Genomic DNA, 72,089 nt, shown 5'->3' with positions numbered 1-72,089 from the left:
AAAATGCAAGTTTTTCTTTTCAGTCCCTTTAGTGTTTAGATGAACAAAAAGGAACTAGATGCACAAACAATCAATCAATACTTTTCACAAGAAACAAAGACTTTACTACAGTTTCTTTTTCAAAGAAATGAATACTTTAGGACCCTTCTTTTTCAAAAAACACTAATCGATATAAACTAACTTTGACAATGAAATGATAATGATAAAGAAAACTCTTAAGGAACACTAAACAATCAAGGTCAAAGTAGGGCTAGGAGAAGAGTACAAGTTGATTTTAGAGACACAACATTCATTGATCTTTCAACAAACAACTTCAGAAGCAAAATTGGAAAAATCCAAGCCAAAGATGGGTTTTTAAGCTTAAGGAGGATCATCGCAGGTCACAGTGGGAGTAACTGCATTGCAAAGCACTGTCTCTAAGCCAAGGGTGCTCTGCAGAGCACTGTCCCCTAACCAAGCGTACGTTGATGCCTGAAAGGCCAATCAAAATACATCTAACCTCAATTTTTTGACCAAAAACACTTCAAAAAGACTGAAATAAGATCAACGAAAGCAAGTAAAGTTTACTAGAGTGTACTAGGATGAAGATAAACCACCTGGAACAATGATCATTTCCCAGCAGAGTTTCCAATTTGTTATGTGTAATTTTGCATCTACGGATAAACACAATTTCCCTAGGTGGGTAGCTACACCTAGAACAATAGGTTTAAAGAGTTTAACCTTTTCCTATAGAAGATAAATAAGACAAGGGACCTACTTGTTATCTTTTTCTTCCTTTTGTCTCCTTTGAATAGCTCCTGTCGTTCCTTCTCGAACTAAATCCGCTCGATAAGTACCTGCAATCATAAACAGAGGACAAAAACAAATCAAAGAAAGAGATCTATCAACTATAAGAAAATGGAATCAAAAGAATTTACACATATAATCATCATACATAAAGACAATAATATGGGAAAAGGTGTAAACAAATTTATTAAGTAGAAGGAAGAGTTACAACCAAGAATTCCAATCCCATGTCACTCATTCAACTTGAGTTCCATCCTTCATCACACCAAAAGCACAACACTCTAATAGCATAACAATACTTTCTTACAATCTCAAACCTCACACCAACAGTATCTCCTTACAAATTCTCAAAGTCCAGCCCTTGATCACTATGATGAGTGCTCAATTTATAGGGAAATGGAGATGGTTTTGTCATAAATTGGGCATTGAATGGATTTCCAATTTGGGAGTTAGTTTCCATGGAGGGAGGGATGAGAGGATGGGAGGTTATTTAATTCATTCCCTATCCAATTTTGAGCTCATAGGAGAGGATAAGAGGTGGGAATCTTCTAGAATGATATAGAATGAAGGAATATTCCTAGAACCCTATGAAGATTTTTCTCAATCTTGCCCAACACAGGTCAAAGTGGGCCTAGGTTCTCTACAGAGCAGGCTTGAATGGGCCTAAGTGCTCTGCAGAGCACTTACCCCTGACCAAGGCTGCACTGGTCCCTCAAGGAGTCATTTTAGGATGTCTTCAGGCCAGGAAACTCTCAAGAATGATGGCATTCAATGTGATGACTTTTCTAGGGCATGTAGCAATTGAATTAGGGTTTGATGAGCCCTAAAAGTACTAATATAAATGTTCGGAGTGATGTGCCCAAATAGACCTGTAACAGAGGGGCATCTTTCAACCATTGGATTATGAAGGCATACCTTTCATGTGTCGCAAATGTTAGTATGGACAAAACTTGAAGTTCTGGAGGTTGCTTTACAATAAGAAAAAGATGAAGAGAAAACAAGAACCCAAGGTCAAGGAGCCAATGAAGAAATTCTTATCGAGAGAGCATCAAAAGCCTATGAGTGTCTAACTAGTGTGGACCCAGTTAGACACTTCAACAGTTGATGTTGCTCCCACTACACATTGATATTTGGATCTAACTAAGGGAGGTGCTCAGGCAACGCATGGATAGGGCCAAGAAATTCCAGTATCCATCGGAGTTTTGACGGCTTGCTCTCTTGATATCTCAGTTCCCAAGCATCTTGTTGTTTCTCTTATTGAACCTTTTTTATGGTATGGGCAATGATTGGGTTTTATGCTCTAATTCTAGAGTTTCTAAGTCCTCTAGACTACCGGTCACATCCCTTCCTCATTCTCCTATCATACCTAAGAACTATGCAAGACCCTACGACCCCTCATCACCCAAGATGAAAGGCCCTCAAACTGTTTCCGTCCCTGAATATTCTAACAACCTCATTGTCCATAACTTGAGAAGCAAACTTGCTCTCTCCCATTATGGGGAACAGGTGGAGGGTTTAGGGATGGTAGAGTCCTCCACTAGAGGAAAAAAGATAAGGGTTCGAAAATATAACATCTCTAAAGCAAAATAACTAGTGCATTTCGAATTGGCTGCTAGCAAACAACGATCCATATATGGGGCGCTTAGAGCAGCAGTCGCCCAGGGGGTTGAAATTGTGAAGGCACTCTCATTCAATTGCAGAGGACTAGAAAGTTCCTCTAAGAAACTTGTTTTGAAGTGTTTAATTTATGTCCATAATCCTGAGCTCATTCTTTTACAAGAAACCCTAATAGTAAATGAATAGGTTATTAGCCTCCTTCAAACATTATTTGGCGCTTCGCAGTTCATTGCAATTGATGCCCAGGGAAGATCAGGGGGCTTTGATTTGGGATGTCATTATCGACGTATTAAACCTTTAAATTTTTGGACCATCAATTCTAGTTTGGGGCTGGAGTTTTTTGCTATATATTTAAATCTCTCCTTTACTCTGATAAACCTATATGGTCTAAATGGGGATCGTAAATCTTTTTGGTATTTTGTGTTCTCATCCTCTTTGTTTTAAAAGAACAAATTGATCATTGGGGTGGATTTAAATTTCTCTTTGGGCGACTTAGAGTCATGGGGAACTAGATTAGCTCTAGATCAGCTCTAGATCCAATCACATGATATTTTCTCCATCAATTGATTAAAAGGAATCTTATTGACATTAAGCCATTGAAGGTTAAACTTACTTGGAGAAATCGTTGGGCAGGTGATGATAGAGTGGGAAAAAGGCTAGATTGTTTTATCCTATATGAAAATATCTTGAATAGATTGGTATTGTTCAAACATTGGGTGGAGAGTGGGGGTGAATATGACCACTCCTAATCCTCTTGGAGCTCAAACGGGATAAGTAAGAAACCCATAAGTCCTTTCAAGATGAGCTATTCCTGGCTTCAAGAGGAGGATTTTATTAATATTATCAATACCAATTGGACTAATTTTTATGAAGAAAATGGAATATCTATGGAAAAATAGTTTGAACTAAACCTTTGTAATTTGAAGAAGTAGATAAACGATTGGGAAAAATCTAAGTGCGAAATGGAAGAAGCAGATATTAAATTCATGGAGCAGAATTTGTGAGCTCTCTCGGAATCTAATGAAATAGGTTTCTCCTATCCAAAGTCCAAAGAATCCCTCAAAGGCTTGGAAAAAAGGAAAAGATAAATCTTGGCTTTCCAAGAAAAGGCATGGCACCTCTAGAGTAGAGTGGTATGGCTCAAAATTGGTGATGAGAACACAAAATTCCTCCAAGCATTCACAAAAGGCCAAAAAACTTAGAATATAATTTGGAGTATGAGGGAACACGAAGACAGAGAAGTCACTTCTTTTGAGGGTTTAGCCAAGATGGGATCGAACCATTTCAAAAATCTTTTTAAGGAAGACCCTCATTACTCGGTTGTGGACATTTTATAGGTAGCTCGTTTGTTTCCTATTTATGTTGAAGAAGAGGATATTGAGAAACTTTAGGTAGATGTAACCATGGAAGAGTTAAAAGAAGTCGTGGATAGCTTACATAAAGATAAGATCCCAGGCCCAGATGCATGGGTAGTTGAGGCGTTCTCCTCCCTGTTTGACTTATTGGGACCTGATCTGTTAAAGGTGATAAATGAATAAAAAATCTAAGGCAGGGTGCTACTAGCTTTTAATTCCTCTTTTATAGCTATGATACTGAAGAATGACAATCCCCATACCTTTGAGCATTTTCTCCCGATTTCCCTATGCAACAACATTTACAAGGTTATAACAAAGACTATTGCAAGGAAAATCAATCATATTCTATCCAGGTGCATTTCAAAGGAGAATTTCATAATTTTATAAGGAAGTTAAATCCATGAAGCCATAGGGGTAGCACAAGAAGGAATTCACACTATGAAGATTCATCAGCTAAAAGGGGAAGTCCTAAAAATTGACCTTTCAAAAGCCTATAATTGAGCCAGCTAGGTATATCTCAAGCTCATTCTCACACAGATCGATTTCCCACCCCCCTTTGTAAATTGGATCATGGGGTGCATTCAATTTATCTCTTTTGCAGTTCTATCAATAGATCAACTCCTCCTTTTTTCTAGGCATATAGAGGAATAAGGAATAGATTCCCTCTTGCTCCTCTCCTCTTCCTGCTAGCTGTCGAAGGCATCAATCTTCTAATTTCTTAAGCTAGAAGAAGAGGAGAGTTCCAGGGGTTGAACATAGCTTTGGGTATGAAAATTACCCATCTTCCTTTTTTTTGCAACATTCTCATATTTTGTAATGGTTGCATTAGAGAGGCCGACAAGTTGGATGAGATTTTAGATGTGTTTCAGAAAGAAAATGGTATGCAAATAAATGCCAGAAAATAATCTCTCTTCCGTTTCAATATGGGAAATGAAGAAAGAAGACTCTTCTCACGAAAATTCTCTTTCGAGGTAAGAGGTTTTGAGGAAGGCTTGAAATATCTCAGTTTTCGTTTGAAACCAAACAACTATTCCAAAATGGATTGGGTCTGGCTGTTGTCAAAGATGGAAAGATGTCTCAAAGGCTAGAGCTTCAGATCGTTGTCGAGGGTAGAGAGGTTGGTTCTCATCAAATTGGTATTGGAGGCCATTCTATTTTACTGGATGTCATTGGCCTAGATCCCAAAAGGATTTCTTGAAAAATGCAGGAAAATATGCTTCTCTTTCTTGTGGGCAAGTCACAAAGATCACTATGTGGCTCCTTGGTAAAATGGAAGAGGATTGTTAATTCAAAAATTATGGGAGGGTGGGGGCTGAAGAACATATTCTCTTTCTCATTGGCGCTTGTAGCTAAATACAAGTGGAGATTAATCCACTTGAACAACCTCTGGACCCAAGTAGTCACAGGAAAATGCATAACCCCTCAATCTTTGGAGGACTAGATTTGCATGCAAAATAAGTCGAGAGAAAATATCTCATTAGTGTGGAGAGTAGTGTTAAACTCTTTTGATATATTTGGAAGTGGCCTAGTTTGGAAATTTGGTGATGGACGACAACTGCGTTTAGGCATCGATCCCTAGGAAGGCAAAAATGATAGACATAAACCATCACAACATCTAATCCTCTGTCTCAGGGAAAGGGGAATTACAAAAATGTATCAAACAGAAAATCAATAGAGATACTATCTCTCTCAATAACACTCAAAGACAACCAAACAGTTGGAACTCCCAGACCAATTTCGAGCAGAATGGTCCAACTACGTGAACACTCTCTATGACTCAAATGTTAGAATTTTTAAAGCAAAGGACGCGTTAATTTGGTCTTATGCTCCCTTTGCCCAATACACCTCGAAGCTAGGATACTTGTAAAACTATAAAAGGGGTCAGTACTTTGATTGAATCTGGTGGTGGAATACAATTTGGCACTAGAAATTCCCACTCAAGTCAGGAATGTTTATGTGGTGCCTCCTATCATGGAAAGCCACAACCTGGGATGAAATGCAAAAGAGAGAAAAAGTCAGGTCATGTTGGTGATGTTTGTGCAGAAAACCTGGTAAAACAATTAATAATTTATGTATTGAATGCAAATTTACAAGAGAAGTATGGGAAACATGCAATAATTCAATTAGACCAACATGTTCCTAGGAGAGTTTGAGCATTGTAGAGTGTTGAAAATCATGGCTAAAAATCCTCGCTACAATGCAGATCACAACCTTACCTTTAATAATTTCATGGCGCATATGGCTCACCTGAAACAAGTGCATATTCTTGGATATCCACATTCCTCTTGAAAATATCGCTACATAATGCCTTGTAATCTTATCACATTTTCCACAGTCCCCCTCCACTACTTAGTCCCGTCAAGTAAGGGTGGAAATCCCAGACAAATCCTTCCCATGGCACTATTTTGATGGAGCCTCACAGGATACAAATCATAAAAGTGGGGGAGGGTTCATCCTTTTCCTATCAGATGACCACTCTTTTCATGCTAAAATGGGCTTTAGAAATATCACAACTAACCGGGTTGATCTTCTAGCTCTGAAAGTGCTCCTCATCTTTGCCAAACATAAGGGATGTGACTGTTTGCAGGATTTTGGGGACTCTTTACTTATAAAAACTTAGGTCAATGGGCGTCATCAATGCAAACATTTTATTGCTTTAGGAAATTTTGGTTTTGAAAGAATCATTTAGTCTTTGCATTTGTGCTCACATATAAAGGGAGTAGAACCTTTCAATGGAAAATAATTCTAAACAGGGTTTGGACATGGCTAGGGAGGCCTGACACATATATGAACATGTAGGCCCAGATAAATTTGAATATTATTAGCATCCATTTATGGACAAAGCAGAATTGGAATAAGCAGTGGAAGAATAACGATATCCTCAATTTTCATCTCTTTTTGTTTTTTTGTTTTTTTTTTGGATTTGCATATGGAAGTCGATCAGTCTTGATAATAGACCCTCTCAGTTTATGCTATGACAAATAGGGGTTCATGTAAACTCATGATTCACCCTTGAGACTTTATGTCTTAGAAACATTGTATGATCATGATGTAACAACCCTGGAGAAAATTCCATGTAATAAAAGTTAATAAAGGCAAAATAAGACCATGATTAAGGGACACTTATTCCAAAATGAATGTTGGGAAAAGATATCTTAGTGGGCATTACTAGATGTGTTTATGGCTAAAGGAAATTGGAAAAGGAAAATACAAAGGCATTAAAAGGAAAAAAGGAATTTTTGGCACATTTATTTATGAAAATAAATGAAAATGGGAGAAAAGGGAGGTGAAAGGTCACAAGTTGCATGTGAGGAAGAAAATGAAGGAAAATAATGGAAATTGAAGAAAATATAGGCCTAATTGATAAAAAGGCTTCTGATGATCAATTGGAAATATTTTGGTTAATGTAAGCTTGGTCAACTGAGTTTTGGAGCTCTCCCATTATTATCTCTCTCTCTCACTCTTGGACACTTAGAGTTTTCTTGGAGCACTCTAGCTTTGGAGCAAGGAAGGAAAATAAAGCAAAGGGAAAGGAAGGAAGAGTAGGATCAAGCAACTTCAACATAAATACTTGCAGGAAAAGTATTGCATGTGTGATTTCCTAACTGGTTTTGACATGCATGGCTTTGCATGTTGGTGTATGGTTCTCTTGCTATCGGTGGCATGGTTATGTTAGGTTTGACAGTGGTTTTCAACCTAGCCTTTCCTTTTTCTAGATGTCATGGTGTGTTGGGATATTGATATTGGTTTTTAGCTTTGGAATTATTGGATGGATTTCAGAATCCAGGGCAGAGGTGGTCTCCAGTTTCATTTCCAAAGGCCTAGGAATCCCTTGACTGGTTTTGGAAGAATACATGGTAAATCCTAAGGGAGGTGTCTTAGTTTAGCGCCTAGTGATCTGTGATTAGATTGCAATAAAGCCTCAGAGACAGGGAGACAAAAAATTCCTCAAGGATAGTGATGGATTCCAGATGGCATCCCAAGTTCAGTTCAGTTTTGTGATCAGAGCACCAGTTTTTGTATGATCACAATATGTTGAGGGTGGAGGTGGTTTAACCTCTAGGTTCCCTTGGTTTTGTTTGATTGGTTTATACATGAGATCCCACATTCATGCTTGGAGTATGGCAAGGGGGTGACTGGCTAAAAGAAATCTTTGGTTCAACCATGTCTATGGTAGGGTGGTACATGGAAGTCCCGAACCTAGTTGGATTTGCCTATGGTTAATAAAAGCTAAGTTATCTTGCTCTTGAACTTATTTATATGTGGATTTAATTGTTGTTACCTCAATGTTATTTTCATGGTTTTATGATGGCTATAAGCATGGTTAAGTGATAGGTTCATGTCATGGTTATTTCATGTATTTACTTGTAATTGTTAAGATGATGGATGAAAGACCTAATTGATGTCATAATAACTCAAAGGAGAAGGTGGTGATCCTTCTTGTCATGTCTCATAAGAGTTTTCACTCATTCATGCTCTGTCTTGTATCCTACACCTGTAGATTGCATTGATCTTAAGTGTTTGACAGAATGTCAGACCTTGTTAGGGATGGTCTGGCCTAGTCCCAGAGTTAGTTTTTGGTTTATTAGTCTTGTCATCATATGTTTAATGGATTCAGGAAGTTACAACAATTTCTGGGTAGTGGTCAAAATTCTGGGCTTGAAAAATGACTTAAATCCCGCAGACTTTGGCACAGGTTTGCTGGAAATCATCCTTGGACGTAGGCATGTAGGCTTGTGGCTTGCAGGTATGTGTCTATGTATCTATGTCACTATCTGACAAGGTCATCAGGAATCATTTTTGTGGAGGAATATTTGCTTATGCAGAAGAATGGCATGAAGAGGTTCCTGATTCATGAGGAATCAAGTGGGAAGAGTAGCTTGACAAATCTCTGAGGTCAGTATCATGTGGATATGAATTGATATTATGTGATTATACTATGTCTATGTTATGGATAGGCTAATGTTGAGAGATACATAAGAAAAATGAAAACAATGTGATCCGCGACATGCTAGGATAAGCATGGATGATAGAGAGACACTGGAAGCAAGGTTGCTTGGTAGAGACAGTGTGGTTTTCGATGTGGTATTACTGTTGTGTGTATGTTGCACATGTTGCATCTATGATGTTGTGTGCATGTTTTGTTGTGTATATATAGTGTGTGTACATGTTGTTATGCAAAGTTATGTACAAGGTAGTATAGATAGTGTTGTGTGAATACTACATGTGCAGTGTTGGGCATAGATGGTGCTATGTACATGTTGGATATGTAGCATTGTGTGCATATGGTGTTTTTCACATGTTAGATATGAAGTGTTGTGTACATATGATGTTATGTACATGTTGGATATGCAGTCTTATGTACATGTGGTGTTGTGTGCATGGTGTACATGTGGTGATATGTACATATGGCGTTGTGTGCATGATTGTAAAAATGATGTTGAGAGAATTTGGTGTTGTGTACATGTTGTACATATGGTTTTGTGTATAGGTGATGTTTTGTACATGTCGTGCATATGGTACTGTGTACATGTGGTGCATGTGGTGATATGTACATCTAGCATTGTGTACACATTGTACAGGTGGTACAATGTACATGTGGTGTTGTGTACATGTTGTACAGGTGGGGCTGTGTACATGCGATGTTGTGCACACGTTATGCAGGTGGTGTTGTGTATAGGTGGTACTGTGTACATGTGGTATTGTGTGCATGTTGTACATGTTGTGTTGTGTACATGCGATATTATGTATGTGCATGGTGTAGTCATGGTATCATGACATGTGTATTCGTTGTGTTGTAATTTGTGTACATATATGTATTGTGTTGTACATAGAGTGTAGGTGTATGTATGGCATTGTGGTGTACACCAGATGTAGGTGTATGTATTGTGTTGTGTTGTACACTGGGTGTAGGTGTATTCGTTGTATGTCAGGTATAGGTGCATGTATTGCATGGTATAGTATGTCATGTGTAGTTGTATGTGTATGATGCACACTATGTGTATGTGCACATGGTTGAGGAGAAGGCACTAGGAGTTTGTCATGTGTGGAAACCAATCCGAAGTGTGTACAGAATAAAGACAAAGGTAGAATCTAAGGATTGATTAAAGGATAAGTATCAATATTCTATTTCAGGTTTATGATGGTTACATGTGAATTATGATTTTGATCCATGATGGTTGTGTTTTGAGCTAGCCTGATGTGATATACTTATACATGATCATTTGGTCAAAGATGCTAGTTTGACTTGTTGTGATAGGAAGTAAACAAGATTGCAAGAGTACCTTATTGACGAGCTACCAATGAGGTATGTTTTGAAGTTATTTAAATTTATTTTAATCTAATGGAATTGATTTGAAATTGGATTAGGTGAATTCTTCCTCTTATCCAAAATCAAATAAAACAAATATTAGGATCGTGTTTATGCTTTGCAAGGCAAAAATGGGTCTTGAAACAACAGGTTTTCCCAACGTCTCTTCAAGTCATGAATTAGTCTTCATATGTAACTTAACATAATGAACATAACAAGACATGATCCATGCACACATAATGAAGAAAAAAACAAAAGGTTTGTTGATGGAGTTCACCCCTCCTGGGCTACATCTTTGGACCTGTCAACATGAATAGACCACTCATATGTTCAATAGCAAATGAATTACATAAATGTTTGCTGTAGGTAAATATGTGGTTATTACCCCTACAAGCTAATGTTATCCTACAAAGAACTCTCACAAACAACAAAAAATCAAAGCATCTCCTACACAAATGACATACTTCAACTGAAATGAGCTAAAAAGAGGATGTGAACACTTTAATTCCACATTGAAGCACATAGAAAAAACTTCATGTTAAGAGAATTTAAACTTGAGATGAACCTCGCTCGTTACAGTTGCTATAATAGACTTCTGGAAGTGAGAATGCCCCTACAAGGTCTTCTCCATGCCCAAATACCTTCCAAAACTGCTTACAAACCCTAACTGATCCATACACCTTTAGTCTCAAACCTGCAAAAAGACTTTGTAGATGTAAAATCAGAAATTAGAGGTTACCAATGGATTCAGAAAATCCAAAAACCCCTAAGTGGACTCTTTCTGAGCTCAATTTGGCCAAAAACTCCAAAAGCTATGAGCTACCAAGCTCTCTGATGAACTTGATTGTTATCCATCCTATAAATTTGACCTTCTGTCTATCAGTCCTAAAAATACAACCCAAAATTCGCTAATGGAGCGACAATTTTGCTACCCTCTATGCATTCTGTTAGATAGTTAATTTAGCCTTGGACCTCTTAATACGAAAAACAAGGCCACATGGGCCACATAGGCCTGAGGGTTGGGCCTTAATGCTCGCCCCCGTTGGTTAAGCCCCTTAACTCTCGAGACATGGTTATGTGAAAGGCCATATCACTTGGGATGGGGCCTAGCCTTCGCACCCTAACTATTTAAAACTTCCGCTCTTGGCATGTGGTTCCATGGTGGTAGGACGACAGTGGGTTGTTCCCAAACTCCGCCCCCATATGTTCTCCTTCGGGGTATGTATATCAAGGTCCTGTGGTTCGTATCCGCGAGTATCAGAACTATGGGTCGGGGCTAAGCTCGAGCCCTTGGCTCCCCTAGTTATGGTCTCATGGGCGTGGGCTGACTGGGGGCCATGGATTAGCCCTGACCTCATTCCCCAACAACAAACAACATATAATTTAAATATATTTGTGCCAATACATATGTTAAGTAACATCCGGTGGCACATAGGTAAGGTGCCTTGCTACTAGACCATAGTTTCTGCATTTTACTCCCTCCGAGGTAGTTTGGCTGATAACAAAATTTTAGTGAGCCCCAGGGTGCCACGTGGCATCCCACCATTGGTCCAACTCACAAATTCAACCACCAATCAAAATCACCCAAATTTAAGCCAATCAAAATAGGAAACTTATCAACCTGCCATTGGCCCAAAATGTACCATCAACATGCCTAGTTACATTGCCCAATCATTGTACGGACTGCCCAGTCAGTAGTCCTACAACAAACCTGCAAAAATTTTGTTTGTTTGGGAAAATGATCAAAACAAGATATCGTGAGCATACTATATTAGTTTTGAGTGATTCGAATTGTGTTGGATTCAAATCAGTGAGCTCTTCGATTTGGTGATAGTTTCAAGACTTTCTGGGCACTTTCCTTTTTGAGCTTAAAATTGATCACTTGATTACACCTCCCCACTAGGAACTTTTGGACTCCAAAAGTTTATGTCCCTAGTCAATATAAAGAGGTTGGACCTCAAAATACCCAAAACCTCAATCCAAAATGCAAAATTTTCAATTGGTGCTCTTCAAGCCCCAATCAAGGCACTTCACTTATCATCTTCATGAAGACTTATTGTCCTGTTAAGAATTGAGCCATCATTCTTATCATTGTTGTAGGAACAAAATAATGATGAGTGGAATCTAAACATTCTCTTTACTCTCATCTTTGTACGACTTCAAAAACAATTCATCTTGAAGTTTAAACTGTTGAAGACAAACTTGACTCCATCTTGGAAATCAGAAACAACATAAATTTTCTTTAACGTCTTCAAGCTGAATTTGTACATGAAAAGTATGTTGCTGCAAAATTTTTCATGACATGATTGGCCTTGTCTACAAAACGTAGTCATATTATACAATCTTAACAACAATATTCTATCCACACAAGTTTCAAATCGAATACTTGTATCGGTGAACATATTACAAACTTGTAGAAAACTTTGAACGACAATCTTGTACATTCACAAAAGTGCTTGAAAATGTGGACTATAAGAGGCCAATACATACATCAATGAAAAAACATCTACTTGTTGAAAATAGTGACAATGATTGTTCACTTTATAAAATTACCTAATTGGTTGTCTACATAGTGGAGCAAAATATATGGCAGAAGTCAGGGTTGAACCCAAGACCTCCTACACTCAAACCTTACGCCTTAACCGCTTGTTCTAACAGATGGTTCTTAACCATTATGTTTGCAGTTTATATTTGAATTTTAACGGAAATGGGGTTTGCGGTTAGGGGAGACCAACCGTAGGCCAGCCCTCCCCCCATGTGAACGCAATACCACAAACCACCATGGTCATGTTAACTCCGGTGGCTCCAACCATCCAGCACTACAAATAGTTACCATGTGAACGTTATCACCACGACATCAAACGGTTATGAACTGATGGTTCCGACTTACCATAACACCAAACGGTTATATGTGACTAGTTCTGCCAGAGGTTACAATTGTGGTCAATTAACTCCGTAGCTTTTCACGTTAATCACGAGGTTTAACACTAATCCAGGATTAATATCAATTAAGCGCAATTAACAAGAAGTTTAACTCCAATTTTAATCTTGCAATGGATTTAGTGGTGCCCCCAAATTTGGGCTTGCCACCAAAATTAGCACGCTAAACGGAATCATTCCATATTTAGTGGAGCTTTTCTTGGAAAAGACTGAGTGAGCCATAGAGAAGTCAATTTTTGACCAAATTGAGCTTAAAAAGAGGTGTTCTTGGTTAATTTAGACATTTTGAACACACTGGTGTAGGTATCAGGAGCCATAGAGCTTTGTAAAACAATATTTTTCCACTTTTAGCTAATATAGATTCCCAAGCCATGGGAGCTGGACCAAGGAGATGTATCTCAGGAGGGGTGAACTCCTTCATCAAAACACCGTGTTAAAGTGTCCCTTTGATGGTTTGTTGTAATTTGAATGTTTGTTGTTCAGTATTTGTTTTTGAAGCTATTTTTCTCATGAATGTCATTTTAAAACTTAAGGAAATTTACCTGATTGTATGCACAAACAACTAAGGAAACCTCAACACAAGAAGTAATAAGCAAGCACACGTTTATAAATCTATAATTTTTATTAGCACAACAAAACTAATAATACAAACACAAATCAAGTTGGTATCAGAGAAAAGGTTGAATTTCTTGATTTCTTGAGTTTGTGTAATTAGGGTTTTAATGGTTGCAAAATTGTGATGCTTAGAAGGTTAGAGTTGCAGAAAGGAGAAGGGAAGTTATTGGTTGCAACTCCTGAGGTAATACCCAAAAGAAGGAGAGCCACAAGGCCACAATCTCCACCACCCAAAGTTCCAATTCGAGTTGCACTTGGAACTCCTCAATTTTTGCCTTTAACTGAGATTGAAGAGGTACAATCAGTACATATTTCTGAGCCTGAATCAACAACCATTATGTCTGGAGAAAGAAAGCATGAAGGTCCTTATTCAGAAGAGGAAGAATTCAATAAATATTTTATCACTTTAACTGAGATGGTTAAACTCCTCTATGAAGAGGGGAACACTAGAATGGTTGGAGAGATTCCTAAACCTCCACATGGAGAAGGAAGCTCAAAGGACAAAAAAGATGAGAAGAAGGATTCCAAAGGGAATGGTGGAAAGTCACCTCCATCTCCACCATCCTCATCATCTTCATCATCTGACACAACATCATCTTCCACTACCACCACTGAAACTGCCCATACTCATTCAAAAACCCCAAAAGGAAAGTAAAATTCGAACTTCCCATGTACAATGGAGAGGTGAATGCAGAAAAGTTGGACAATTGGATTCGACATTTGGAGGTATACTGCATAATTCAGAACCTTCAAGAAGATGACATAAAGACCCAGTTGGCTTCACTGAGGCTAGAAGGAGTTGCACTAGTTTGGTGGGAAGCAAAGACTCAAGAGGAAATGAGAATCAATGGTAAGATATCCATTACTTGGGTTGAATTTGTTTTTACAATTAAAAGACAGTTTTATCCTTTAGCCTATATGCAAAAAGGAATTATGAGTTGGCAGAATTTTAGGAAGCTTAAAGGCCAAATAATCCAAGATTATACACAGGAGTTTAGGAAAAGGGCTTTTTTCTTAGGAGTGAGTTTGACTTCCCAAGATACATTGTTGAAATGTATTGGGGGTTTACATTCCTATCTGAAACATACTATCCTTATGTTTAATCCAAATAACTTAGATGAGGTATGTGTGCAAGCCACACACCTTGAATCTAGAGGAAAGAATATTCAGGAAGAGGGTAGTAAGAGAAAGACATTCAAGGGCAAGGAGAAAGAGAAGGGTGGAAAATGGAAGGGAAAGAAAAATGCAAGTGTGAAGAAATAAGGGGAGAAAATCACATGCAAACATTGTTCCAAAGAGGGGCATGATGAAGCTCACTATTGGAAATTGCATCCTGAATAAAGGCCTAAGAAACAAAACAATAAGGGAAAACAAAAGACAACAACTACCACACAACATGACCTTGGTTCAAATTTTGGTGATGAGACCAAGATTTCAGCCATGGTTACAAAATGAAAAGAAATTGTTGCAAGCACTAGTTCATCACATAGTCAAAACAACACTCGAAATGAAGAGTCAAGAATATAGTTGTTTCATGTAAGAGTGATTTCAAATCATACAAATATTGATGCATTATTTGATAGTGGGTCACAATCAAACTTGATTTCAAAAGACTTGGTTAAAAAACTAAACCTTGAAACTGTACGTCATCATATGCAATATCCATTGGGTTGGATAGCTAACAATGCAAGTTTACATGTTACAAGGAAGTGTTTATTCAAGTTCGCCATTACTGAAAAGTTCATTGATGAAGTTGAGTTAGATGTAGTTCCACTTGACATCTCAAGAATCATTTTGGGTAGTCCTTATTTGTATGATAGAAAAGCAGTATTTTATCACCATGACAACAAATAAATATTGCTCAAAAATGGCATGGAGTACATAGTGAGAGCCCATTGCAAAAAGTTGAACAATTCTTCGGTTAATGCAAGTCAGATGAAGAGACTAGTAAATGCAAGTAAAAATTTTGTGTTTATCATGATCAAGAAAATGAATGATATTGATTATGAATCTTTTGAAGGTTGTGATGATAAATTGAAATATTATTTGTTTGATGTGGTAAGCAAGCATGGAGAGATGTTTCATGAACCAAAGGGGTTACCTCCCAAAAGAGGAATTCAACATGAGATTCAGTTGCAACAGGATGTTCCACTTCTGAACATTAGCATATATCGCATGTATATTGTGGAGAGCTTGAAAATCAAAAAGCAAATTCAAGAATTGTTGAGCAAAGGTATCATACACCCATCTACTTCGCCATGTGGTTTGCCCATTGTCTTGGTGCCAAAGAAGGATGGAAGTTGGTGCATGTGTGTGGATTTCCATGCACTAAACAAAATCACGGTAAAGAATCGTTATCCGCTCCCAAGAATTGATGATTTTCTTGATCAGTTGAGGTATGCAAAGTATTTCACTAAGTTAGTTTTATGAAGTGGTTATCATCAAGTTAGGATAGCTGAAGAAAACATTTGGAAAATTTCATTTAAAACTAAACAAGGATTGTTTGAGTGGCTTGTTATGCCTTTCGGTATTACAAATGCTCTAGCTACTTTCATGAGGGTAATGAATGATGTGTTGAGACCATTTCTAGATGATTTTTTCATTGTCTACTTAGATGATATTCTCATATTCAACAATTCAAGAGATGAACATGTCATGCATCTAAACAAAGTACTTGATGTCTTGAGAAAAGAACAATTGATTTTAAAGATGTCGAAGTGTGAATTTGGAAAGACTTCTTTGGTGTATTTGGGACACATTGTTGGAGGAGGTGAGCTGAAGATAGACCCCTCTAAGGTTGAGGTCATTCTAAATTGACCCAAGCCCAATACAGTTACAAAGGCAAGAAGCTTTTTAGGGGCAGCACAATATTGGAGAAAGTTTATTGCTAATTTTTCTTCTATTGTAGCTCCATTACATGCATTGACAAGTGTCAAGAAAGTATTCCATTGGGGAGATGTACAACAGAAAGCATTTGATTCTTTGAAGCCAAAGATAAGTTTAGCACCGGTATTGGCATTTCCAGATCTTAGATAGCCATTCGAGATTCAAATGGATGCAAGCGAATATGCCATGGAAGCAGTTTTATTGCAGCATGATAAGCCCATTTCATTTCATTCTGAAATATTTAATGGAGATGTAACTAACTATCCCATATATGACAAAGAAATTTATGCATTGGTACAAAGTGTTAAGAAATGGAAGCACTATTGGATGGGGAAGGAGACCATCAACCATTGCACTATTTACAGTCACAGTCAAAGTTGTAGCAGTCACAACATTTCAGATGGATGGGTCTTCTACAATGATTTCATTTGGTTATCAAGTATAAAAATGGAATCTACAATAAGGTAGTTGATATGCTTTTAAGGCCTATTGTAAATTCATCTATTATACTCAAGCATAATTATGTTTTGCATGAAAGTTACATAGAACAATATGTAAATGATAGCAACTTTCAAGAAGTATATGCAAGATTAAGTCAAGGAAATCAAATTGAAGAGTTGGATTATCATGTACAAAACAATTTGTTGTATCACTTGGGCAAGTTGTGTATTCCACGGGGAGAAAGAAACAATATCATAAGGGAGGCACACACTTCATTGATTGGTGGACACTTTGGTGTAGGCAAGAGATTAGCGAATCTTCAAAGATATTGTTATTGGCCACACATGTTGTATAGTGTTTCTTGTTTCATAAGAGGATGTTCCTTATGTGCTACAAGTAAGCCTAGCAATAGGAAACTTGGTTTATACACTCCACTTTCGGTACCTTCACGTCCATGGGAGAGTATCTCAATGGATTTTGTAGGAGGTCTTTCATTGTCAAGGAAAGGTCATGATTACGTGTATGTAGTTGTAGACAAGTTCAACAAGATGTGCATACTAACACCATGTAAAAAGAAAATTACAGTTGAACAAATAGCTCATATTTTCTTCAAAAACATTTGGGTTCTTTTTGGTCCTCCTACTTCTATTGCAAGTGATCGAGATTCTTGATTTGTTGGGAATTTTTGGTCAAATTTGTGGGACATGATGGACACAAAGTTGAAGAGGAGCACAACCTTTCATCCACAAACAAATGGAAAACCTGAGGTGGTCAATCGAAAATTTATTCATCTTCTTAGAGGATATTGTGGCAAACATCCCAAGTTGTGGGATGAACAATTGCATTACATACAACATGCACACAACAAGGCAAAGCATTCTTCCACAAGCACATCGCCAATTGAGGCATGTTATGGGTACTTGCCAAGATCACCATTGGACTTCATCTTTGAGAAAGATGTCTCCATCGATGGTCACAGTGACATTGGTAAGGCAAGGAAGTTCACAAAGAAAATTCAGTTGATACATCATATAGTGCAGGAACAACTTGAGAAAAGTCAAGTCAGCTACAAGGCAAGGCATGAAAAACACGGGGTTGACCATAAATTTCAAGTTGGCAACGAATTTTGGTTATATATTAGCAAAGAAAGACTTCAAGGGGAAGGTAAAAAGCTTAAACCAATCTGTTATGGTCCTTTTAAAATTCTAGAAAAGATTGGTAACATTGCAATAAAGCTTGATTTGCCTCCTTATATGAAAATATACTATGTTGTTAATATTGAGAATTTGAGATTGTTTGAGCCTCCTTTGATTGATGATCAAGGAGAGCATGTTCAGCTGCCATCAATAGATGATTTTTCACCAGAATATCTTGATGAACTTCAGTAGGATCTCATATTTGACAAAAGAACCAGGACTTCAAAGAGTGGGGATGTCGAATACCTTAGAGTGGGACTCAAGGGACAAAATCCTTCTCAAGACAAATGATTGTAGGCCGAGAAGGTGAGGGAGATGTACCCTCACCTTTTGAATAATTGATAATATCTTTTGGGGTCCAAAATGATTCTAGTGGGGAGGAATGATTAGGTGCTCAGTATTTAGCTCAAAAATAAAAGTTCTCAGAATGGCTCGAAACCTAAATGACCGCATTTGTCTCGAAAAAACGATCCTAATGCAACTCATTTCGTCAGAAATCGAGTTTCTATGAGAAAGTTATTGTGTTTTGATCACTTTGCTAAATAGGGAAAATTTATAAAAAAATGCCCAGTCACTGCACAGTCAGCAGTTCGTACTGCTGTCGTGGCAGGTGACTAGGCATGGTCAACAAGGTCAATGACGAATCAGGGATGGACAAGTGGCATTATTTGGTTGGGTTGTATAATGGTGTGTTGGCGCATTCTAATTGGTTCATTTTTAGACCAATGGAAAAATTCCATGTGGCAAGCCCAAAGGCCACCATGTGGCACCTCCCAAAGGTCGGGTTGGTTGTCTACAAAGTGGAGCAAAATATATGTTGGAATTCGGGGTCGAACCCACGACCTCCTACACGCAAACATTACGCCTTAACTGCTTGCTCTACCGGATGGTTCTTAACCATTATGTTCATGGTTTATATTTGAAGTTTAATAGAAATGGGGTTGGCATTAGGGGAGGGCAAGCCTGCAGGATAGCCTTCCCCCCATGTGAATGCAATACCACAAACCGCCATGGTCACGTTAACTCCAACGACTCCAACCATACAGCACTGCAAATGGTTCCCATGTGAACATTATCACTGTGACATCAAATGCTTATGAACTGATGGTTCTGACTTACCATAACACCAAATGGTTATATGTGACTAGTTCCACCGGAGGTTATGGTTGTGGTCAGTTGACTCCACAGGTTTTCGCATTAATCACAGGGCTTAACACTAATTTGGGATTAATATTAATTAAGTGCAGTAAACAAGTAGTTTAAATTTGAGTTTAATTTGGCGTTGGATTTGGCGGTGCCCCCAAATTCAGGTATGCCACCAAAATTAGCACGCTAACTGGAGTCATTCTAGATTTAGTGGAGCTTTTCTAGGAAAAGATTGACTAAGCCATATAGAAGTCAATTTTCGACCAAATTGAGCTCAGAAAGAGGTGTTCTTGACTAATTTGGACATTTTGAACACACCGATGTAGGTATCAGGAGCCATAGAGCTTTGTAAAACATAATTTTGCCACATTGAGCTAATACAGAGGTCCAATCCATGGAAGCTGGACCAAGGAGATGTAGCCCAGGAGGGGTGAACTCCTTTATCAAAAAACTCTGTTAAAGTGTCTCTTTGAAGGTTTGTTGTACTTTGAATGTCTGTTGTTCAATATTTGTTTTTTAAGCTATTTTTCTCATGAATTCCATTTTAAAACTTAAGGAAATTTACTTGATTGTATGCACAAACAAATAAAGAAACCTCAACACAAGAAGTAATAAGCAAGCACATGTTTATAACTCTGTAATTGTTATTAGCACAACAAAACTAATCATAGAAAAACAAATTGCCTAAACAGGTAATGAAAACAAGTATTTACAAAATTTATAAAACTTTTACAATAAGTCTACCCAAATTTTTCCTCTCCTAGGCTTATGGGTTCTCTTCTTACATCATATTTGTCTTGAAGGTCACTTAGGATTGCTGCGAGTCCTCTCTTAAAACTCTTGTTTCCCTTGCATTATGTAGCATAATCTCTTTACCTTTCTTTGAGTTCTGGATGCAACTTCCAACATCGTTCAGTGTCATGTCCATGCACCTTGTAATGAGTACAAAAGAACTTCCTCTTGTTTGCTGACATAGAAGTTCTCTCATGCGAAGAAAAGTAATTATGATTGATGCCTAAATTTTGGTTCATTATTTTAACCATTATCGTACGTTGCTCACATACATCCATGCAATGGTCAATTGTGTCACAAAATGTACAAGGGTATTGATTCCACAAGTATTCAAAATTTCCATGCATCGGAAAACACTGTTGAGAGTTATACCTATCTCGAGAGTTGCAGTTTCGACGGCTGTCACAAGGTGGTGACATCTCGTTCTCAAATGGTTGATGTACCTCAAGCCATTTGGAGCATTCTCCAAACTTCCTTCGACCATATCCCAATCCCATATACTTCGGTCTCTCCTCAACCATAATTAGATTGGTAATACCTTGGCCATGTCGAGGCCTCCATCTTCATATCCCATCTTGGAAGCAACTTCATACTATGCCTTTGGTATGTTGCTCGAACGCTGGAAAATAATTGTTATGCATATAAATGTAAGGAGTGGTACTTGAGATGCTAATTACCTCCTTAAACCTATCATTCATCTTTTCATTTTTTGATGATGACAATGATGGCCAACTTGTAGATGACTCTAGCCACCCACTCTTATCCACCGGCATATGGTGTGCTTCTTAAATATCTTTACAAAATGTACATGCAACATCTTCCACATATGGTCCAAAACCACTATTTGAACCATGACCACATACTAGCTTCATTATGGAGGTTTCTCTTGCTGGTACAGGAGTAGAACTTTTTGCAACTTGTTCATCAAGCACTTGTTGCAATAAAAAGTGCATGTGTCTCCTCCTCTTTAGCTATCTCTAACATCCTTCTCAATTCTATGTTATTCATTTGAAGAGCCAAATTATGCTCCTATAGCTCTTGGAGACTCTTTTTTCCACCCATCCTTGAAACTTGGTCAACTCGTGCTTTGATACCAAACTGATCTGAAATTGGATTAGGTGAATTCTTCCTCTGCTCCAAAATAAAATAAAACAAAAATTAGGACCGCGTCAACGCTTTGTAAGGTAAAAATGGGTCTTGAAACAACAAGTTTTTCCAATGTCTCTTCAAATCATGAATTAGTCTTCATATGTAACTTAACATAACAAACATAACATCACATAATCCATGCAAACATAATGAAGAGAAAAAAAAAGTTTTGTTGACGGAGCTCACCCCTCCTAGGCTACATCTCTGGGCCGGTCAACATGACTAGACCACTCATATATTCAGTATCAAATGAATTACATAAATGTTTGCTGCATGTAAATATGTAACTATTACCCCTACAAGGTAATGTTCTCCTACAAATAACTCTCACAAATAGCAGCAACTCAAAGCATCTCCTACAAAGATGACATACTTCAACTGAAATGAGCTAAAAAGAGCATGTGAACACTTCAATTCCACATTGAAGCACATAAACAAAACTTCATGTTAAGAGAAGTTGAACATGAGATGAACCTTGCTAGTTAAAGTTGTTGTAGTGGACTTCTGGAAGTGAGAATACCCTTATAAGGTCTTTTCCATGCCCATATACCTTGCAGAACTGCTTACAAACCTTTACTGATCCATACACCTTTAATATCAAACCTGAAAAAATACTTCGTAGATGTACTCAAATAAGAAATTAGATCTTACCAATGGATTCAAAACATCCAAAAACCCCTGAGTGGACTCTTTTTGAGCTCAATTTGGCCAAAAATTCCAAAAGTTATGAGCTCCCATTCTCTCCTGTGAACTTGATTAAAATCCATCCTACAAATCTGCCCCAAAATTCACTAATGGAATGAAATTTTCCTACCCTCTAGTGCATTATGTTGGATAGTTAATTCAGCCTCAGACTCCTTAATCCAAAAAACAAGGCCACATGGGCCATATAGGGTCGAGGTTTGGACCTTAACGCCCACCCCCATCGGTTAAGCTCCTTAACTCTCGAGATGTGGTCATGTGAAAAGCCATATCGTCTAGGTTGGGGCATAGGATTCACACCCTAACTATTTAACACTTCTGCTCTTGGCATGCGGTTCCATGATGGTAGGGCGACCGTGGGCTGGTCCCAAAACTCCTCCCCCATTTGCTCTGCTCCGGGGTATATATACCATGGTCCCATGGTTCGTATCCACGGGTGTCAGAACCATGGGTCAGGGCTAAGCCCGAGCCCTTGGCTCCCTTTCTTATGGTCTCGTGGGTGTGGGGTAACTGGGGGTCAGGGCTTAGCCCTGGCCCCATTCCTCGACAACAAACATCTAATTTAAATATATTTGCGCCAATACATATGTTAAGTAACAACTTGTGGCATGGAGTTAATATGCCTTCCTGCTAGACCATAGGTTCTGTGTTCAACTCCCATGGAGGTAGTTTGGTTGATAACAAAATTTTAGTGAACTCTAGGGTACCACGTGGAATCCCACCGTTGGTCTAACTCACAAATTCAACCACCAATCAAAATCACCCAAATTCAAACCAATCAAAATAGGACACTTTTCAACCTTCCTTTGGCCCAAATTGTATAGCCATCCTACCCAATCACCTTGTCCAGTCATCATTCGGACTGCCTAGTAAGCAGTCCTACAACCAACCTGAAAAAATTTTGTTTTTTTGGGAAAACGATCAGAACGCGATACCAGGAGCATACGGTATCGATTTTGAATGATTCAACTTGTGTTGGATTTAGATCGGCGAGATCTTTGACTTGGCGTTGGTTTTAAGAATTTTTGGGCACTTTCATTCCTGAGCTTAAAATTGATTATCTGATCAGGAAGTTATGTGCTTGGTACAGGAAGCACAAAAATGCTCGATTAGGTGGTTGAAATCGACTAAAATCATTGGTAGTAATGACAAAAGGAATTGGAACATGCATCAGTATGTTGGTAAACCACTTCAGGAGCAGGGCCACTATGGGACACTAGTGCCCAATAGTTTCCATTGATTGCCATGAGCATGTTATAACTGATATGATGGTTTGAGGTAGGTATATGCCTTGGTTGTTTGAATTTCCGATGCGAGGAAGCCTTTCCAAGGGATGGACCACCCATGATAGGGGATGTCGGTGAACTTGGAAGGTGAGTAACTACATGAAAGGTGTGATCGGATTGCCCGAGGGATTGTGTAGCAGAGAAGGGAAGGTCGGGGATATATTTGTTTTGGTCATTAGCATTTCTAGATGGAATCAAATGCACATTGGGAGTGCACCCTGGAACAATGAGTCGATAACTATTCGTTGAGAGGAAAAGTGGCGTAGGATTATAGCGCTAGACATTGGATGTAGTTTGACTATGGCAATGGATTCTCAACTTCCTAGGAAGGAGGTGAATTCTAGTATTACTTTGAGTGTGGAGCTGTGAGCCTCTAGGTTCCCTTGTTGCAAAAGTAGGCAACGTATCCTTTTATTTGCTAGTTTAGAAAATGTGCATATGTGTATATGTCGTTATTGTAAATATCCTAATGAGTTATGTTACAAAGCTCCAATAAGCGGTATGGTTATTATCTAGTATGTTTTCATGATGCTTTTCTTTTGAGAAGGTATTTTATTATAAATATTGCAACGAGCTAAGTTATAAAGCTCCATAGGTAGTATGTTTTCTTTTCAATGGTTTTGTTGAGGCCTTGGTGTGTTTTAACATCGAGGACGGTGTTCCCAAGGGGGAGGGTTCTGTAACAGCCCTTGTGAAAATTCCATGTAATAAAAGTTAATAAAGGAAAAATAAGACCACTGTTAAGGGACACTTATTCCAAGCTAAATGTTGGGCAAAGATATCCTAGTGGGTATCACTGGATGTGTTCATGGCTAAAGGAAATTGGCAAAGGCAAAGGTAAAGGCATTAAAAGGAAAAAAATGCATTTTTGGCACATGTATTTATGAAAATAAAGGAAAATAGGAGAAAAGGGAGGTGAAAGGTCACAAGTTGCATGTGAGGAGGAAAATGAAGGAAAATAATGGAAATTGAAGAAAGTAGGGGCCTCATTGATAAAAAGGCTTCTAAGGATCAGTTGGTAAGATTTTGGTCAGTGTAAGCTTGGCCAGTTCAGTTTGGGAGTTCTCTCATTATTCTCTCTCTTTCTTGGACACTTAGAGTTTTCTTGGAGCACTCTAGCTTTGGAGCAAGGAAGGAAAAACAAGCAAAGGGAAAGGAAGGAAGAGCAAGATCAAGCACCTTCAGCAGGAATACGTCCAGGTAACATATTGCATGCGTGATTTCCTAGCAGGTTTTGACATGCATGGCTTTGTATGTTGGTGTATGGTTCTCTTGCTGTCAGTGGCATGGTTTTGCTGGGTTATGACAGTGGTTTTCAGCCAAGCCTTGCCTTTTTCCAAATGCCATGGTGTGTTGGGATGTTGATCTCAGTTTTGAGCTTTGGAATTTCCGGATGGATTTCAGAATCCGGGGCGGAGGTGGTCTCAAGGTTCTTTCCCAAAGGCATAATAATCCCTTGAACGATTTTGGTAGGATACACAGGAAAGCCTGAGGGAGGTGTCTCGGTTTAGGGCATAGTGATTTAGGATTGGATTTCGGTAAAGCCTGATAGATAGGCAGACAAAAAATTCCTCAAGGATAGTGATGGATTCTGGATGGAATTCCAAGTTCGGTTTGGTTTTGTGATTGGAGCACCGGTTTTGGTGTGATCACGGTATGGTGAAGTTGGAGGTGGTTTAACCTCTAGATTATATTGGTTTTGTTTGGATTGATTTATCCATGAGATCCCACATTCATTCTTGGAATATGGCACGGGGTGATTAGCTGAAAGAAATATTTGGTTCAACCATGTCTACAGTCGAGTGGTACATGGAAGTCCCGAACCTGGTCGGATTTGCCTATGTTTAATACAAGCTAAGTTCTCTTGCTCTTGCAATTATTTATATGTGGATTTAATGGTTGTTACCTCTAATCCAGGTGGATATTGGTGGCCACCTACCAAGTCCACCTGGACCACCACCATTGTCTTTCTCTGCATTTTCAGTTTCCTTAATTGTAGCACAACTTACTATTTTTAGCAGTTTTTCAGGTCCTGAACTTCCGGAGCCGTTTTGAGGCCCTAAACGACGTTTTTTTGGGGAATCCAGGGGCAACATGGGTCCATGGAATGGACCGATGCTGCTCGTTCCAACAATGATAGTGCTCGGATAGATCTTTCTAATGAGCTATTGTACGCGTCAAACGGAGATCATATGCCAAAGTTACGACCCCGGGAAGTTGATGTACCAATTTACCCCAAACGGGGCCCACAGTTTGGCGTTTCATCTCCTAGGGTTAGGTTCTGGAATGTTAATGGTTTTTCCATTGTTTCTCAACAATAAATAGGCCTTCGAGCCTCATTGTAATACAGTTCAGAGGCATGTAGCCATCACATCTCTTCTCAGAGATAAGCTACCATCGCCCTAGCTGGTTTATTTCCATTTCTGTTTGTAAGCATATTTCAGTATTTTCCATTAATGAAATGAAGTATTATTTCCGCTGCATCTTTGTGTATATGGTTATCTCTGTAATTTGTTGCGTTCCTGTTTAAATCTGGATCAGTGGTATCAGAGCGGTCTGCTTTTTCTCTGTTTTTCTTTGCATGTCCCCAACAAGGTCGGGATATAAGGAGTTAGGGCTTGAACTGGTTGAACCTTTGCAAGACCAGCCTCGCAAATCCCGACGGCCTCCCATGGCGGACGAGAAGAAAGACGAGGGGGCAGGAGATCCCATCAAAATCTTGCTCGAAGAAGCCCTCGAGCGACAACGGAACGCGATGATGGACAGTTTTGCCCAGATCCTTCAGCGGCTACCCAGAAGCGGCGCATCGGCTTCCAGCAGCTCCTCTGGAAACGCCACACCCTTTAAGGTACAAGTTAATTTTGAAATCCCCATATTTGAGGGTCAGATAGACGCTAATGCCGTAGATAAATGGTTGAATCTGCTAGAGGGTTATTTTTCTGTTCATGAATTTTCGAGTCGGGAAAAGATTGTTTTTGCTCTTCTCAAAGCAGCCCCCCACGTCAAGGACTGGTGGGAAACCTACTGCGAGCAGAAGGATGAAAGTACTGGCTCACTATTTCAGCCGCACCCACCTGGGATTCGTTCCGGGATGCCATCAAGGAGCAGTACTACCCTGTCGGAAGCTATGAAGATGAATACATAAAGTGGACCACGCTGCGGCAGGGAAGGGACCAAGACGTGCCGGAGTTCACCAATCTTTTCCATACCCTTCGCACAAAGTTGGGTATCAAGGATTCGGAGCAACATTTGATACTCAAATACCGAGGCTGCCTGCACAAGTACATCCAGGAAGAAATACAATTCCTAAACATCCCCTCGCTCGGCGCAGCATACCGATATGCCGTCAAGGTCGAGCAGAAGTTTAAACAAAAGAAGTGAGACTTTGGATCTGCGAATTCAAAGCAGGGGAAAGGTGCCCCTAAACCACAGAACAAAGGACAGAGCCAAGGCGGGACAGCCCAAGACAACCAGCCGAAGCTGCAAGCAAAGAACAACGCCGCGAAGCCGAGAAAGGACACCGGAAAATGGTGCGAGTTCCATAAGAGCTCCACTCACAACACAAGTGAGTGTCGAGCCAAGCAGTCACTGGTGGCTGAGCTAAAGGTTTCAGAATCAGATGCATGTTCCGACTCTGAGTCATAACCCGATAAGGGGTATGAAAAAGGGAAGCAGATCATTGATGCGGATCCCAGCGCCACTGTTGCTACTGCAAAGATCCAGAAAAATGAACCCGAAGATCCAGAGGATGAGGAGCGTCTCTTCCACTCCCACATGTGGGTAAAGGGCTCCCCGATACAGTTCATTGTTGATAGCGGGAGTCAAAAGAACCTCATTTCGGCAGAGGTCGTGAAGCGGTTGGGCTTACCGACCACAGCACATCCACAACCATACACCATTGGGTGGCTTCACCAAGGGCGAGATCTTCGCGTGAGCCAGCAGCGTCGCCTTCCATACAACATCAAGCCCTTCACGGATGAGGTATTGTGTGACATTTCTCCCCTTGAAGTTTGTGATGTATTACTAGGAAAACCATACTTGTGGAAGCGACATGCTGTGTATGAATCAAGGCCCCGTGCTGTTATTATTACATTGGGAAAAAAGTTGTTCAGGATACCAGAGGTAGCACCACCTGCCGCCATCTCTTTGATTACTGCAAAACAGTGCAGTAAGATCATTTCCAAAACCAGGAAATTTGTTTTCCTGATGATACGCCCTCAAGGGAAGAAGAAGACAGTGGCCGCGGCCTCCAAACGGGGTCCCTCTGCACGACAGCTACAGATGGACAAGATTGTGGAGGAGTACGAAGACATCTTCACCTCCCCGGCAGGGGTTCCTCTGCACTGTCAAGTCAAGCACTCCATCGATCTGACCCCAGGTGCGCCGCTACTCAATGGACCAATTTATCGGCGCTCCGTTCTAGAGAACAATGAAATCAAGAGGCAGATTCAGGAGCTCCTGCAGAAAGGTCACATCCGTCCGAGTTCATCGCCCTGTGGGAGCCCGATCGTGCTGGTACAGAAGAAGGACGGGACGTGGAGACTCTGTATTGACTATCGGGCGCTGAACAAGATCACTGTCCGTAATAGGTACCCGATCCCGCGGATTGATGACCTCCTAGACCAACTAAAGGGGGCAAAATATTTCAGCAAGATCGATCTGAAGTCAGGATATCACCAGGTACCAATCGAATCCTCAGATGTGTGGAAGACTGCCTTCAAATCCAAGGAGGGCCTCTTCGAATGGTTGGTCATGCCTTTCGGATTGACGAATGCTCCTGCAACCTTTATGAGGCTAATGGATGACATCTTGCGGCCATTCACCAACTCCTTTGTAGTAGTATACTTGGATGACATTCTGATCTTCAGCTAGAGTTGGGAAGAGCACCTCCACCACATCCGACAGGTTCTCCAAACACTGCGGCAACACAAGCTATGCGCCAATTTGGAGAAATGCACTTTTGGCATGACCGAGGTTCAGTATCTGGGATACATCATTGATGAACAGGGGGTGCATGTCGATCCAGCCAAGGTCCAAGTCATTCGGGATTGGCCCTCTCCAACCACTCTAACAGAGCTCCGCAGCTTTCTAGGTCTTGCCAACTTCTACCGCAGGTTTGTGCTGGGGTTTTCTCTTATTTCTTGGCCCTTGAGTCAAGTCACCAAGGGAGGGGCGAAAGCCAAATTATTTTGGTCTGAATCTCAACAGAAGGCATTCAGGGAGTTGAAGGATCGCCTCTGCACGGCACCAGTGCCCGCGTTACCAGATTTACAACAACCATTTGAGGTCGAGACAGATGCCTCTGACTATGCTATTGGGGCAGTCCTTACTCAACATGGACATCCAGTGGCATATCACAGTGAAACGCTTTCAGACACAGTCCGGAAGTACCCCACTTATGATAAAGAGATGTATTCCATTGTACAGGCCTGCCGACAATGGAAGCATTACATTTTGGGGAAGGAAACAGTCATCCACACAGACCACCGACCCCTGCAGTTCATACAGACCCAAGGGAAATTGTAGAATGATCGCCATCAGAAGTGGTCTACATACCTGCAACAGTTTCACTTGAATATCAAGTATAAAAAGGGCAGCACCAATAATGTTGCAGATTGCCTCAGTCGACCACCGATCATGGCGCTGACCACTGTGCTCAACTCTTGTGGGCACGAGACTTCTGATTGGCCACTTCTCTACAAAAGCGACCCAGAATTCGGCCACACATACCAGACACTCTTGGAGGGTCGGCATGTTGCAGATTTTCACCTCCAGGATGCCCTATTATGCCACCTCGGTCACCTTTGTGTTCCTTCAAGCGAGCGTGCCAAGATGATTTGGGAAGCACACTACAGTCGGGCTGCTGGGCATTTCGGGGTCGAGAAAATAGTGGCAGTACTGCAAAATTATTTCTATTGGCCAAATCTTCGACAGGATGTTGGGAAGTACATCGATCATGTACTCCCTGTGCCATTGCCAAACCGACCATTAAGAAGCAAGGCCTCTATACCCCGTTGCCTACCCCTAGTCGACCTTGGGAATCCATCTCCATGGATTACATGTCAGGCCTTCCTTCCGCTAAGCATGGAAATGACTGTGTTTTTGTGGTCGTCGACAGGTTCTCGAAGATGGCCATTATGGTGGCCTGCAAGAAGAATATCACAGCAGAAGCCACTGCTAAACTCTTCTTTGAACGAGTGTGGGTGCACTTTGGGATCCCACAGTCTATCATCTCAGATCGGGACAGTCGGTTTCTCAGCACATTTGGTCCAGTCTCTGGTCAATGCTGGACACCAAACTCACGAAGTCCACAGCCTTCCATCCTCAAACTGATGGCCAGACAGAGGTTGTCAATAGGATGATTGTGCACATCCTGCGCATGTATAACTCAAAGCATCCACGCACATGGGACGAGAGCCTCCCCTATGTTCAACACAGCTACAACCGAGCTCTTCACAGCTCCACTGGCCATAGCCCTTTTCAGGTGGGTTTGGGATTCCAGCCACTATGCCCCATTGATGTGGCCATGCCACTTGCAGCTACTCACATGAATTCAGCTCATGTCCAGTCCGAAACAGATAAGGCCACCAGCTTCATTGAGCGCATCCAACATATTCGCCAGCAGGTCCATGACATTCTTGAGAAATCAAATGCCAAGTACAAGCAGCGACATGATCAACATCGGGTGCCACACAAGTTTCAGGTGGGCGACAAAGTCTGGTTGCATTTGCAAAAGGAACGCCTTACTGGAGCCTATCGGAAATTGAGACCACTCCGATATGGTCCTTACACCATTACTAAGGCTATGGGAGACAATGCATTTGAGCTCAGCATTCCCCCATTCCTTGGCCTGCACCCAGTGTTCAATGTGGACCGCCTTCGGCCATACTTTCCACCATTGCTAGACACATCCGACATTGCAGAACAGCTCAAACCCACAGAATTAAATCCAGATTGCATGGAACAAGCTGCAACTGATCGAATCATGGACACACAGATCAAGAACACTCGCCAACAGAATATCCAACTGTATCGAGTTGTCAAAGCAGGCCAACTCCTTCAGCAGGGCAAGTGGCTCACTAGGGAACAAGTTCAGCAGAAGTTCCCTCATCTCATGGAGGAGCTCAACGCAATGGGGACCATTGCTTCCTAAGGGGGGAGGAATGATCCAGGTGGATATTGGTGGCCACCTGCCAAGTCCACCTGGACCCCCACCATTGTCTTTCTCTGCATTTTCAGTTTCCTTAATTGTAGCACAACTTACTATTTTTAGCAGTTTTTCAGGTCCTGAACTTCCGGAGCCATTTTGAGGCCCTAAACGACGTTTTTTGGGGAATCCAGGGGCAACATGGGTCCATGGAATGGACCGATGTTGCTTGTTCCAACAATGATAGTGCTCGGATAGATCTTTCTAATGAGCTATTGTACGCGTCAAACGGAGATCATATGCCAAAGTTACGACCCCGGGAAGTTGATGTACCAATTTACCCCAAACGGGGCCCACAGTTTGGCGTTTCATCTCCTAGGGTTAGGTTCTGGAATGTTAAGGGTTTTTCCATTGTTTCTCAACAATAAATAGGCCTTCAAGCCTCATTGTAATACAGTTCAGAGGCATGTAGCCATCACATCTCTTCTCAGAGATAAGCTACCATCGCCCTAGCTGGTTTATTTCCATTTCTGTTTGTAAGCATATTTCAGTATTTTCCATTAATGAAATGAAGTATTATTTCCGCTGCATCTTTGTGTATATGGTTATCTCTGTAATTTGTTGCGTTCCTGTTTAAATCCGGATCAACCTCACTGTTATTTTCATGGTTTTATGTTGGTTATAAGCATGGTTAAGTGACTGGTTCATGTCATGGTTCTTTCATGTATTTACTTGTAATTGTTAAAATGATGGATGCAAGAACTGATTGATGTTATAACAACTCAAAGGAGAAGATGGTGATCCTTCTTGTCATGCCTCATAAGATTTTTCAGTCATTCATGCTCTGTATTGTATCCTAGACCAATAGATTGCATTGATGCCAAGTGTTTGATAGAATGTCAGTCTTGGTTGGGAATGGTCAGGCCTATTCCTGGAGTTATTTTTTGGTTTATTAGTCTTTTCATCATGTGTTTAATGGATTCTGGAAGCTACAAAAATTTTTGGGAAGTGGTCGGAATTTTTGGCTTGAAAAATGCCTTAAATCCCATAGACTCTGGCATATGTTTGTTGGAAATAGTCCCTGGACGCGGGCATGTAGGCTTGTGGGATCATTTAGAGCTCTCTAGACGTTAGCATTCCCATAGCATGGGAGTGTCCAGAGGTTTAATAGATTAAAAACTCATTGGGATCCAGGGGCATGATACCTGTGTGGTCGGGATGGCTCCTGGGAGTGTTGTTGATAATGTGGAAGGTATGTTTGATGGGTTTCCATTGATTACACTTCCTTAAGGATACCTAGATAGTTGAATCATATCATAGTATCCTCTTGTCACATGTTTACCCTGATTGGCTGGTTACTTGGGTAGATGTGGGAGGAGGGTGTTACACATGAGATTTCTCTAGTTTTTTATGGCAGGTAGTCATGTATGTAAATGGCTCATCTTAGAACTATTTTACAACAGACTTATTATGGCAGTATTTTGAGAGGGTTCTCTGCAAATCCTTTGGAATGCGCTCACGTTTTTCGGCACATATATAGAATGTAATTTTCTTTAAAAATAAATAAAATTACATCTTTTTTTTCTTGGAGAAAAAAAATATAAACATATATAGATATATATATATATATATATATATATATATATATATATATATATATATATATATATATATATATATATAGTTTGGTAGGAATACATTTTCATCATGTCCAACTTCTCACCCTGATCGGGGGATAGCATAAGATTTGAACCCAAGAACTTTTGTTTGGTGAAACTTCATTTCCACGGCCATTGCCAATTGAGCTACCTCAAGCAAACAATATTATAAAATCTTATTTACATTAATAGTTATATATATATATATATATATATATATATATATATATATATATATATATATATATATATATATATATATATATATCTCACTCTTGAATTTTATATTTAAATTTATAAATTTTGTGCAGCTTACAGTGTAGAACTGAGTCAATTTTTTTTTTGTCAAGTAAGAGTAGAACCTTCTATTAATCGTAAAAGTGAAATACATATGGTACACGTCTTTACCTGTGTAAAGACAAGCTCGTTGCTGGTTTACGATCACTAGACAGGCCCGTTGTTGGTTTACCATTAATAGGGTTTACAAAACCCAAGATCAAACAATGTCTCACGAGGTTACAATATTTCGCAGGGTTATATCAATTCTCCAGCATAAGACTAAGGAACAGGTTCCTTTCTATTCACCAGTTTCTCATACAAATTGCGAAGACCAAAAAACTTTAAAAAATACCAAAATCACGCGAATCAATCTTCTCCGAACCGCTCCCCATGCCCAAGCCTGAACTCGCAATCCCCACTGTCGAAACAAACTCCCTATCCGCCAGTCCACAAATCCTATGATCAAAAGAGATGCATGGGGAAACGACACCGTCAATCAATGTTTATTTAATCCAACGGTCCACCGTGATTTTGGCCTAAACAACAGCACGATGAATAACACAAATCCGGACCCGAAAATGAGTAGAGCTCCTTAACCTATAGGATTTCGGGTCCGTCCAGGTGGTTAACGTTTGATCTCTTTCCAGCTTGAAATCCGTTGGATGACTGAGGCCAAAAGAACTTGCGGACTTTGACCTTTCAACTGGCGAACAAGTTAAGCAACGTTTTACTCCCGCAGTTCTCCTGAGCATCATCAGTCCATCCTGTCGATCCCTCGTTCCCGATTACTACATATCATTTCCTTTGTTCCTGATCCTCTCGTGTTTAGACTGAGATCCGCTATTCATTTTGAAACCCTCCTAAAGCCGCTCATCCATAACAACCCATGACCTCTGTTCCACCAGGAACTGTATAACTGCTTCACTTCTCCAATCTTCTTTTCCTTGAGTTTTATAGATTGGGAGAGACCGCAACCCAAGGACCTCTTCTCTTCTTGCCTTTTGCTAGTCTTTCTCCTTCTCTCTGCTGGAAATCTGGAAGTGTTCCATATCTTTGGCATCCTGACAGAGGTAATCATCACATAGTTTTCCTGGGGGTATCGACTCCCAAACGTGTCGAGTACCACTGCCCTTATTGATCACCCCTTCATTCTCCAGACGATCAACCAACATATTTGCTTTTCTTTTCACATGGAAAAAGTTGACGGTTCTTAAGGTTTGCAGGTGGGTGTGAATACAGTGAAAGACCTGCGATAACCTCCAATGTTTCGACACTTTTTCTGGTGCCATTCCATTGCACATTTTCTTGGCCACTTTGATAATCAATTTTGAATCTACTTCAATGATGACAATGTGTGAATTTAAATTCACCAGGGTTTCCAGGCATTGCTCTAAGGCCATAAGTTCTGCCATGTTGTTAATGGCTTTCCCGAAGTGACTATGAAAGATATCCTTTATGCATCCCTACTCATCTCTTGTAACACCCCCAAAACTAGCTTACCCTGGGTTGCCCTTGGACGCTTCGTCTATATTGAATTTTAAGAAGCCTTATGGAGGAGGCTTCCAAATATCCATACTTGCATTTGTTTGTCTCACACCCTTATTTATGCCCTATGGGACTATTGACTGGAGACCCAACTGCAGTAGAATACAAGCTTCCTGCGGTAGAGGAGGATTCTCCGGAAGTTTCCACAACAAACCTCTGATTGTTTCTTTGAGCTGTCGTAGAATTTGTGCAATTATGTGCTGGGGCGTGCCTGTCTTTCTTTTGAAAATCCTACCATTTCGTTCTTTCCAAACATCCCAGATGACAAAGCCTAGAATCAGAGTCCAAGTTGTATTGATGATTTCATTGCCTGAGAAGTTTTTCCTCCAATTCTTCAAAGTGTTGGTGATGCTAAGTTTGTCCTGATCAGTATGCCTGAAGACTGAAGCCACCCAATCCCACACGGTGGAGGTCAAAGGGCAGAGGTTGAGTAGGCGATTCATCGTCTCCTCTTGTGAGCCACATAGAGGGCATTTGGATGGGCCAACAAAACCCCTTCTCAGCAGATTCTCCCAAGTTAAAATTTTCTTTTGTTGAACAAGCCCAATGAACAACTTTATTTTCATCCAGTGAGGGTTCTGCCAAAGGTTCTTCCATACCTAATTAGGGTTTTGGTTGATAAACCATTTGACTATTATTTTATCTTCTTTGAGTGTAAAGTTTCCTTCAATGTTCCTTCCCCATCTTAGTTGGTCATACAAGGAGGACACCAAAATCTTCCTTTGCTTCAAATCCCGAGCAAGAGAATCTGCCTGGGCCTTCAAAGGGCTATCTTCACTGTGGCCTAAATCCTTCAAAATTCTCCATTTACCATTGTTCCTTACCTGATCCCAGAAGTCTCTTACCATAAGTAAACCTTTGTTGTCAATATCATTTTTGAGAGCGGCTAATTCGTCCTTAAACAAATTGGGTTCCTGTTGCCAGTTATCCTCCAAAAATCGTGCCAGGTTCCTAACTCGGATCTCCTAGAAACTATGCTGCTAGAGAATACCTCTATTCTCCCAAGCCAGATTCCAAATGTGGGAGCCTTTAATGCACCTTGACATTCGGATGTAGTCCCTCTCCTGCCAATTTTTTGCATATTTTTGTTTCCAGAGCTTGGCCCAAGGGGTTGCCGATTCCTTGAGCCACCTCCACCAAAGTTTAGCTCCTGAAACTTTGCTGAGGGTTTTAGGGTCATGAAGCCCCAAACACCATAGGACTTGGGTTTGCAAATCTTGTGCCATGCTACTAAAGCCCATTTATTTTTCTCTTCCCCTCTGCCCCATAGAAAACCCCTTTGTATGCTCTTGATCTGTTGCATAACTCCTTTAGGAGCCGAAAGAGCTGAGAGCATGAAAAAGGGAATAGCCTACAAGATAGCCTGTGTGAGCATAGGACGTCCTACAAAATTTAAAGACCTGTGTGTCCATTTCCCGATCTTGTCCTGAAGCTTATTCATTATCGGCTCCCACACTCCCTTGCTTAGAGGTTTTTTTGTAAGAGGCATTTCGAGGTACTTGGAAGGTAACTGTTCCTTTTGAAACCCAAGAATTCTGGTGATGTTCCTCTAGATAGCAATGTCAGTGTTAAAGAATACAACTTTTGATTTGTTGAGGCTTACCTTTGTGCCAGCCACCATAGCAAAGTCGTTTAAGATTTGTTTGATCACTCTAGCTTCCCTGACTATGGGTATACCCTGCACAATCGTGTCATCCACAAATTGTTGGTGAGTACTTGCTGCTCCATCCAAGGTAAGTTTGAGACCCTAGATTCTTCCTTCAACATTTACTGCTTTGATCTCTCTGCGTAGCCCTTCCATCATAAGAACAAAGAGGAAGGGAGAGAGTGGATCCCCTTGTCTGAGACCTATATACGACACGAAGGTTATTGAAGGAGCACCATTAAGCAAGATGGAAAAACTAGCAGTGGATATTAGTGCCATAACCCATCTTATCCAGTTATGGTCAAAGCCATAAGCTCTTAGTACTGCATTTATGTAAGACCAACTTAGCTTATCATAAGCTTTTGCTAGGTCCAGCTGAATGATCATACCAGCATGTTTATTGCTTTTGAGAGAGTGTACCACCTCGTGAGCTTGGATGATGTTATTGAGAATCTGTCTTCCCTCCACATAGCCAGTTTGCTCCTTTGAGACGAAAGCTGGAAGAAGGGGCTTGATTCTATTGGCTATAACTTTGGAAATAATTTTGTACACCACATTACATAAAGCTATGGGTCTGAAACCATCCGGAGTCATGGATTTTTCATGTTTTTGGATTAAATCTATGAAGGAGGCATTAAGAGCCTTCAGCACTGATTTGGATCTTCTTGAGTCTTCCACCACCTCAAGGATATCCTATTTGATTGTTCTCTATCAGGGTTTGAAGAAGTCCACATTGAAACCATCCGGGCTTGGAGCTTTTCCATTTTGCATTTCATTGATCACATCATTGACCTCCTCTTCCGACACTAGCCTGTTAAGATTGTGGTTGTCTTCTCTGGTGACCAGCTGAGGGATGTACTTTGTGAAATTACTGATGAACCTAGATCTATCGACCAGAGGCTCCTCTGCTATGTTGAGAAAGTGTTGAACAAGGACATATTCCATGTCTTTGTGAGAGACGAGCTCTATCCCTTGAGAATCCTTGAGTTTTGTGATTCTGTTGTGTGCCCTGTGATCTATGGTCAATTTATGAAAGAACTTTGTGTTTCTTTCTCCCTCTCTAATCCACTACACCCTCAATTTTTGTCTCCAGAAAATATCCTCTTGCATGCATCTATCTTCCCATTCTTTTTACAGAGAATCAGCTAGATTTTTCCGCTCCTCAGTGAAACCATCTGTGATAATGATCTGATTGACCTTTTGGAGTTTTTGCTCAACTTCTTTTTTGGCTTTGAAAATATTACCAAACTCATTTTTTTTCCAATATTTAAGCTTGGATTTGACGTGTTTGAGTTTCTGCTGGAGCAAGAACATTTTAGTGCCATGAATGTTCAGATCCTCCCTCCACCATGTGTCGATATTACTGGTGAATTCAGGGTGAGAGAGCCATGCATTTTCAAACCTGAAGGGTCTATTTCTAGGTGTTGCCATAAAAGTGGCCTCAAGCTGTACAGGCCAATGGTCCGAGCCTCCAAATGGAAGGATAGAAGCTGACATAGCAGGGCTTGACAGAAAGAGGTTCTCTAAGATGAGAAATCTATCCAGCTTGGAGGCGACTTGAGAAGCCCCTCCTCTCTTACTGTTCTAGGTAAAGGTTCCATTTAAGGCTTCAGTGTCCACTACCCCATGTTCATTATGAAGTTTTGGAAGGCGATGGAGTCTCTGCCTAGTTGTCTGATACCCACTTTTTTCTCTGTAAGAGATCTGATCATATTGAAATCTCTTGCAACAATCCAGGTCACATCAGGGTTTCTCGCTCTTAGCTCCTCAAGCGCTGTGAGAACCTTGAGCTTGTCTTCTTGCTTTTGAGGCTCATAGACATTTGTGATCATGTAACTCTCCTGATCCCCTAAAGGTTGACAAACCAAAGAAAGATAGCTCCTGGACGCTTCAGCATCCAGGATTCCAAATTTCTAGGGATCCCAGAGCATAAGAATCCCCCCCGCCAAGTTTCTTGTTTTAACCTATAGATACTCATACTTGATTAACCATTTGTTATGTATTTCTCTACTCTTGTCCATTGAGCATTTTGTTTCCTGAATAAAAACCATATCTGGTTTTTCTTATTTTATTCTACTGCTAAGATTTCTTTGTTTCCTTCTACTTCCTATACCTCTAATGTTCTAGGTTGTAAGCTTCATTAAGAAATATTTGTAAAGGAATAACTAGTAAGATCTCTCATCTTACCTGAGTTAATCATGAGTTTACCACATTCGTTCAGTAGCTCATTCTGTCTTTTTCTTCCTCTCTTCCTACCCGGGTTCTTGGTAAATTGTATCTGCGAGTCCTCCATCATTTTGACCCCCTTATGCTCCTAGCTTTCATGATTTTTTTTGACTCCAGAGCCCTTCAATTGTGATCTCCAGTGGAAGAGTTGTTGAACCCTGTTAAAATCCTCTTTTGGTAGGGAATCCACTCCTTTGGTGATACCTTGTTCCAGAAACTTCGCTAGATCTAAATTCTCCCTTTCTAGAATCTCCTGCACTTCATGGTCCTCTGTTCTAGCTTCACTTGGTGTCATCTCATGGTCCCTACATATCTCCATACTGCTTGATAGATCCTCCTTTTTCTGGCTATTCTCTGTCATTTTTTCCATGCTTGCATCCCTTTCCTTCTTAGTAGGAGTGATCTTCGATTCTTGGTTTGTTCCTTTGTTTCCAACTTCTTCTTCTGGGATCTTGAAACCATTTTGGCTCGGTTGTCTGACCTCATCGATCTTCTTTTGTTGCCACTTCCTGCCTTTCCCTTTGTCCCCGACTTTGGTGAAACCCTCAGGATTTTTATCTGTTGTGATTTTGACGTTTCTTTCCATTTTGTTTGTTGGGCAGTCTCTATATAGATGTCCATGTTCATGGCATTTACGGCACCTAAAAGGGACATGTTCATAGTCCACCGCCTGCACCCATTCTTCGTCATACACTTCTAAAATGATCGCGTCTGGAAGTGCCCCAGATAAGTCCATTTCCACACATATCCAAGCGAAAGAGGTATATGTTCCTTTCAGAGTCACATTTGTGATCTTTATAAAATGCCCCAATTTGTTGCCTATTTTCTTCAGAGACTCTGACAACCAATAATCCAGAGGAAGGGAGTAGAGTCTAATCCATACCAGTTGATAAGCCCCAATTTTTGGTAACAATTTGGGCTCATTTGGCCTACTGACCTTGCTCAACCCTTCATCTTTTATCACTTATGCATTCATTTCTTGGTATATTCGTGTTATTTGTAGGAAGAAGGGCAGGAATTATATCTATGTGGCTAATACATGATGATTTCAGGTTTTTTGGCATTAAAGGGAGCAAAGACCACGCAGAAGGAGACAAGGAGACAGCAAAGGTGGCATTGCAGGTTTATAGGGAGGTTGTCTACAGCCTTAAATGACCTCCCTCGTGATCTCCACCCTAACTCCGAGCTCCAACAGCTCTCCCCACCGAGCTTAAAGGCAGCCAACGGGTTCTACAGGAATAGCAGTTTAACTTTCAGTTGGATAGCCAAGCTCCACGTATTGAGGAAGCCAGCTGGATCCTCATCATGTATAAATATTAAGGCCGTAGCCTTTGATAGGAGCTTTTTGAACTTTGGAACTACTGTTGCAATTTCTAAGCACGAGCTACAGCTCGGTTTTTGTTTTTTGTAAGCCAGTTTTGGCATGATATTAGACTCATGATTATTCAATAAAGGCAGGCAACTTTGGATTCAATTCTGAGTTTTTAAGGGAGCTATAGCTCTCAGGTTAGGGCCCAACCTGAGAGCAATAGACCTCCTCTTCCTTGTATTGTTACTTGTCTTTCCTTTCAGCACTTTATTCCTCTGTTTTGACATGCATTTAGAAATTACAGTCTGCTGATTTGATTTCTTTTATGTGATTGAGTAGGACTAGTTTACAGTTCAAGTGCTTTTAATTGCTTAGATTAGAGTAGGAGGATCAACATTCATTAGAGCTCCAAGAAAAGGTTGACTGTGCACTCACTGCCATCTCTGTTTAGAGATTGGGGGTGAAGACCGTACCAACCACCAAAAAAAACGCAGTCTTATACTTTCATTCAAGCTGCAACACAGTCATTTCAATTGTAGATCCATCCATGCATTCTGATCTTGAGCAGTACTTCTTCATTCCAACTCCATGCACGATTTTTCTCTGAAGTTTACATTGCTGTTCGTGGATTTAATAACACAGTTAGGATAGGTTGATGAATTCTCGGTTTTGTGCATATTTGTTTCCTTTACACTGCGTTGCATCACTCTGTTATCTTCTTCTTCTTCTCAACCGCGCCTAAAGCCACCTACCCAACCTCTGTTCAGATCATTTGCCTTCCAACACTTCTACTGTTCACGTAGCTCCATCTTTTTGGACTTTTCATTGCTTCCACCCTTCCATTCACCAACCAGCTGCAAGCACTCTTTCCTCATCTCATATCTCTGTCCCTGAGCCATCATAAGCTCCCTTTCCATCCTACCTATCCACCCATACAACTCCTCCACTCCTCCAACACCCAAAACTCCAACCACAGAACATCCTGTAGAAGTTAGCAGACTTCCTGTAGAAATCCCGAGCTTCCTGTAGGATCCCCTGCAGACATCCTGTAGAAGCCTGCAAACTCGGTTGCTGAGCACCTGAACGTTGTGGACTTCTGTAGAATGATGTTTTGGATCCCCTGGAACCTCTCCTAGCCCTCCTAACCTTTCCCAAGCTTTCTTTCCCTTCGAATTACCCCTGCACAGTCAAACCCTAATAAGAAACAAAACCATAATAACTCCAACCACTTAAGCAAAAATACAAAAACAATGTTCTTTTCAATAGAAGTAGCTTGAATTCATGCATCTCATATCACTAGAAGTAATGGCATCATTTCTAGAAGTTTGCACTCCCACCATTGCATCATAGAGATTAGACTAGTCAGATTAGGGTTTACTAGGGTTTCCCTGTTTTGTTGGTTTTCAGTTCATTATTGCAAAGTAGGTTAATTTCCCTTGAGATAGCCTTCGTCCATCATTTAGAAAGCTTCTTCTGAGAACATATAGAAGTTGGCTTGAGCCCTAGCAGACTTGTGCCAGCTGACCAAGTGACAGCTGCGACAAGAGCTAGTACTTGTGCATACAACACCGTCGCTTCCAAGTTTGTTACGAACTACCGGGTTGATAAAATTAGAGATAGGAAGCTCCAGAGTTGTAGCATTATTGCTACAATACTGGAGCCCACCATCTTTTTGGCGCCGTTGCCGGGGAAGCGTCAGAGTATTGGTAATTGTTGCTTTTCTTCTATTTTCTTACTCTTGCCTTCTGCTAAGTAGTTTATTTCATTTCCATTCTGCAAAAGTAGCATAGACATTTTCCATTCTGCAAAAGTAGCATAGACATTTCCTGCTTTCATAGATTAGCATTTCAATTCTGCCATTTCATTTCTGCAAGCGTAGATTAGTGTTTCAATTCTGCAAGCGTAGACTAGCATTTCCATTTCAGCAATTTCATTTGAGCAAGTAGATTAGTTCTTTCCTGCTTTCAATTTAATTCTGCATCTTTATAGTTAGTTGTAGATCAATCTGTTTCAGTTTTGCAGGTACCACAGAAAAAAAACAAAAGCAATCAAAAAAGTCTTTCCATTTCATGCCTCGTAGGAATCGAGATAAAACAGGCAAATTCTTACCCAACACCCCCACCACATCACTGAGTCACCCTTCTCTCTTCTTCGGTGACAGTGATCCAGAAGAACCTATAGGTGAACCTCCTGAGATATACGAAGATCCTATAGTAGAAAAAGAATTAGAGACCATCCCATCTGAAGCTATGGCTGACAATAGAAGAGAAGATGAGAGAATAGAAGGTGCCTTCCCCATCCGAGAGACCAATGGAGAGATGAAAATGAAGAACATTAGCCCCTCCGCTTTACCTCACTTCCATGGACTGACTACTGAAGATCCTGATACCTTCCTGTTTGAGTTTGCTGTCCTTTGTAGAACCTATGACTATACTGAAGATGAGCAGAAGCTGAAACTCTTCCCTTCCACTCTTAAGGATGCAGCATTATGCTGGTTCATGGGCTTACCTGGGAATAGTATCACTACTTGGGCTCAGATGCAGCAAGCTTTCAATACCAAGTATTGGGACTACTATAGGTCCAAGGAAACCAAGGGAGAAATCTTTCGGATGACCATGGGAAATGATGAGTCCTTAGAGGATTATGAGGAGAGGTTCCAACTTAGCTATAAGCGGGCCAGGTGCACACTTGACCCTGAATCCCTCAAGTTGGTCATGCTCTGAGGAGTCCCTGAAGACCTCTTAGATACCCTTCACATGTTAGCTGGGGGGGACATTTACCAACTGCCTTATGAGGACATCAAGACTGTGTTTAGAAACCACTCCAGGGCAGCTCGGAAACGAGGTAGAGGAAACCTCATCTCAACTGGTGCCCCTTTCTCCAAACATGAGTTTGCAAATCAATTGGAAGATCTTAAGAGTGAGGTGAGACAGACCATTGCCATGCAGCTGGACACATTCAGGATCCAGCAGAAGAAGGAAGAAGCTGAGAGAGCCTTGGCTATCTTCTGACCTAGATGTACCAGGAGGCACCCTAAGAACGAATGTCCATTGCATTCGGTTGAAGTGTGTTTCGTTTGTGAGGAGGACCATCCCACAAACCAATGTCCAACCTTACCTGGATTTAAAGCCATGTACCAAGGGACAGAAGCTCCCACTGAACCTCTCTACTACCTCAACCAAAGGAGGCCACAAGGACCTAGACCTTACCAGCAGGGGATGCAAGGGGCACCTCAAGCTTATTACAACCCCAACCAATCGACTCCTATGCCTTCCTGGGGTCCCCCTGCTCATCTTTCCTGGTCTATGCCTCCTCCATGGTCTTATCCACCTCAGTACCCTACTCAACCCACTACTCATTCCTATCACTCACATGCCCAGCCACAGCCTCAGTGGAATGCACCTCAGTCAGGGTGGAGGCCCCAGTACAACACTCCTCCTGCCATTTTGCCTCCACCACTAGTTCAACCTCAACCATTACCTCCTGCTCCTCCAAGGCAACCTCAAATACCTGCTCAACCGAACCCGAACCCCAACAATAGACAGGCCCAGCAGGTATACACTCGGGAAACATCATGCCCTACTTATGCTATGGAGATCCAGGAGATCAATCTTCGATCTGGAAAGACTCTTCCGGATCGCCAACCTCCTCCCCCAGAGGATGAGGAAGATAAACAGGAAAGTGAACCAAAGGCTATTCCACCCTTTCCTGAGAGACTAACAGCCACCACACAACCCAACCCAGAGGAGGATGAGCTCCTGGGTGAGCTCAAGCAGTTGTGTGTGAAAATACCACTTCTCCAAGCCATCAAGGATGTGCCAATATACAACAAACTGGTTAAGGAAAAGTGTTTTAAACACCCAGGCAGGCGAAAGAGAGATGCTTCAACCATCAATGTCCTAGGACAACTGTCTGACCTTATGTTAGGACAAGTCATCTGCCCAAAGTATCTAGATCCTGGGAGTCCTGTAGTAGATGTCCACATCAATGGCATCATCATACCTCACACTTTGATTGATTTGGGGGCCGCCATTAATGTGATGACCAGGGATACCATGCTCAAACTCAATCTTCAAGGTTCCTTGAGGAAGACCTCGACAGTTCTGCAACTAGCAGATCGCTCCACTGTGACTCCCGAAGGGATTGTGGAGGATGTCTTGGTCTCTGTCGACTCTTGGGAATACCCTGCAGATTTCTTGGTTCTACAACCCAAGGAAAAGCTTACTGGATATCCTCTTATTTTTGGAAGGCCTTGGTTAGCCACTGCAGATGCTTACATAAGTTGTCGTGCAGGAAATATGACCATAAAAAATGGTCATATGTCCAAGCAGCTAGTCCTATACCCTCCTGCCCAACCTTCCTTAGAGCATGACTTACCACTTTGGTTGGAGGAAGGAGAAGAGGATGAAGTGTACTCAGCACCTTTGTGCACCCTAGATACCACTAGAAGAGACCCCCCAACCGAGGATGACTTGATTGAGACCTTGCTCCAGAATCCACCTTCCAGTGCACTATCCTTAGAAAAATTGGTGGAGGATGCCCAAGCCAGCACCTTAGTGGATCTTTGTACGACCAACCCGGTCACTCCCAGAGTCAAGAATGTGGAGTTCGGCCCTGAGAGAACGTTAAAGATCAGCTCCTCCCTATCTCCTTCCCAGGAAAAGGAGCTGTGTAGCCTGTTGGCCAGTCACCTAGATGCTTTTTCTTGGAGCTATAAGGAGATGAAAGGAGTCCATCCCTCGGTCTGTACCCATCACATATACATCAAAGAGGGTTGTAAACCGGTTAGGCAACCTCAGAGGAGAATGAATCCAGCCCTTAAGGACATTGTCAAGGAAGAATTGCAAAAACTGTTGGATGCCGGATTCATTTACCCCATCTCAGTAGTGAATGGGTGTCCCCTCTGGTGTTGGTTCCCAAGAAGAATGGGAAATGGAGAATCTGTGTGGACTACCGAGAACTGAACAAAGCTACCAAGAAAGACCATTTCCCTCTCCCTTTCATAGATCAAGTGTTGGATGGACTGGCAGGAAATAAGTTCTTCTCTTTCCTGGATGGGTTTAGCGGGTACAACCAGATTCAAATCAGCCCGGAAGACCAAGATAAGACCACCTTCACTTGCCCTTGGGGTACCTTTGCCTACCGAGTTCTTCCCTTTGGGCTATGCAATGCTCCTGCTACCTTCCAGAGAGCTGTCTTGAGCATCTTCTTGGAGCTGGTCCATGATGCAGTGGAAATCTATATGGATGACTTCACTCCTTATGGGGCCAATTTCCAGGAAGCATTGTCCAATCTGGGAAAAGTCCTAACCAAATGTATTGAGATTAACCTGTCCCTTAGTCCTGAAAAATGTGAATTCCTGATGACTGAAGGGACCGTGCTAGGCCATACCATTTCTTGCCAAGGGTTACAGGTGGATCCTAACAAAATTGCTCTCATCAAGAAGGTTCCACCTCCTCAAAAGGTAAGGGATGTTCGGAGTTTCTTAGGATTAGCAGGGTATTACAGGAGATTCATTAAGGACTTCAGCAAGCTAGCCTCGCCATTGTTTGGCCTGTTGGCAAAAGATGTGGAGTTTAAGTGGACTGATGATTGTCAGAGGGCTTTGAATGAATTAAAGAACAAGTTGGTGTCAGCCCCAATCTTGAGAGGTCCAAACTGGGCCCTACCTTTCCACATCCACATTGATGCCTCGAACAAAGCCATAGGTGCAGCTTTAGGACAAGTTGAACAAAAGCTTCCATATGCCATTTACTTTGTTAGTAAAAACTTGTCCAAAGCTGAACTGAATTACACTGTAACCGAGAAAGAGTTTTTGGCTGTGGTCCATGCACTGAACAAGTTCCGACATTATATCACTGGCTATCAAACATTTGTACATACTGACCATGCTGCAATTAGATATTTAATGAATAAACCAGATGTGAATGCTCGTATTATTAGATGGTTACTTTTGTTGCAGCAGTTTGATTTGACCATTATTGACAAACCAGGTAAAGAAAATGTTGTTGCTGACTTTTTATCTAGATTGGATTTGTCTGCAGATGAGGATGGAACAGTGGATGACCAGATGCCCGATGAACATCTGTTTGCTATCTCAGCACTCTCTCCATGGTTTGCTGATATAGCAAACTACCTTGTTTCAGCACAGTTCCCTCCGCACCTATCTTCAAGAGAGAAGAGCAGAATCATCAGAAAAAGTGCCTCATTTACTTGGATCGGGGGCAATCTGTTCAAGCTTGGCCCCGATCAGATCTTAAGGCGTTGTGTAAGGGAGGAGGAAGTCTTTGATATCCTCCTCACCTGTCATGATGGGCCTTGTGGAGGACATTTTGCAGCAAAGAGGACTGCCTTCAAGATCCTGCAGGCAGGCTATTATTGGCCCACACTTCATCAAGATGTCAGAAGATATATCAACCAATGTGACCAATGCCAAAGAATGGGGAAACCGACTCAAAGGGATGAGATGCCTCTCCAACCTCAAGTGACTCTTGAGCCATTTGAGAAGTGGGGTATGGACTTTGTGGGTCCAATCAACCCTCCTTCGAGGCAAAGGTCCTACATCATTGTGTGTACTGACTACCTGACAAAGTGGGCAGAGACTAAAGCAATCAAAGCAGCAACAGAAGAAAAGGTGGCCGAGTTCTTAAGAGAAAACATCTTCTACAAGTTTGGCTACCCAAGAGAGCTGGTCACCAATCAAGGGAGCCAGTTCACATCCAATCTGGTTGAAGACTTACTAGCTCGTCACAAAATCAAGCATAGGACTTCCACCCCCTATCACCCTCAAGCAAATGGGCAGGTGGAAGTCACCAATAGAGCATTAGAAGGGATCTTGACTAAGGTGGTGAGCAGCAGCAGAAAAGACTGGGCAGATCGCCTGGTTGAGGCCACATGGGCTTACAACACCACCTGGAAGACCACCATCGGCTTCACACCTTATGAGCTGGTCTATGGGAAGAAAGATTTGTTGTCCATTGAGTTCGAGTACAACACTTTGAGGATGGCAGCTCAGCTAGATCTAGATCTCAGCCATGCACAACAAGAAAGGTTATTGCAGCTGAATGGACTGGAAGAGCACCGGATGCAGGCCCTCCTTCACTTGGAAGTGGTTCAACTTCAGAGAAAGGTGTGGCATGACCAACATCTCCATGACAAGCAATTTCAGCCAGGAGATTGGGCCTTGTTGTATGACTCCAGATACAAAGATTTCAAGGGGAAGCTGAGAACCAGATGGCTAGGACCATATGCAGTGGAGAAATGTCATGACAATGGATCTGTTCTTATTCGGACCATTGATGAGGAATCCATCCCCATGCTTGTCAATGGGCATCGATTGAAGATCTACAGGAAGCCTCTCTCAAGACAAGAGTTCATCAAAACTATGGAGAAATCAGTGTTGGTCATAGAGAAGGGTTCTGCCTCTCCTTTGGGCATACCCTGAAAGATCTAAAAAAGAAAAAAAAAAAGAAAAAAAAAGAAAAAATAATAAAGATCCTTGGGTGAAAACCTTTCTGAGGCGCCCAAGGCAAGTGGTAGGGGTGAAAACCTCATTGAGGCGCCCCTATTGTCTTTCAAAAAAAAAGAAAAAAGAAAAGAGATGTGAAAAAAGATCCTTGAGTGAAAACCTCTCTGAGGCGCTTAAGGCAGATGGCAAGGGTGAAAACCTCATTGAGGTGCCCCTGTTATCTTTCAAAAAAAAAAGAAAAAAAAAAAAAAAAAGAAAAAAAAGAAAAAAGAAAAAAAAAAAAAAAAAAAAACAAGGTCAGCATATTCATAATGTAAAGTTGCATGCAGGTTGTAGGTGTACTATGGAGGAGAGGAAGCCTCTCAATTCAAAGCCAAGGATCCTTATCATGCTGTCAGGAGACCTCACCAGCACCTCCTCCAAGAATACTCATTTTCTCCAAGGTATGTGCAATTTTATCACGGCTTGAGTCATCTACAGGAAGACGCAGATTTTCTACAGGAAGATGCAGATTTTCTACACGAAGGTGCAGACTCTCTACAGGAAACACAATCTTTCTACAGGAAGCTCTGTATTTCTACAGGAAACTTCCTGTAGAAGTTCAGGACGGCCCAGAATCCATTTTATGAGGAGATCTAACGACTAAGGATCGGTTTGGACGCATGCAAGCTATTGTTATCTCCCTTGCACATTGTTGTCACCTCGTCCTGCCATCCTTGTCGACATGCAACGAAGTTACCTGCACCAGCAAAGCAGATCGATGAGTTATCAAGAAAAAGCAATTTTTAAATGAAAAAACGCTGAGATCTCATACCATATCCATCCCAGTCATCCAGAAGCCCTGGGAGCGTGATCGGGAGGCCAGATCCTTCGTCGTGCAGCATGCACCCAAGGAGGAAGAACTGTTACAAGACATCCCGCGGGAGTCCTGTAACAGTTAAGCCCGCTAGAGTGTATACTATTCACAGCGCTGGCCATATGTAATGAAAACGCGGACGCATGTAGCCAAGCATCAACTCCATCGTCGACAGCCTGTAACGTGAACCTCCGGGCCTGTGCAAATTCACCAGTAGCACATAGATCCATTCATCATTGTCCAAAACCCGAAAAATCGTGTTGCAGCCGCGCAGGTAAGTGTCTCGACCCTTTCTTCCGTCAGATTGCATGAATTTTACTTTGAATTGTTTGCAAAGTGTGAAGTGAATGGGTTGAGCGGCTGTATGGCCAGTTGACTGGCCACGTCGACCGGTTAATGGTCCAGTCAGATGTTTGGGTGGCGGCCGTGACAAAAGGAATGGGCAGCACACACGTGAGAACAATCCCCGTCGGGAAAAACGGATTTAGCAGAAGAAACGGCGGCGGATCTGCTGGAGGGATGATGTGGTAGTAAGTGAACTCGCAGACAAATGATGGAACGACGTCATCCAACGGTCCGGCGGGGACAGCTCACCCCCGCGCCACGGATTCCGCCGATTCAAATCTAATCGGCTAGATTGCCCGCATGCATTTATCATTCACCGTTTGAACCTCGAGTGAACATTCAGATCCCTCTGCAGTTCGAAACTCCGAGCCTTTGGCTATCAAAACGGCTGTGAAGCAACACCGAGAGCGCAGACCAACTGCAGTCTTCCCCAGGAATCACGCGCTGCTCCTACAGGAAAGCTGCTCCTACAGGAAAGCTGTTTCTACAGGAAGGCGGGTTCCTCACGTAAAAAGGTGGCAGATAAAAAGGTAACCCTGAACTCTCCATGCAATTGGTTTTTAAAGGTGGCAGGATCTTCGTCTACAGTCTGGTCGTAGAAAGTTGTTGCAAGTGTTGTCTGCTGTGCATAGACTGTCGTTCTACAGGATGTCAGTGTAATTAAACTGTGTCAAGGTCCTCAGGGATAAGTTTTGTGGATTATTTGCACGACGGAAGCGTAATTCTACGCTCTGTCCCAATAAGCTAAACTTCTTCCGCATTCACCACCTCTAGCAACAACTTTTATCATGCCAGGTGGGTTTATTAGACGGGAACACACTGATTCATCAAAGTTAAGAGAAAACCAGGAGGTGGTGGAGCTCTTCACACGGGCGCAATGGATATCCTTTTGTGACAAGTTGCAGGGTTATGACGACGAAGTGGCAGAAGAATTTTTACAAGCTTTGAGGCCGAAATCCAAAACACTAGCCACCGTGAACTTCAGGGGCCTAAGCCTCAAGCTCACCTCGCAATATATCAGTCGAATTACTGAACTTCCAATGGGTTTGCCATGGGATAAGGAAGAAAGGAAGTTGAGCCAGCAGGCAAAGAAAGAATTCTTTCCACCTGAGGAGGAATTCTCGGAGGACAAAAATGGGGTGCGTAGAACCAGCTTGCTGCCACCATGGAATGAAGTTAGCCTGCAAATCATGAAGTATATAACCTGTGAAGGCTGTTTTAGCATTGTGTACGGGTATCACTTCAGGTTGCTCACTGAATTGAGACACCAGATTGATCTTCCTGTAGAAAATAAACTGAGCATTCCTTATTTCTTGCTACAGTCTCTAATTCAGTGTGCCACAAAGTTAAAAGAAGGCATACCAGATCAGGTAGCTCACCATGGATTGATCAAACTTCTTGTGGAGGATGCGCTTCATTCATATAAGGTTCCCCTCTCATGGGAAGTATTCAGAAATTTGACAAGAGATGGAGACATAAGGATGTTGACTGAAGAAAATGGTTCCTCCAGCAGTGAGGAAAAAGAAGCAGTGGCCGCGGGAAAGAAAGAAACAGGCCAGAAGACCCGACCACAGTGCAGAAGAAAGAACAAAGGAGGAAGCACAAGAAAAAGGATGACAAAGAAAAAGGTGACACACCCATCTTGTCAGCAAGAGAGAAAAGGTTGCAGAGCAGAACGGACAAAGCTGAGAAGGTCCATATCAGCACAAGTACCTCATCAGCACCCGCAACCAAACCAAAAAGCAAAACCCATGCAGCAAAGCAAGCCAAGGTGGTGACACCTGTGTCTACAGGAAAGCAGAAACAGGCTTCTACAGGAAGCCCGAAAACAGAAAAAGGGTCTTCTACAGGAAGCCCGAAAATTACCAAAACAGGGTCTTCTACAGGAAGCCTGAAATTGGCTAAAACAGGGTGTTCTACAGGAAGCCCTGAAAAGGTGAAACCCAAGGAGAAGAAAGCTGATATTCGTGAAAGGGAGGCAGCAGCTGTGTTGGCCGCCCTCAGCACGCCACCTAAGCCAAAAGAAAAGAGAAAGAGGGAGACCCCTCTATACTTTAAAGCTCGAAGAAGTGTTAGGATAAAGACGGGCAAGCCACAGCCTTCGTCCAGCAGCCCGATTGTCATTGAAGATACCCCTACTTCTCCCAAGGAAAAGTCCCCCTCAAGGATAACAGTCACCTACGAGAAGGGGAGCCCAAAGAAAACTAAGTGGCAAGAAAGGTTAGACCTGTTGACTGAAAAAGCTCGGCTACAGGAGGCTGAAAATGTTCTACAGGACACTCTGGCCCGGCTACAGGAAACAGAGAAGAGGGAAGGAGAAGGACCCTCATCACCACCAAGGGAGGGTGAGGTAGAGCCACCTAAAGAGGCAGAAAAAGAACATATACCAGAGCCCAGCCCTCAGCCTAGTCTGAGTTCATACTACACCTTTTTAGAGGCGGGCAAAATCATACCGCAGAAATTTACTGTACCCCTGTTTTTTGCATTAGAGGAAGAAAGAGTCCGTACACACACGTGGATGAAGATCGCCAAGTCAAAGGGTGTGGCGGACATAGGTCCCTTACAAGAGCAACTCAAGGAGGTCAGGAGTGAATTAGCCTTGGCTAAACATGTGGCTAATTGCCAAAGAGTGTACCTACAGGAAGAAAACCAGAAGCTAAGATTGCAGCTACAGGAGCTGAGGGCAGGGGCAGGTACATCCTCCAAAGACACCACAGAAGAACAACAAGGCAAAAAGGAGCTGACCACCGGTCTTGAGGAGCCAATGACACTTCTACAGGAAGCAGAACAACAAGCACAAATTGAAGTGCAAGCTCTAAAAGAACAACTGCAGCAAAAGGAAGCACAATTGGCCTGCATGGCCAGTTGGGCCATGGAGGCAATACAGTGCAGACAACCTGCAAAATCCTATGGTTTGTACTTGAAAGACCAATGGCTGCAGTTCCAAATAAATACCTTGGCACAAAGAGGTATTTCTCAGATCCAAGACCCACAACAATTTTCTGAGTTGTGCAGTACTAGTTCGTCAGAAGATAAAGTCAAATTAGCAGAGTTCTACCTCCACAATTTGGCCTTACCTAATGAAGTTTCCCGGGATCCCAATACTGCCTTGGGTGATATGCAATTGATGGCGTTCGCTTCATGGTTGAACCATGAGGATCAAAGATCAGCTGAAGCAAAATCGGTCATGAACCGAGAATTGAACGAGCCATTGTTCATTCGAGCAGAACCAGAGGATCCAGTTGCACTCATCTCAGCACACCAACACTTGTCTACTGATCCCACAGCTTCCTTGAGATATATGGACCAACAGGCCCAAGCCATAGCTCATTTTGAAGACATGGAAAGACTGTTAGGAGAAAATGCTGCCCAAGCATGCACACGCAGATGGAATACATTGGCACACAGTTTGAAAATCCGAGAGTACCATACCCCAACTCGGATGAGGGAAGCTTTGGTAAGGGTAGACCTTTACAAGAAATCCATGCAAAGCCTCCAGGCCAGCTGGATTGGCCTTAAACTCAGCCCACCACTGCTGCTAGGATTGACTGAAGGCAGCACAGAGGAGGATGACAGTGAACAATGGGAAGAGGTGAACAGGAAAGCTGGGTTTCATATCAGCAAGGAGGACACTACCACAGAGGCTTGGGATGTAAGGGAAGTAGTAAAAGCAATGAAGGATGAAGATTTGGACTAAGTTGCTCAAGGATGAACAAATATTTTAGCTGGGGGGTGATGATGAGCCCCAATTTTTGGTAACAATTTGGGCTCATTTGGCCTACTGACCTTGCTCAACCCTTCATCTTTTATCACTTATGCATTCATTTCTTGGTATATTCGTGTTATTTGTAGGAAGAAGGGCAGGCATTATATCTATGTGGCTAATACATGATGATTTCAGGTCTTTTGGCATTAAAGGGAGCAAAGACCACGCAGAAGGAGACAAGGAGACATCAAAGGTGGCATTGCAGGTTTATAGGGAGGTTGTCTACAGCCTTAAATGACCTCCCTCATGATCTCCACCCTAACTCCGAGCTCCAACAGCTCTCCCCACCGAGCTTAAAGGCAGCCAACGGGTTCTACAGGAACAACGGTTTACAGCAGTTTAACTTTCAGTTGGACAGCCAAGCTCCACGTATTGAGGAAGCCAGCTGGATCCTCATCATGTATAAATATTAAGGCCGTAGTCTTTGATAGGAGCTTTTTGAACTTTGGAACTACTGTTGCAATTTCTAAGCACGAGCTACAGCTCGGTTTTTGTTTTTTGTAAGCCAGTTTTTGCATGATATTAGACTCATGATTATTCAATAAAGGCAGGCAGCTTTGGATTCAATTCTGAGTTTTTAAGGGAGCTATAGCTCTCAGGTTAAGGCCCAACCTGAGAGCAATAGACCTCCTCTTCCTTGTATTGTTACTTGTCTTTCCTTTCAGCACTTTATTCCTCTGTTTTGACATGCATTTAGAAATTACAGTCTGCTGATTTGATTTATTTTATGTGATTGAGTAGGATTAGTTTACAGTTTAAGTGCTTTTAATTGCTTATATTAGAGTAGGAGGATCAGCATTCATTAGAGCTCCAAGAAAAGGTTGACTGTGCACTCACTGCCATCTCTGTTTAGAGATTGGGGGTGAAGACCATACCAACCACCAAAAAAAACGCAGTCTTATACTTTCATTCAAGCTGCAACACAGTCATTTCAATTGTAGATCCATCCATGCATTCTGATCTTGAGCAGTACTTCTTCATTCCAACTCCATGCACGATTTTTCTCTGAAGTTTACATTGCTGTTCGTGGATTTAATAACACAGTTAGGATAGGTTGATGAATTCTCGATTTTGTGCAGATTTGTTTCCTTTACACTGCATTGCATCACTCTGTTATCTTCTTCTTCTTCTCAACCGCGCCTAAAGCCACCTACCCAACCTCTATTCAGATCGTTTGCCTTCCAACACTTCTACTGTTCACGTAGCTCCATCTTTTTGGACTTTTCATTGCTTCCACCCTTCCATTCACCAACCAGCTGCAAGCACTCTTTCCTCATCTCATATCTCTGTCCCTGAGCCATCATAAGCTCCCTTTCCATCCTACCTATCCACCCATACAACTCCTCCACTCCTCCAACACCCAAAACTCCAACCACAGAACATCCTGTAGAAGTTAGCAGACTTCCTGTAGAAATCCTGAGCTTCCTGTAGGATCCCCTGCAGACATCCTGTAGAAGCCTGCAAACTTGGTTGTTGAGCACCTGAACGTTGTGGACTTCTGTAGAATGATGTTTTGGATCCCCTGGAACCTCTCCTAGCCCTCCTGACCTTTCCCAAGCTTTCTTTCCCTTCGAACTACCCCTGCACAGTCAAACCCTAATAAGAAACAAAACCATAATAACTCCAACCACTTAAGAAAAAATACAAAAACAATGTTCTTTTCAGTAGAAGTAGCTTGAATTCATGCATCTCATATCACTAGAAGTAATAGCATCATTTCTAGAAGTTTGCACTCCCACCATTGCATCATAGAGATTAGACTAGTCAGATTAGGGTTTACTAGGGTTTCCCTGTTTTGTTGGCTTTCAGTTCATTATTGCAAAGTAGGTTAATTTCCCTTGAGATAGCCTTCGTCCATCATTTAGAAAGCTTCTTCTGAGAACATATAGAAGTTGGCTTGAGCCCTAGCGGACTTGTGCCAGCTGACCAAGTGACAGCTGCGGCAAGAGCTAGTACTTGTGCATACAACACCGTCGCTTCCAAGTTTGTTACGAACTACCGGGTTGATAAAATTAGAGATAGGAAGCTCCAGGAGTTGTAGCATTATTGCTACAATATTGGAGCCCACCACCGGTACCGATGGAATATTTCGCGTTCTGGGAAAAAATTCATCATCCATGGCCGCATGTAGAGGCCTGCAGTAGTGTTGAAATAAGGTCCTCCTTTGAACACTCTATCTTTGTCCTCTAGGTTTTTGAAAACCACCGTGAAGAAGCCCTTGGATCCCAGGTGAAGGTTTATTTACCCCTTACGTTTAAAGTGGCTTCTTATCCATATGTGCAGCGCCTTCTCTGTCGACCATAACCCCCATGAATTTGCATATAACCGCATATTCCATCATGTGATCTCTGTGCGCTTGTAGTGCTAGTTCGCTTAAAATGACCCAAGGAATTATGGTCGAATTGGGTTTGAAAACCCCAGTTGTGCTCATGAAAGCAATTTTCTGCTTGCTGCCCCTGTCCTCTTCTCTCTACTGGCTTCCTGCTGATCCCCTTCTTGTTCTTGTGGTCTATTTTTTTCTAGTTTTTCTGTGTTAATAGCCTCTATTTCCATCTCCATAGGTTTCTTGAAACGATGCATTCCTGCCTCCTTGCTTCTATCTGCCACTATTTGACTATAAGAGGGAGCGGCACTCCCCCCTGCACGTCCCGCCATCGTACCCAACAATACAACCCTAACTTCAACCCTAGCTCAGTTTGTAGATCTTGTTGATAGAGAAAAAAAAATATTGTAGAACTGAGTCAATTATAAAAGCATATAAAAAGATAAAAATGTTTAGCCTTAAATTTTCTTCACGTATTGGTTACATTCTTCATATATTGGTAACGCTAAAAAATTAATCGTTATCAGTTTCAAAGCAAACATAGTCAATAATGATTCAAAACTTGATTATAGATGTGTGGTCCAAAAAAATTAAATAGCCATTACTTGTGATGCATGACTGAAGTTAGGGTAAAGTGAAACAATACACGCACAAACTAAACGCAAAAATCCATTCCACATATATGCCCAAAGCTGAACCCTAAATCCTATTCCAACTATGCCCAAAGATCTGGAAGAAGTCTAAAATGAGAGTAAAAACATGGCGAATAAAAAAATGGTTGATTGCTACTAAAAATTTTTCTATGCAATTATTTCCTCTCGACAACCTACAAACTATGTCTATTATGTGTATCCTTTCGAGCTTGTATGTGCGTAACTACTGCCTCTAGTCCGTGTTGATGCTTTAAGTGTAATTTCTAATGCTTTAACCCTAATTTATAGGTAGAAAATATATATTATAATAAATGTTTTGTATATTAAATGAGATTAACCCTAAGATAGTTGTCTAGTCAATTTAACGTCTTAAATTGCTCTACATAAATTATCAATCTGGGTATCGTAAACTGATGAAGTGTGGTGCACCATATGTGCTTAGTTAACCTTTCTCTTACTTCGTTGTTTTATAGTTTATGTTGTTTTTGGGGTTTTGTTCTTGTTGGTTTCCTAAAGTGTCTAATGCAAATGGAAATCCTATTCTAAGGTCTTAAGAATACTTTTAAAGGACAAGTATGGATAAAGATTTCAAGACAAGGCCTATGTCCCTAATGGTAATTTCCAAAACTTAGCACTTCAAAAGAACTTAAAACATGTTATTGATGGAGTTAGTATTTAAACAAAAGTGTAAATATACAACTAGTTCAATCAAAATAAAATGCAATAACCAAATAATGAGCTAATGACTATGAGACCCAATATCCTTGCTACTTCAGCAAAAGGACAAGATGATTCTATCACGTCATTAGTTCTTTAAAAGGCTATGTGCATCACTAATCTACAATCAACTTGAAAGCAATTTATGTACAACTAATATACATGAGAAAAATGTAAAACAACAGTAATCAAAACAACTTGTTATGTACAGCTAATATACATGGTGAAATAAAATGCAAAATTAAATGACAACTATACAAGGCAGGGGTCCTCTACCACCTATGAAATCAAAGCAAAATTAAACACACTTGCATGAATTAAAATTGCATGAATGAAAAAACTAATCTATCAAACTTGAAAGCAATCAAATAACATAATGAAATCAAAGCAATATTTACAAAATGAAATCTACTCTACCTTACATTCTACAAAGCAATATTTACAAAATGAAATCTACTCTACCTTACATTCTAATATGCTTCATGACATCTACTTCACATCTCCTTCCATGTTGAGAACATCAAAGCTTTATTCAATTTCTTCAAAAGTACAAAGTACAACAAAGTTCTCCAAAGCTTTCAAAAGCCATCAAGGAAGAACTACAAACTTAAGAACTAGGGACTAAAAGACTAACAAATGAAGGAGAGAGATCTCCTATTTATACAAAAAGATGAGAGCCATCTCATTAATGATAGTCCATGAATCTCTCCCTCTACCTATAGAGTCCTAATCAAAATAGGAACTGATAAGACACATGTCTTTTTAGAGTTACAATACAATTAGGAGATGTGACACATATCCTCATGATCCCATGATTCTTTCCAACCAAATTCGAATTTGGCCTTAGAGTGCCACATAAGGGTCTTCTAGAAGCCTCCTTTCAACCTACACATGTCAACAATCTCAACCCATTTGTTAGGTATAAGCATATGCACATTATTTTCTAATGTTTAACCACAAATTCACTTAAAAGGCTTAGAAATAATAAAGATTGGAAAAACATAAAGGTGGCCCAATGATAATGAAAGTGGGATGAATGTGGTGACATAGTAGTGAAATGGAGATGAAATGGAGGTGATATAATGGACATAATAGTGAAAGTGTAATGGAAATGAATGACATTTTCAAGGCTCAACATACCCCCCAACTGAAGCTATTGCATGTCCTCATGCAATATATATTACATTAACTCTTTTGATCCTTGAGCTTTGGCTTAACTTTGCATGATATCATTTGATAACTTCATATTTCTGTGAAGTGTTTTACTTGAATTGCAACATGGTTGGTTCTTGTGTTACAACCATTTTTTTTTCTTTGTTGTTGCCTTCTACTTTGATCTTTGAACTTTGCATAATGATATTTTGATTATTGTTGCAAAGTATATCTTTATTGGATTGCATGATGGTTGGTTCTTGTGTGACAACCATGATTTTGTTTGTATCCAATTTATCCTTTAAGCACTTTTTCAAAAGCCATTGTATGCTCATAATAGCAATGTAATAGTTAATATATGTTGGAAGTATGTGGGCTCCTGAATATGATATGGACATGGCAATATATGAATATGAATATATTCCCCCCCCCAACTGATGGTATTGGCAATTTTATGAAATGAGGAAGAGAAATGTTTTTCCAACAATTATCATTCTAGCTTTTTATGGAATTCTATGGTCAAAAGTTAGAAAATGCCGTACCTTCACTTACCCTTTGGAATGGATGAGTTGTATGTGTAGTGGCTGAAAATTTCTGATCATATTCTTCTTGAAGTGGCTGAACAAGAGGAGTCATGGATAGAGAGATAAGATGACTTTTTATTGCTTCTACTAAAACTTGCTGAATCTGCTCCAAAATGCTGAAAATAATAGTCTTCATGTATTCAAAACTCATTGGCACAATTCCTACTATGTGAAAAGATGTTCTGATGTCGAACATAGTAGGAAATTGTTGGCTTAGTGGCCATTAATGGATGCCACTAGTCAACACGAGAACTCTCACCATTGATGACAATGAGAGTCAAGATGCCCAAACACATCTTGTTAGGTACGAATGAATTTGCTGAAGTCGAGTCACCTAGAAGATCTGACAAACAAGGGACATTAATGTATTCCCATTGCTTGTCAGCATGAGAACTTGCCATTAAGGCATGCAAACCTCAAGGTGTTTTTACAAAGAACTTAGACTCAAAGGACTATGGACTCAATAATTTGCATTGAAGCAGGGCTTATTTGCGGAATGAAAATGACAAGAAATGGAAGATGAAAATGGAAGATGGCAATGGAGAACAGAAATGGCAATGGCAATAAGCATGTGAATGAGCCTCTTGCTTTTATTTGTGGGTTATGAATGGACAAAAATAGATGGAAAGTGTATGTGAATGTAAATGGAAAATATGGAGTGGAATGAGGTGAATGGTTTATTATGAAGTATGGATGTGATGGATGGATGTGATGGAGACAATAGCATCTGAAAGTTTTTCAAGTGTTTGGATCTGATTTTGCATCAGCATATTTCCTCTTTGTTGTTGATCATCCTCTTATGAAACAAATTGGTCTCTTAGAGAGACACCATTCTCTTGTAGTCATTTGTCCTTTCTCCTGGAACCTGCAAAAAAAACTAATACTTCTTCTGCAATGGAATGTAAGATTATCAAAGGAGAGAGGTGATCAATCTCTCTAGTTATGATATTTACACACAAAACAAAGAATTTGTATTAATGAAACAAGTTCTCAAAGGAAAAATCAAAAGAATTTATACCTGCTTTGGAATTAGTGCCTCAAGTTGATGTTGCTTTTTTTTTCAGCAATTTATTTCATTATTTGCCATTTCAAACTCAGATGATAGATTTCTCTTTCTTTAGATCTTGTTGATATCTTTCCAATGGTACTTAAATCATCAAAATCTGATTTTGTATGAAAAATTTAGGTTGATTTGAACAATGAGGTTTTTTTCTGGCTGCGGAATTGGAGAACAGCTGTGGAATTGGACTTTAGCTGCAGAATGTGCACGGTTCTGTAGCTAAAAATCTTGAATACAAAGTTAGCCATTCATCTTTCATCATCAGTCCAAAATTAATCAATACCTTCAGAAAAGTGACCAAATAACTTGTTCATTTCATTGATTCAAATTTTTTTTTTTTTTTCTTGACATGTAGCGACTTAGTGTGGCGACTTTGTGATAACACTCAACTTGACTTCCCTTTGACCGGGGTATTTTTCATCAAATTTGACCGAATGAATAGGACACCATCCATGTACTGACATTCCCCTAGCTACCCATGTGGCTTGTTTTGCTTGATGACACCTGCAACCTAGAGTTTAACAAAACAACTGCGGAAAGTTGGGCTAGCTGCGGAAAGTGGCTGAAACAGTCAACCATCAGTTTTACGCATATTTTGGATATTTTTTTTTTTCATGCATAGCTTTTCATCTCTTCCGCACTTTCCTGTGGAGTTTCTGTAACCTTAAAAGTGAGTGATTCATCTTTAAAACAGAGGTTTTTAGTCGAAACAAAACTAACCAAAAAGATATTGATCCCTTCTCTAATTGAAAATGCCAGTGTTACTACACAATGGACTTATCTATCGTTTGGTGGAAACTTTGTCAACATCGATATCTCATTCGGTGTTTTGATGGATGAAATCGCTTGGGATGCCGGGTGAAACTAAGTAAACACAGTGTGCTAACTGTTGGTCACATGGGGCTATTGGTAAACGGACTGTTGGTAACATGTTCCTTCGGTTCACTGCTTTTGATGAACTGTGTTTTGGCTCTTCGCTGATCAGAAAGATTCAATTTATAAGTTGCTCCACTTCTGTTCCATTTTCTCCCAACATTTAACCGGAAGTATCGAAATATGTACAGATGGGTGGTAGCGACTTCATGGGATTTAATGACAGAGAGTCGTGTTCAATTGGAATACGTCTCTAAACAGGTTTTGAGTTTAATAAGATGGAAGGCGTGTAATCAGGTTTTAGATGCCAGCATGCAGTTGATTCCCAATTAGAATTCCTTTCCTCAGGCACGCGGAATTGAATCACGCATTCAAACTATCAGTTAATCAATTCAAATCCAATTTTTTTCACATGGCGGCAAAAAAGAGGCTCCAAAGAACCGAAGATTTCTCCCAGACCGCCATAAATTTCTTCAAATGGTTTCTGTGTTATCTAATTAACCCACCTGGAAAAAAAACCCATGTTTTAGTTTTTTAAAATTCGTCTCCATTTGGGCAAATCGAACGTTTAAAATATGACGTTTTTCTGTGTTTACGTTTTTATGAGTTAACAATTCTCTGTTCTGCATTCTTTCTGAGTTGATGTTTTTATTGCTGCATTCGTTTTTCTTGTTTGATCTACTGTTCTGCAGGTGTATTACATAGGTTCAACAATTACAAGAATCATCATCAATTATTGCTTCCTGAATCTTAGGTTCAGCCACAACATATTGTTTCAATAACCGATTGCCAAATGCCCGAGATACAGCAAGAACACCTCCTACTCTCCATGTTCCAGCCCACATAACATTGCCCCTGGCTTGCTCAATATGCTCCTGTTCATCAACCCTGTTAGGCTTGTGATCTTTAGACAGAGGGACAGAGTTTGAAGAATTGGGGTGACTGATAGTCACAGATTATCTGAAACGTTTCCAAACAATTGCTGTAGTGATTGTTTTTAATAATGATACCTTGCATTTTTAAAACAACGACTTAAGAATTTTGTTGAACTTACAGCTCAGGTTGTTTATATCACAGGTTTTGTAGGTGGCAGAAATCTAAGTGGCAGCAATTGAGCTTATTGATTCATTCTAACTCAGATCAATCTCCAAATAATTATGGTGAATGCTGAACTCATCCCATGAAGTAGACCTGTAATCTGATGGATATAATGGCAGAGGAAGTTGGCTCCAACAATAAGAGGATTTGACCCCTGAAATAAGATAAAATTCAACTAACATATTTGTCCTTTTGTCAGCAAATGTAATCAGCTTACATGCTCTCACCCTTAGAGAAAAATGACTACTCTGCCCTTAATAATTTAATGGATCACCAGAAGCTACCTTCAAGAATTCAACCCTCTGTTTCTAATCGATAATGTAGCTATCCAAAGGTGAAATCAACTCAGAAATCTACCACTAAATGATGAATGCCTCCTACAGGAATCAACAGGTCAAAGCTTGAACAAGGAGGCATATTTCTTTTTAAGCCCATAGTGGAAACTAGGAATGGAGATAGCCATAGATTGCTTTTCTCTTTTTTTTTTCTTCTCTGAAATTGTAAAATTTTATAAAAAGGATTAATGATTTTCAATTTCAGGCAGCAAATACTTCAAGAAAAACATGCTAAAAACAAGACTTTGACTGAGGTCTTAGGATTATTTTTCATAGATCTGAGCTAGGTGACTAGGATAGGATCCATGTTGGGACGATTCTGGAGATGCCCATGTGGTCGATTTCTTCATTGGACACCTGTAACCTGCTAAACCTTGAAACAGCTGTGGAATTCTCAGCTAGCTGCGGAATCAGGGCAGTTTCCGCAGCTAAGTTGCAAAACCTTATTAAAACAGGATACAATGTTTTGAAGACCACTGCAAACCATAACCAGACAATTTTGGACAATTTGAACCTATCAAAGCAGTTGAGTTTCATTTTTTCATTTTTTTATTTTTATTTTTTATTGAATCAATTGAAATGTTTAAGTTTATTTTGTCTCCTTTTTTTTTTTTTTTTTTTTTTTTACATAACAATTCTTTTTCTGATCCTCCAGATCACACAAAGTGCAAGAGGAGAGCATACTCAAGAATTATTAATTTTTTTTTTAGATGTAAGAAATAAGGTCTCCTAATTACACTTCCCCAGCAACGGCGCCAAAATGTCTAGTCAATTTAACGTCTTAAATTGCTCTACATAAATTATCAATCCGGTATCGTAAACTGATGAAGTGTGGTGCACCATATGTGCTTAGTTAACCTTTCTCTTACTTCGTTGTTTTATAGTTTATGTTGTTTTTGGGGTTTTGTTCTTGTTGGTTTCCTAAAGTGTCTAATGCAAATGGAAATCCTATTCTAAGGTCTTAAGAATACTTTTAAAGGACAAGTATGGATAAAGATTTCAAGACAAGGCCTATGTCCCTAATGGTAATTTCCAAAACTTAGCACTTCAAAAGAACTTAAAACATGTTATTGATGGAGTTAGTATTTAAACAAAAGTGTAAATATACAACTAGTTCAATCAAAATAAAATGCAATAACCAAATAATGAGCTAATGACTGTGAGACCCAGTATCCTTGCTGCATCAGCAAAAGGACAAGATGATTCTATCACGTCATTAGTTCATTAAAAGGCTATGTGCATCACTAATCTACAATCAACTTGAAAGCAATTTATGTACAACTAATATACATGAGAAAAATGTAAAACAACAGTAATCAAAACAACTTGTTATGTACAGCTAATATACATGGTGAAATAAAATGCAAAATTAAATGACAACTATACAAGGCAGGGGCCCTCTACCACCTATGAAATCAAAGCAAAATTAAACACACTTGCATGAATTAAAATTGCATGAATGAAAAATCTAATCTATCAAACTTGAAAGCAATCAAATAACATAATGAAATCAAAGCAATATTTACAAAATGAAATCTACTCTACCTTACATTCTACAAAGCAATATTTACAAAATGAAATCTACTCTACCTTACATTCTAATATGCTTCATGACATCTACTTCACATCTCCTTCCATGTTGAGAACATCAAAGCTTTATTCAATTTCTTCAAAAGTACAAAGTACAACAAAGTTCTCCAAAGCTTTCAAAAGCCATCAAGGAAGAACTACAAACTTAAGAACTAGAGACTAAAATACTAACAAATGAAGGAGAGAGATCTCCTATTTATACAAAAAGATGAGAGCCATCTCATTAATGATAGTCCATGAATCTCTCCCTCTACCTCTAGAGTCCTAATCAAAATAGGAACTGATAAGACACATGTCTTTTTAGAGTTACAATACAATTAGGAGATGTGACACATATCCTCATGATCCCATGATTCTTTCCAACCAAATTCGAATTTGGCCTTAGAGTGCCACATAAGGGTCTTCTAGAAGCCTCCTTTCAACCTACACATGTCAACAATCTCAACTCATTTGTTAGGTATAAGCATATGCACATTATTTTCTAATGTTTAACCACAAATTCACTTAAAAGGCTTAGAAATAATAAAGATTGGAAAAACATAAAGGTGGCCCAATGATAATGAAAGTGGGATGAATGTGGTGACATAGTAGTGAAATGGAGATGAAATGGAGGTGATATAATGGACATAATAGTGAAAGTGTAATGGAAATGAATGACATTTTCAAGGCTCAACAATAGTTATAAATTATAAAATATTATAATAACAAATATGTTATCTTGTATCTCATGCTTTAACTCTAACCAATAGATATAAATCATATTAAAAAATGATATGTATATTAAATTGTATTAACCATAGGTATAAATTATAAAATAATATATTAAGAATTATATTATTATGGCTAGACCGGTGCTTTAAATCGAACTTACAATGTTTAACCCTAACCTTTGGTTATAAATTATATATTATAATAAACTTTATATATGTTAAATTAGATTAACCGTAAGTCACTTGTAAATTATAAAATATTATATTAAGAATATTATAATTTTAACCCACTTAGAAAAATGATAAAAAATGTTGACATATGTGCTTTCTTACTTTCTTACATTGCACCTACACATATCCCTCGTACTAGGCCATAGAGCGCCTCTCAGTGCAAAGAAATGAAATCCATTATTTTGTCATCATGGAGCTCTAGAAAGAATCCACCTTTGGTGATATGATTCTTTTTCGATGCATCAATATTGTTCAAGGCTTCGATCATCATATCGTGTCATGTCCTCAAACTTATGAAATAAGTGAGGGTTACAAAAAGATTGTTTTTTTTGGGAAGTTGTTTTCCATTCCATGTTTTGAGGACAAAGCATCTTCAAAGAGAGAAATACTTGTAACATATTTAGGATTATAATATAGTCATCATTAAGTATTAAATAATAATATACAATAACATACCTAGGATTATAATGTAGTATTAAATAATAATATGCATGTAATAGTAAAGAAAATTATTATGAAATCATTAATATACCATAATAATGATAAGTCTTAGCCCTTTGCCAAGAAACAATCTACCACCCACTATGTGTATATATACATGTCTATTGTACTCATTCAAAACCAACAATGATGTATTTTTTAATATTGTACTCATTCAAAACAAGCAATGATGTATTTTTTAATATAATAAATGATTCTATTTAAATGGATATTTGGAGTTACCTTGTGTATTCTTGACATTTACCTGAAGTAGACCAAGGCGTTTGCTTCACTTTGAGAAGGGGTAGTAGTTGAGACTAAATACATACTTCCCATTTAATGCCCTCCATAAGCTTAGCCGTTAAAGATCATGGCTATTCCAACCACAACGCTACATGAAGAACATTAGAGAAAAGAGATTCTAGATTCATTAGAGATACTCTCAAGTTGTCATGTGCACTTAGAACTTAAACCATTAATACTAATCTCATGATTATCGTTGAGACTAATATTGTAAAGAGTGTTAAGGAGATAAAGAGTGTAAAGATTAATCTTGTAATATTTTAATTATTTGATGTCTTTTACATTTATTTATTTTGTAATTTTTTAAAATTTAAATTTTAACCTATTTTTTATAATTAATTTATAATTTTTAAAAATTATTTTGATTTTTTTTTAGTTGTGAGAATGGCTAGGGTTGTCGTTAGCAAGGAATTTCTTGCCATTGTCGTCGAGTTTTAGCTTGTCCCTGACTCACATGGCGTTCACAGTGCAAGTGATATGCATTTCCGTCAAGCGAATAGACCAGATCGTGTTTGCTTAGAAGCGATTTTGGATAGGGTATGGGTGTCGCCATACTATCCAGTGGTCTGCCCAGACGTCGTCATTGTAGGAAGAGGGGAGGAGTCTCTCTGGGTCACAAAAACGTGGAGGCCTGATCCCTCCCTGACAGATCTGAAAATGCATAAACTTATTTTCGTCATATTTTCTCACAAGTCTGGTTATGCATCATTGTCCACATGCGGATGCATCATTGAAACCCAAGAATTCTGGTGATGTTCCTCTGGATAGCAATGTCAGTGTTAAAGAATAAAACTTTTGATTTGTTGAGGCTTACCTCTGTGCCAGCCGCCATAGCAAAGTCGTTTAAGATTTGTTTGATCACTCTGGCTTCCCTGACTGTGGGTATACCCTGCAGCATTGTGTCATCCACAAATTGTTGGTGAGTACTTGTTGCTCCATCCAAGGTAAGTTTGAGACCCTAGATTCTTCCTTCAACGTTTACTATTTTGATCGCTTTGCCTAGCCCTTCCATCATAAGAACAAAGAGGAAGGGAGAGAGCTGATCCCCTTGTTTGAGACCTCTATAGGGCACAAAGGCTCCTGAAGGAGCACCATTAAGCAAGATGGAAAAACTGGCAGTGAATATTAGTTCCATAACCCATCTTATCCAGTTATGGTCAAAGCCATAAGCTCTTAGTACTACCTTTATGTAAGACCAACTTAGCTTATCGTAAGCTTTCACTAGGTCCAGCTGAATGATCATACCAACTTGTTTATTGCTTTTGAGAGAGTGTACCACCTCATGAGCTTGGATGATGTTATTGAGAATCTGTCTTCCCTCCACATAGCTAGTTTGCTCCTTTGAGATGAAAGCTGGAAGAAGGAGCTTGAGTCTATTGGCTATAACTTTGGAAATAATTTTGTACACCACATTACATAAAGCTATGGGTCTGAAACCATCCGGAGTCATGGCTTTTTCATGTTTTTGGATTAAAGCTATGAAGGAGGCATTAAGAGCCTTCAGAACCGATTTGGATCTTCTTGAGTCTTCCACCACCTCAAGGATATCCTATTTGATTGTTCTCCAGCAGGCTTTGAAGAAGTCCACATTGAAACCATCCAGGCTTGGAGCTTTGCCATTTTGCATTTCATTGATCACATCATTGACCTCCTCTTCCGACACTGGCTTGTTAAGATTGTGGTTGTCTTCTCTGGTGACTAGTTGAGGGATGTACTTTGTGAAATTACTAATGAACCTAGATCTATCGACCAGAGGCTCCTTTGCATTGAGGAAGTGTTGAACAAGGACATATTCCTTGTCTTTGTGAGAGACAAGCTCTATCCCTTGAGAATCCTTGAGTTTTGTGATTCTGTTGTGTGCCCTGTGATCTATGGTAAATTTATGAAAGAACTTTGTGTTTCTTTCTCCCTCTCTAATCCACTGCACCCTCGATTTCTATCTCTAGAAAATATCCTCTTGCATGCATCTATCTTCCCATTCTTTTTACAGAGAATCAGCTAGATTTTTCTGCTCCTCAGTGAAACCATCTGTGATGATGATTTGATTGATCTTATGGAGTTTTTGCTTAACTTCTTTTTTGACTTTGAAAATATTACCAAACTCCATTTTGTTCCAATCTTTAAGCTTGGATTTGACATGTTTGAGTTTCTGCTCGAGCAAGAACATTTTAGTGCCATGAATGTTCAAATCCTCCCTCCACCATGTGTCGATATTACTGGTTCAGGGTGAGAGAGCCATGCATTTTCAAACCTGAAGGGTCCGTTTCTAGGTGTGCCCATAAAAGTGGCCTCAAGTTGTACAGGCTAATGGTCCGAGCCTCCAAATGGAAGGATAGAAGCTAACATAGCAGGGCTTGACAGAAAGAGGTTCTCTGAGATGAGAAATCTATCCAGCTTGGAGGCGACTTGAGAATCCCTTCCTCTCTTACTGTTCCAGGTAAAGGTTCCATTTAAGGTTTCATTGTCCAATAACCCCATGTTCATTATCAAGTTTTGGAAGGCGATGGAGTCTCTGCCTAATTCTCTGATACCCCCTTTTTTCTCTATAAGAGATCTGATCATATTGAAATCTCCTGCAACAATCCAGGTCACATCAAGGTTTCTTGCTCTTAGATCCTCAAGCGTTGTGAGAATCTTGAGCTTGTCTTCTTTCTTTTGAGGCCCGTAGACATTTGTGATCATGTCACTCTCCTGATCCCCTAGAGGTTGACACACCAAAGAAAGATAGCTCCTGGATGCTTCAGCATCCAGGATTCCAAATTTCTAGGGATCCCAGAGCATAAGAATCCCCCCCGCCAAGTTTCTTGCTTTAACTTATAGATACTCATACTTGATTAACCATTTTTATGTATTTCTCTAATCTTGTCCATTGAGAATTTTGTTTCATGAATAAAAACCATATCTGGTGTTTCTTCTTTTATTCTACTGCTAAGATTTCTTTGTTTCCTTCTACTTCCTATACCTCTAATGTTCTAGGTTGTAAGCTTCATTAAGAAAGATTTATAAAGGAACAACTAGTAAGATCTCTCATCTTACCTGAGTTAATCATGAGTTTCCCACATTCATTCAGTAGCTCATTCTGTCTTTTTCTTCCTCTCTTCCTACCTGGGTTCTTGGGAGATTGTATCTGCGAGTCCTCCATCATTTTGACCCCCTTATGCTCCTGGATCTCATGATTTATTTTGACTCCAGAGCCCTTCAATTGTGATCTCCAGAGGAAGAGTTGTTGAACCCTTTCAAAATCCTCTTTTGGCAGGTAATCCACTCCTTTGGTGATACCTTGTTCCAGAAACTTTGCTAGATCTAAATTCTCCCTTTTTAGAATCTCCTGCAATTCATGGTCCTCCATTCCAGCTTCACTTGGTGTCATCTCATGGTCCCTACTTATCTCCATACTGCTTGGCAGATCCTCCTTTTGCTAGTTATTCTCTGTCATGTTTTCCATGCTTGCATCCCTTTCCTTCTTAGTAGGAGTGATCTCCGATTCCTAGTTTGTTCCTTTATTTCCAACTTCTTCTTCTGGGATCTTGAAACCATTTTGGCTCGATTGTCTGACCTCATCAATCTTCTTTTGTTGCCACTTCCTGCCTTTCCCTTTGCCCCCGACCTTTGTGAAACCCTCAGGATTTTTATCTGTTGTGATTTTGACGTTTCTTTCCATTTTGTTTGTTGGGCAATCTCTATATAGATGTCCATGTTCATGGCATTTACAGCACCTAAAAGGGACATGTTCATAGTCCACCGCCTACACCCATTCTTCGTCATACACTTCTAAAATGATCACCTCTGGAAGTGTCCCAAATAAGTCCATTTCCACACATATCCAGGCGAAGGAGGTATATTTTCCTTTCAGAGTCACATTTGTGATCTTTATAAAATGCCCTAGTTTGTTGCCTATTTTCTTCAGAGACTCCGGCAACCAATAATCTAGAGGAAGGGAGTAGAGTCTAATCCATACCGATACCGATGTGAATGTTTCGCGTTCTGGGAAAAAATTCATCATCCATGGCCGCATGTAGAGGCCTGTAGCAGTGTAGAAATAAGGTCCTCCTTTGAACACTCTATCTTTGTCCTTTAGGCTTGTGAAAACCACCGTGAAGAAGCCCTTGGATCCCAGGTGAAGGTTTATTTCCCCCTTGGGTTTAAAGTGGCTTCTTATCCATATGTGCAATGCCTTCTCCGCCGACCATAACCCCCGTGAATTTGCATATAACCGCATATTCCATCATGTGATCTCTGTGCGCTTGTAGCGCTAGTTCGCTTAAAATGACCTAAGGAATTATGGTCGACTTGGGTTTGAAACCCCAATTGTGCTCATGAAAGCAGTTTTCTGTTTGCTGCCCCTGTCCTCTTCTCTCTACTGGCTTCCTGCTGATCCCCTTCTTGTTCTTGTGGTCTATTTTTTTCTAGTTTTTCCGTGTTAATAGCCTCAGTTTCCATCTCCATAGGTTTCTTGAAACGATGCATTCCTGCCTCCTTGCTTCTATCTGCCACTATTTGACTATAGGAGGGAGCGGCACTCCCCCCTGCACGTCCCGCCATTGTACCCAACAATACAACCCTAACTTCAACCCTAGCTCAGTTTGTAGATCTTGTTGATAGAGAAAAAAAAATATTGTAGAACTGAGTCAATTATAAAAGCATATAAAAAGATAAAAATGTTTAGCCTTAAATTTTCTTCACGTATTGGTTACATTCTTCATATATTGGTAACACTAAAAAATTAATCGTTATCAGTTTCAAAGCAAACATAGTCAATAATGATTCAAAACTTGATTATAGATGTGTGGTCCAAAAAAATTAAATAGCCATTACTTGTGATGCATGACTGAAGTTAGGGTAAAGTGAAACAATACACGCACAAACTAAACCCAAAAATCCATTCCACATATATGCCCAAAGCTGAACCCTAAATCCTATTCCAACTATGCCCAAAGATCTGGAAGAAGTCTAAAATGAGTAAAAACATGGCGAATAAAAAAATGGTTGATTGCTACTAAAAAATTTTCTATGCAATTATTTCCTCTCGACAACCTACAAACTATGTCTATTATGTGTATCCTTTCGAGCTTGTATGTGCGTAACTACTGCCTCTAGTCCGTGTTGATGCTTTAAGTGTAATTTCTAATGCTTTAACCCTAATTTATAGTTAGAAAATATATATTATAATAAATGTTTTGTATATTAAATGAGATTAACCCTAAGATAGTTATAAATTATAAAATATTATAATAACAAATATGTTATCTTGTATCTCATGCTTTAACTCTAACCAATAGATATAAATCATATTAAAAAATGCTATGTATATTAAATTGTATTAACCATAGGTATAAATTATAAAATAATATATTAAGAAATATATTATTATGGCTAGACCGGTGCTTTAAATCGAACTTACAATGTTTAACCCTAACCTTTGGTTATAAATTATATATTATAATAAACTTTATATATGTTAAATTAGATTAACCGTAAGTCACTTGTAAATTATAAAATATTATATTAAGAATATTATAATTTTAACCCACTTAGAAAAATGATAAAAAATGTTGACATATGTGCTTTCTTACTTTATTACATTGCACCTACACATATCCCTCGTACTAGGCCATAGAGCGCCTCTCAATGCAAAGAAATGAAATCCATAATTTTGTCATCATGGAGCTCTAGAAAGAATCCACCTTTGGTGATCTGATTCTTTTTCGATGCATCAATATTGTTCAAGGCTTCGATTATCATATCGTGTCATGTCCTCAAACTTATGAAATAAGTGAGGGTTACAAAAAGATTGTTTTTTTTTGGAAGTTGTTTTCCGTTCCCTGTTTTGAGGACAAAGCATCTTCAAAGAGAGAAATACTTGTAACATATTTAGGATTATAATATAGTCATCATTAAGTATTAAATAATAATATACAATAACATACCTAGGATTATAATGTAGTATTAAATAATAATATGCATGTAATAGTAAAGAAAATTATTATGAAATCATTAATATACCATACTAATGATAAGTCTTAGCCCTTTGCCAAGAAACAATCCACCACCCACTATGTGTATATATACATGTCTATTGTACTCATTCAAAACAAGCAATGATGTATTTTTTTAATATAATAAATGATTCTATTTAAATGGATATTTGGAGTTACCTTGTGTATTCTTGACATTTACCTGAAGTAGACCAAGGCGTTTGCTTCACTTTGAGAAGGGGTAGTAGTTGAGACTAAATACATACTTCCCATTTCATGCCCTCCATAAGCTTAGCCGTTAAAGATCATGGCTATTCCAACCACAACGCTACATGAAGAACATTAGAGAAAAGAGATTCTAGATTCATTAGAGATACTCTCAAGTTGTCATGTGCACTTAGAACTTAAACCATTAATACTAATCTCATGATTATCGTTGAGACTAATATTGTAAAGAGTGTAAGGAGATAAAGAGTGTAAAGATTAATCTTGTAATATTTTAATTATTTGATGTCTTTTACATTTATTTATTTTGTAATTTTTTAAAATTTAAATTTTAACCTCTTTTTTATAATTAATTTATAATTTTTAAAAATTATTTTGACTTTTTTTAGCTGTGAGAATGGCTAGGGTTGTCGTCAGCAAGGAATTTCTTGCCATTGTCGTCGAGTTTTAGCTTGTCCCTGACGCACATGGCGTTCACAGTGCAAGTGATATGCATTTCCGTCAAGCGAATAGACCAGATCGTGTTTGCTTAGAAGCGATTTTGATAGGGTATGGGCGTCGCCATACTGTCCAGTGGTCTGCCCAGACGTCGTCATTGTAGGAAGAGGGGAGGAGTCTCTCTGGGTCACAAAGACGTGGAGGCCTGATCCCTCCCTCCCTGACAGATCTGAAAATGCATAAACTTCATTATTTTCGTCATATTTTCTCACAAATCTGGTTATGCATCATTGTCCGCGTGCGGATCCTATCGTAGAGAGGGATGAGGGGATTGAAGATTCGCCGAAACCAAAGAGAATGGATTTCTATTCCTCTATCAATCTGAACATTGATAGGGATGTGAGGATTTCCTGGGACTCGCAACCATGGCTTCCAGCTCCTTTTATTCTTACAGATCTGTACTTGGAGCAATCTGACAAGCCAAATCTGGTTATGGATCAGGTGATTAAAAAGAAACAAATGGAGAAATTTCAGATTTTCCTAAAATTCCTCAGCAGGAAGACCTCTGTTTATTGGATACAAGGCTAGGATCTAGTGGATCAATTGAAGCAGATTATATAGATCAACACGGGGATACCAACAACGCTCCAGGTTTTGGAATATGAAGTTAAAGTGCTACGGGATTCCTGCAGGTTTGAAGATTATGGTCGGGGAAAGGACTCAACCATCATATTAAATCTGAGGATGCAAGGAGGCTCTTTAGTTTTACAAAACTTTAATAGAAATCTTAATGGATCTATATTGTTCAAGGATGCACTTAAATGGAAGAATATCGCTCAATGTAACCAACCTCAAAACTTGGCAAGTCCTTACATTGTTGAGCAATGGGATAAGGTATCAGCCATGAATGTAATAAGTGAAGGGGTAAAATTTGACTTTATAGATCTACAAATCACGACATTAATATGTAGGTTTAATGGTTTTTAGCTCAAATTAAAAGATTTATATGAGTGGGTGCATTTTTATTGGAGAACAAAGTGTGATCTCTGTTTGTGTTTTGAAGGTTTTTTCATAACACATTTTGAGACACAACAAGATAAGGAAAAAGTTCTAAATGAAGGTCTATGGTTCTGAGGTAGAGCTGGGTTTTTTGTTACCCCGTGGTCTATGTCACAAGGTTCGTCGAACTTCAACTTTGAGGTTCGAATTTTGGCAAACCTTAAAAAGATTTTGAGGTTTGGCAAACCTCATTGAACCTCATGGCCACTGACCAAGTCCATAGATCAAAATTCATAACCTCATGTCACAACTCAAGCTTGTAATTCGTGATAGCATTTTTTTTAATTGATGTTGATTTCTTACAATTTTATCCTAGATTTCATTTTCAAGTTAATATATCTATACATATAGAAAATGTATATAGACGAACCTAATAGCAAACCTTATTCGAACCCCATCAAAAAATTTGAACTCGAATCGAACCTAATCATTGTCGAACCCGAACCATGTGACATTGCCCATGGTTACCAGAGTTTGATGCAACAAACATGCTGGTAAAAACGATGTCGATTTGGGTAAGGCTATCAAACCTTCCCCTTCCTTTTTGGCACCACCAAGTATTAGAGAATATCTAAAATATTTTGGACAAGTTTAAAAAAATAGACCAGGACAAAACATCAAAATGTAAAATACCTTTGCTATGATATGTGTAGAGATCAACCTTAGCAAATATCTTCTTGATCGTATTCCTATAAAACACGAAAACTTTCAGTGGACTCAGGTGTTTGACTATGAGAATATGGCCTTTAGATGTTGAACCTATTTTCAAACATGACATCTACAGAATTCTTGCCCATAAGAAAAAAAAAGGTACCAAC

The sequence above is a fragment of the Pinus tabuliformis genome, chromosome 3_2 (assembly GCF_031772625.1).
Source record: "Pinus tabuliformis cultivar Carrire ecotype Pingquan chromosome 3_2, CPIR1, whole genome shotgun sequence".
Lineage (NCBI taxonomy): Eukaryota > Viridiplantae > Streptophyta > Pinopsida > Pinales > Pinaceae > Pinus > Pinus tabuliformis.
Note: the sequence above shows the minus strand (reverse complement) of the source record.